This window comes from Electrona antarctica, assembly GCF_951216825.1.
Source record: "Electrona antarctica genome assembly, chromosome: 18".
NCBI lineage: Eukaryota > Metazoa > Chordata > Actinopteri > Myctophiformes > Myctophidae > Electrona > Electrona antarctica.
Genome location: NC_136799.1, coordinates 17,654,165 through 17,726,253, shown reverse-complemented (window position 1 = coordinate 17,726,253; position 72,089 = coordinate 17,654,165).

The following is a 72,089-nucleotide window of genomic DNA, read 5'->3' as shown; positions in this document are numbered from 1 at the left end:
GTAATGTGTGTGTGTACTGTTTGACCCAGGCCTGGTTTCTGCATAATGGCAGCTCTCTCCTCACCCAGTTCCAAATACCTGGGCAAAGCCTCTGACAAACACTGTAAATATTTAGGGTCACCATACGCACAGCGGAAAATCAAAGCCATGACTTTCACTGTGTGTGTGTACTGCGTGCGTGAATGTGCGTGCGTGCGTGTGGCTGGCTGTGTGTCTATGATGTTTCCATAATAAGATCTATGCCCCACTTGTGGTGTGTGTGTGTGTGTGTGTGTGTGTGTGTGTGTGTGTGTGTGTGTGTGTGTGTGTGTGTGTGTGTGTGTGTGTGTGCGTGTGCGTGCGTGCGTGCGTGTGTGCGTGCGTGCGTGCACCACTGCCATGTTGTGTTTGTTTGTGTACAGTATGTATCTTAATGCCCTTATGTTTGTGCAGTATGTGTGAGTGTGTGTGTGTATGTATGTGCATGGGCTTGTGTTAGTACAGGAATACTAACCTAAACCTTATATTTCCATCTTTTTATGTTTAATTTATAATGTATTTATTTATATTCATTGTACTTTCTAATGTATTCTTGGTCATTTATGACAGTGTTGCAAAATTGCCAATCTATATGCTTGGGAGCTTGTAGGTCTGCTGTTAGTCACTATTTTTTTTAAATCCCTGAAAGGTTTCACATACAGTAATGACATGCCCAAAATAGGGACACCAGGTTGAAGTTCTAGTTCAGTCTGTCTACAATGAATCACGCGTTTTCCGAAAAGTAACAGTTTTGGGCATACTAACGACGATTTATCTCTCGTGCCCATATTGCCGCATCTCTTCTACAACCAACCAACCCCCACCATCCAGTGAGTTACCTCTCCTCTCCTCTCAGACCATGCTCTGTGGGACAAGCAGGCAGGGAGCCGTTATCTGTCTGATGTGGATGCCACAGTATTCAGGGCAGCACATTAATCACTGCCTTTGAAAAGGCCCTCTACTTCAACATAAACACCAGGCTCCAGAAACGGGGCGGACTGTGCGGCTGGATACACACACTCGGCACATGGGTTGTGTCTAACCCTGTGCAGTCTTTACTGTTATGACTATTACCCTACATTTTCGGCTCATTTAGTTCTCTACTTTGTAAACGTCAGGCCGTACGCTGTACACTTGCATGTACACATGGCCGAATGCGCCAATGTCTCTGTCTAGCCTCTTTTAATAAGCTGTAATTACTCCTATCCTAGCCAGTAATTACATTCACTTATTTGTTTTTTTAAGCCAGACCTTATTGCAGCCTTATAGCCTATAATAATCAATGTGTGTACCTGACAAGACTCCACATTGTTGTAAAGGGCAAAGGACAAATGCACATGGACCACTCCCTCTCCCAGTGATGTGCTGGTTCTCCTTTCCTGATTCTGCTTCTGATGTGAACTCGGCATGGAAACGTATGCATTAGCAATGTGCGGGTCATAACGGGGTCCCGCATGTATTCATATTTTGACTCGTTCTAGCCCGCCCCGCACCACGGCATCAATTTTCACAACACGCCCGCCCACCACCTGCCGACTTTAAATTCACCTCAAATATGACTTGGAATACAGCTTTTATTCTGTTAAAAAAGGTGCTTGTAAACAGCCTGAATAGGCTAATAATGTCACTGGCAAGCACGTACAGTCCCGGGTGTTACACGAAAATCAGTGACCTATCACCGATGCCTTGTGTTGATTGTGTAATCATTCTACTGTATGCAATGGGTCACCACTTTTGGTGTCACACATGGTGACGGTATCACTGCTCTTGTTTACATGAATTTGTCGCACGTGAGCGACATGGCAGAGATTAGGCCTTTTAGTAAGGCCATGGAAGTATTCACACTGTTTTTGGATTTATTGGTGAAAGGAGAATTAATGCAATGCAAATTAGCCATGGTAAAGCCCAGCACAGCTCCACAATACAAGCTGTGGTGCGCACTCTTGATTTTATGTTTACCAAACTTCCTCGCAGGACATGTGGCAACAACAATCTGTAAAATCCCATTACGCATTATTTGACCCGCCCCAACTCGTCTCGCCAAATGAAGGCTCAGTCCGCCCCACGGGTAACCCGCGCATCACTAGTATACTATGCATCTACTGTAGTCTGTAGATAGATGAACCATTGTGTCAGATCACTGACATAATCGTGATCTGACTTTGTCGGTCCCCGGAGGCCGTCTCATCGTCGCCATCTATCAAAGCCCATGCATCACCGTCATAATGTAAGCATGCTTGATGACGATATTGGACCTGGGCATAGCAATGCAGTTGTGTGTGTACCGGGAGGGAACAGAGGAAAGGGCTCAGCACGTAGCCCTGAGAGGCTCCCGTGTTGAGGGTCAGTGAGTGATGTAATTCTGCCCATTCTCACCACCTGGTTGGTTACAGCTCATCAGAAAGTTCAGTATCCAGCTGCACATGAACGTATGCCGGCCCAGATCGCTGAGCTTTGTGTTGAGCTTGGCAGGAACCTTTTCGTTGTATGCTCTGCACGCTTGCAATACCCCATACATAATACAGTACAGATATGCAACTTAAAGGGCAATACATCTCAAGTGTCTGTTACAGTATCCAGGGTCTGGTTAAACTAGGCCTGCTTCGCTCAACTATTTTTTTTTTAAAGATTTTTTTTAGGTCATTTCTTGTGTGTTTTATTTATAGTAGAGTGTAGAGAGACAGGAAGCTGAGAGTTGAGATGCATGCAACACAGGTCTAGAGTTGTAATCGAGTTGGTGGAATTATGTGGTCAACACTCAGTATCCGGTCAGCTAACAGCTCACATCCCATTGTTAAGCTGACTTCAGACCAAACAAACTTGTTCAGACTAGTCAAAGACTACTTCAAACTACTACTACTACTTTATCTGCCGACAAAACATCCCAATGCTAATTGCAGAAAGCAGCCAGCAGCGCTGGTTTGCAGTGTTGCCAGGTCTGTTTATTATAAGCGACTTTGGGCTAGTTGTCCTGTAACATAGCTTAATATTCATAGTTGCCCGTTGCTTTATAGTTTAGACTTATTTCTGAAGTGTAGTTGCTTATTTGGGCTTGCTTTCATGATTCTTTAAAAAAAATAGCTGATGTCATCATCATCATCATTTTTCGACCGCGGTCGAGATAGCTGATGTAATATATCTGATGTAATGGGGCTCAAGTAGTGAAACTGGTTGCTTCTTTTGGATTTGTTTTCATAGACCTGGTCGCTTGTTTCACTCACAGAATCTGACAACACAGAGCTTCACACCAAAACAAACAAAGATAGCATTATCTTCGCTAGTCTTGCTTTGGAGTTGATTTGGAGACTGGAGTTGATTGATTGGTATTAATTGAGAGTTGATATTGAGAATATGGTATCTAGTTCACACACTACACCAGTAGTCAGCCCTGAAACATGGATGGATGGATTTTATTTATTTTTTAAGTGTACAACGAAATTAATCATGACGAGCAGACTACAAGTCCACAGTGGAGTAATTTACCCCCCTCATCACTACAACATGGATAGCATCGCTCCCGACATCGGCAACCGACCGTTCGGTTCTTCATCAACGGGTTCCGACGCGTCGATAAGGCGATATGGCCGGCAAGCGACGGGAGCTTCTCGTCGGGAGTCTCCTGCTGACAAGTTCGCGACTGGATACAGCCGACCATCGGGGCAATGTGGAGTTGGCTTAAGGCCTCTGCTCTGCTCTCCTCTAAATCTACATAGTCCATGCATTTATACATATTTATGAACTTATTTATCTGAAACAGCTGACTGCCTGAACTTCTAGATCACTAATATTACAACTTACAAGTAGCTAATAAAGGAGCAATGAGTACAATGGTCAGAGTTACGGCACCCAATCTGTGTGACAGAAAAAACAAAACAAAACAAAAAACACTGCAGATAAAAATGAGAGCCATGGAGAAAAAGGTGTAGAGTTTTCTCTTTAAGACAGCAGTGTATTAGGACAAGTAGACGTTTGTGATTCCTGAGGGGAGGTCAGAGGTGGAGGACTTTGTCAAAATAAAAAGCAATCCTGTGTTATTAGGGAACACAGGCTTATACTGTGCTTCTTTACTGGCCTTTTGAAAAGAGCCTCAGAAACCCTGCACCGAAAGGAAAACTCACTGGAGACATGGGGGATAAATATAACGTTGTGCGTGTGGGCTGAGGTGGATGTTCAGCCATGGAATATAGAGCCCTATAGCCCCTCGCAGAAAGGAACAGACTTGTACAGAAATGACAGTGCTCGGCCTCACAAGAAGCAGCATGGGGGCTGAGGGTTTATCCACGACCCCAATGACTCGTAAGAGTCGTAACGTTATCATCGCTCAACTATTTTTTTTTCTCTTTTACAAGAGGTAAGGCAAGGACTCAGTCTCCCTGTCTGACATGCATTAAAGCCAATACATAGAAGTGTTTGTTGCCTGGGTGCCTAACCTTGAATGGTCTGTATTCACGTCTTCCACTGACAGGGACCTCTTCTGTTCTCGTCCCCCAGCCTCCTAGGAGCCTGGGGCTGACCACACCCCAAACTATACCCCCTGCTCTGATGCTGGGACACTCTCTGAACCCAAGGTGGAAATGAGACAATTTCAGTGATACTTGTAGTAGTGTCAAGTAGAATCTTTGTGTAAAGATCATAAATTGATAAATGTTCACTCATGTTTACACTTTAATGAAGCTTTCGACATAAAAGTGATAGTGGTGGCACATTGCCGGCGGGGGCAATGGGGCTCAAGAGGTTCAAGCCCGCTAAAGCTGAATTGTATTTTTATTCTTTTTGGTGTGTGTGTTTTTCTTTTTAGATATTGAGAGGGGGTGATTTTTAAGCCATTATTTGGTAGTATCTGTCAAGAAGAGTGACAGGAAATGCAGACAGAGAGCAGGGAAAGACGAAGCGGCTGCCCGGCCTCTCGGCCAGGGGGCTCGACCACAACCGCGGGTGCGCTATGCACCCTAACCGTTAACGGGTCGCCCTAAAGCCGCACTGTTAGCTCCATCACACAAAGAATTGTTTTGAAAAGTCTTATTTTTCATTCTCTTTAGCCAACAGAAAATGACAGAGTATAGTCTGATTAGTGTTTTCTGATAATAAGAAATGGTGCTTGGTACCAGTTTGGTTAAATTGTCAGCAGAAATTATGCCAGATAGATGCTGGGTAAATACTAACCTTTTCGGGTAATTTATTAGAAATTCTACATTTGCCATAATCTCTTACGCATTATTTACAGGTACGTTGTTGTTTTTTAAAAGAAGCGATTTACTAGTACTTACTAGATAATGACTTTTGGCATTTGCAGTACAACATTCTCAAAACTGAGACTTTTTTTGAAAATGAAACGATTAGGAACCGTTGCTAAAACTTGGCTTTGGTTGTGTGACCAATCAAATTATTTGCACAGACCCATGCCAAAGAGGGTAATTTTGTGGTGGAACTTGGAAACGTGTAAAAATGTTAATGATTTTTGCTTGTCGGACCTGCTTTTAACGGGCTACACTTAACTGAAATGGCAGTAGTGCTTCTTACTTTTTTCCACCTCTGGTGGTAAACAAGATTTAATTGTGACAGGAATGTCATGGACATATCACTATCAGGCACATCATGTTCGGAAGGGTCGAATCAAGTTCATGACTTGTGTTGACTGTACAGTTGGGTGCCACCGATATTGTCCCTTATCATTTGACCCATTTAGGCCTGACCTCAAAATTTAAAAAAATCCTTAAATAAATATTTTCACGATTTTTCAAAAATAGCAGACCTACAAGCTCGTAGCGCGCCACTCGGTGGCGCGCTATGAGCTTGTAGATCTGCTATTTTTCAATAGCTAAATTATAACATAATGTTTAAAACACCAAAAGGGGTTCCCGCCCAAAATGGGTTAACTGTCCTTTTTGCGCAGATCACGCAAACCTCAGCAAAAATAAAAGGACAATATTGATGGCCTCCAACTGTAATTCCTACAAAGAAAAGATGATTTATATAAATATAATTATGTAAATGTTAATTATGTTAATAATGTAATCGTTGACAAGCAATTCACTGGGTATGCTACTTGTAAGTACTTTTCCGTGCATTCTTTTCAAAACATTTAAACCTGCAAAACCAGCACTCAATCTATCTGTTTTCATGTAGATTATAGTTGCATAAATTCTGGAACATGACATTCTTTTTTGTTTTTGAAGCTTTCATAACCTATCATTACTCAAAATACTGGAGTTTTTCTCTTTGGTTTAGTGCTTACAAACATAAACCAAATGAACAGAGCGTTTGCAGACTCAAAATAAATTTTGAGCTAATGTGTAGTTGTCACAGTCTGTTGGTTTTCAGATCAAAAGCACTCTAAAATGTTAGAGTGAAAAGCTGTGTTAAAGCCATTAAATCATTTGACAAACAAAGCCAGTGGTGTGTCAGCAAAGGCCACTATAAAACCATTCCCAATTGAAACTTTAACAAGCAAGAATTGTATACTTCTATGTCGCTCTCTTATTGCCTTTCTTAGCCTATACAGTACAGTATATACTGTATACTGTAATTGTATAATATAATCTAGTATGGTAACCTACTACAATATACAGTAAATATATAAATTACTTTTTGCCAGAGAGTAGGCGGTCGTATTTGTATGTACTTCACAAATCCACGCTCTGTTACACTCTGGTGCAAGTTGGTATGTATTTTGGCAGTTCTCCTGGGCCATACAGGACCAATGAATCCCAGGTAATGAAAGGGAATCTTTTCAAATTAGTAATATGATTGATTGATTGAAATTTTTACTTCACAGTATGTATATGGGTAGGCCGTGCTTTCAGACGAAAGCACAATTCAATACAAAAACTGTTACTTGTGGATGAACCATGATAAAGCACTAACACTTGTTTACAACAGGGTCCACCATTTTCAATTCATCAGAACATTATTTTAAAGACGTAGAAATATACACTTCTATAAAAAACAAACAGGAAATCATCATATAAAGAAAGTAAAAAGGGGAGGTGGGGAGGTGGACTCAGACTTTATTTTTACAGGGGCCAGTTTCGAATAGTGGTTAGACCCATGCCTGCCTCCCACTAAAAATCTATCTCTTCAGTGGACTATCTAATAGAGCATTTGCAATAAGTATTCTAATTGTTTGTGTTAGTATACGTAGGCTATCGTATTGGGTTAAATTCAATCAATTTCAATGATGTGCACATTTGGGTCCAATTCAATGCATGTAGATGTGCACATTTGGGTCCAATTCAATGCATGTAGATGTGCACATTTGGGTCCAATTCAATGCATGTAGATGTGCACATTTGGGTCCAATTCAATCGATTGTATTGTCATTTGCTGAAAAACTCACCCACCTGGCACATAACTTGCAATAAAAGAAGCCCTTTCATACAATCACTTGCAGATAATGTTTGATCCAGGTTAGTATTTTCCTCAACTTAGTGTAGCTTGTTCATCTCTACTAACCCTGATATTTTCTATCTATATTACACATGTTATCAAAGTAACTCATTCCTAGCATTATAATTCCCTTTGGAAGGCGGAAATTGACAAACATGTAAAATACGACATGGTTAACATCATGACAGGGTAACCAGAACAAAAAATAGATGTTTTGCACCACAATTTAAAAATACAAGAGCATGCGCGTGGACCTTTTTATTGCCACACTTGGTAGCTCTGCCTCTCCATGTATATGTATAGATGCATATGTATAGATGCAACCTCTCTCTTGTTGCTGCCACTGCTGTTGTGGCCTTCAAAAATCTAAAGTTAGCGTGTTTTTCTGTTCTTCAGCAGCAGAGGTCTTTCGCTCTCTCTAAGTTTTTACTCTCTCTCTCTCTCTGGAAGCGCACCATGTAATTTTCTCTAAGGCAGTCGAGTCTCTATTTTTTTCCAACCACTAATTAATTGTAATTCAGCAGAGTTTGATGCAGTCAGGCCAAAGGAATGCCAGCGCCTGCAAGTCGACTTTAGAGAGACTGAGGAGGAGGCTGACAGAGAGAGGGTAGAGAGATACTGAGGAGGAGGCTGACAGAGGGAGGGTAGAGAGAGACTGAGGAGGAGGCTGACAGAGGGAGGGTAGAGAGAGACTGAGGAGGAGGCTGACAGAGGGAGGGTAGAGAGAGACTATGAGGAGGAGGCTGACAGAGAGAGGGTAGAGAGAGACTGAGGAGGAGGCTGACAGAGGGAGGGTAGAGAGAGACTGAGGAGGAGGCTGACAGAGGGAGGGTAGAGAGAGACTATGAGGAGGAGGCTGACAGAGAGAGGGTAGAGAGAGACTGAGGAGGAGGCTGACAGAGGGAGGGTAGAGAGAGACTGAGGAGGAGGCTGACAGAGGGAGGGTAGAGAGAGACTGAGGAGGAGGCTGACAGAGGGAGGGTAGAGAGAGACTGAGGAGGAGGCTGATAGAGGGAGGGTAGAGAGAGACTGAGGAGGAGGCTGACATGGGAGGGTAGAGAGATACTGAGGAGGAGGCTGACAGAGGGAGGGTAGAGAGAGACTGAGGAGGAGGCTGACAGAGGGAGGGTAGAGAGAGACTGAGGAGGAGGCTGACAGAGGGAGGGTAGAGAGAGACTGAGGAGGAGGCTGACAGAGGGAGGGTAGAGAGAGACTGAGGAGGAGGCTGACAGAGGGAGGGTAGAGAGAGACTGAGGAGGAGGCTGACAGAGGGAGGGTAGAGAGAGACTGAGGAGGAGGCTGACAGTGGGAGGGTAGAGAGAGACTGAGGAGGAGGCTGACAGAGGGAGGGTAGAGAGAGACTGAGGAGGAGGCTGACAGAGGGAGGGTAGAGAGAGACTGAGGAGGAGGCTGACAGAGGGAAGGTAGAGAGAGACTGAGGAGGAGGCTGACGGAGAGAGGGTAGACTTTAGAGAGACTGAGGAGGAGGCTGACAGAGAGAGGGTAGAGAGAGACTGAGGAGGAGGCTGACAGAGGGAGGGTAGAGAGAGACTGATGAGGAGGCTGACAGAGGGAGGGTAGAGAGAGACTGAGGAGGAGGCTGACAGAGGGAGGGTAGAGAGAGACTGAGGAGGAGGCTGACAGGGAGGGTAAAGAGTGGCTGAGGAGGAGGCTGACAGAGGGAGGGTAGAGAGAGACTGAGGAGGAGGCTGACAGAGGGAGGGTAGAGAGAGACTGAGGAGGAGGCTGACAGGGAGGGTAAAGAGTGACTGAGGAGGAGGCTGACAGAGGGAGGGTAGAGAGAGACTGAGGAGGAGGCTGACAGAGGGAGGGTAGACTGAGGAGGAGGCTGATAGAGGGAGGGTAGAGAGAGACTGAGGAGGAGGCTGACAGAGGGAGGGTAGAGACAGACTGAGGAGGAGGCTGACAGAGGGAGGGTAGAGAGAGACTGAGGAGGAGGCTGACAGAGGGAGGGTAGAGAGAGACTGAGGAGGAGGCTGATAGAGGGAGGGTAGAGACAGACTGAGGAGGAGGCTGACAGAGGGAGGGTAGAGAGAGACTGATGAGGAGGCTGACAGAGGGAGGGTAGAGAGAGACTGAGGAGGAGGCTGACAGAGGGAGGGTAAAGAGAGACTGAGGAGGAGGCTGACAGAGGGAGGGTAGAGAGAGACTGAGGAGGAGGCTGACAGAGGGAGGGTAGAGAGAGACTGAGGAGGAGGCTGACAGAGGGAGGGTAGAGAGAGACTGAGGAGGAGGCTGACAGAGGGAGGGTAGAGAGAGACTGAGGAGGAGGCTGACAGAGGGAGGGTAGAGAGAGACTGAGGAGGAGGCTGACAGAGGGAGGGTAGAGAGAGACTGAGGAGGAGGCTGACAGAGGGAGGGTAGAGAGAGACTGAGGAGGAGGCTGACAGAGGGAGGGTAGAGAGAGACTGAGGAGGAGGCTGACAGAGAGAGGGTAGACTTTAGAGAGACTGAGGAGGAGGCTGACAGAGAGAGGGTAGAGAGAGACTGAGGAGGAGGCTGACAGAGGGAGGGTAGAGAGAGACTGATGAGGAGGCTGACAGAGGGAGGGTAGAGAGAGACTGAGGAGGAGGCTGACAGAGGGAGGGTAGAGAGAGACTGAGGAGGAGGCTGACAGGGAGGGTAAAGAGTGGCTGAGGAGGAGGCTGACAGAGGGAGGGTAGAGAGAGACTGAGGAGGAGGCTGACAGAGGGAGGGTAGAGAGAGACTGAGGAGGAGGCTGACAGGGAGGGTAAAGAGTGACTGAGGAGGAGGCTGACAGAGGGAGGGTAGAGAGAGACTGAGGAGGAGGCTGACAGAGGGAGGGTAGACTGAGGAGGAGGCTGATAGAGGGAGGGTAGAGAGAGACTGAGGAGGAGGCTGACAGAGGGAGGGTAGACTGAGGAGGAGGCTGACAGAGGGAGGGTAGAGACAGACTGAGGAGGAGGCTGACAGAGGGAGGGTAGAGAGAGACTGAGGAGGAGGCTGACAGAGGGAGGGTAGAGAGAGACTGAGGAGGAGGCTGATAGAGGGAGGGTAGAGAGAGACTGAGGAAGAGGCTGACAGAGAGAGGGTAGAGAGAGACTGAGGAGGAGGCTGACAGGGGGAGGGTAGAGAGAGACTGAGGAGGAGGCTGACAGAGGGAGGGTAGAGAGAGACTGAGGAGGAGGCTGACAGAGGGAGGGTAGAGAGAGACTGAGGAGGAGGCTGACAGAGGGAGGGTAGAGAGAGACTGATGAGGAGGCTGACAGAGGGAGGGTAGAGAGAGACTGAGGAAGAGGCTGACAGAGAGAGGGTAGAGAGAGACTGAGGAGGAGGCTGACAGGGAGGGTAAAGAGTGGCTGAGGAGGAGGCTGACAGAGGGAGGGTAGAGAGAGACTGAGGAGGAGGCTGACAGAGGGAGGGTAGAGAGAGACTGAGGAGGAGGCTGACAGGGAGGGTAAAGAGTGACTGAGGAGGAGGCTGACAGAGGGAGGGTAGAGAGAGACTGAGGAGGAGGCTGACAGAGGGAGGGTAGACTGAGGAGGAGGCTGATAGAGGGAGGGTAGAGAGAGACTGAGGAGGAGGCTGACAGAGGGAGAGTAGAGACAGACTGAGGAGGAGGCTGACAGAGGGAGGGTAGAGAGAGACTGAGGAGGAGGCTGACAGAGGGAGGGTAGAGAGAGACTGAGGAGGAGGCTGATAGAGGGAGGGTAGAGAGAGACTGAGGAAGAGGCTGACAGAGAGAGGGTAGAGAGAGACTGAGGAGGAGGCTGACAGGGGGAGGGTAGAGAGAGACTGAGGAGGAGGCTGACAGAGGGAGGGTAGAGAGAGACTGAGGAGGAGGCTGACAGAGGGAGGGTAGAGAGAGACTGAGGAGGAGGCTGACAGAGGGAGGGTAGAGAGAGACTGAGGAGGAGGCTGACAGAGGGAGGGTAGAGAGAGACTGAGGAAGAGGCTGACAGAGAGAGGGTAGAGAGAGACTGAGGAGGAGGCTGACAGAGGGAGGGTAGAGAGAGACTGAGGAGGAGGCTGACAGAGGGAGGGTAGAGAGAGACTGAGGAGGAGGCTGACAGAGGGAGGGTAGAGAGAGACTGAGGAGGAGGCTGACAGAGGGAGGGTAGAGAGAGACTGAGGAGGAGGCTGACAGAGGGAGGGTAGAGAGAGACTGAGGAGGAGGCTGACAGAGGGAGGGTAGAGAGAGACTGAGGAGGAGGCTGACAGGGAGGGTAAAGAGTGACTGAGGAGGAGGCTGACAGAGGGAGGGTAGAGAGAGCGAAAGAAGAAAGATGGAGTGTGTTGTTTACATTCTGTACATTCTGAACTTGTTTGGATTCATGCACTTTCGAGTGTATAGCAGGACATCAGAAGCAACAGAAAAATTGTAATGTGGATAGTGGAGTCTGTCTGTCTGTCTGTCTGTCTGTCTGTCTGTCTGTCTGACCCGACCCACAACACTGGGAGTTGTCTATGATATAACAGTTCATACTGTAGCATCAATCCCATGTGAGAGGACAAATAGACAGCTTAACAACAGCTGTCTGGAAGTTGCTTGTGGGTAGAGACACACACACACACACACACACACACACACACACACACACACACACACACACACACACACACACACACACACACACACACACACACACACACACACACACACACACAATCTTCAGCTAAGGGTGTGAGCGTGCACAATGCTGCTAGTGTGTATTGCTTAAAAACGTTGATAGTGTGCCTTTCTGTGTGGAGTTTGCATGTTCTCCCCGTGTCCCCTAGGGTAGGTACCCTCACAAAAAACATGCAGTAATCCTGGTCTCTAAACTGCCTCCCCCTGGCCAGCCGGGGCGCCTGATGGAGGGGAAAGGAACTGGTCGGAATAACGTGTTCCTTCCACGCGCTACTTCCAACCAGGGAAACTCCCCCCTGTCAGGTGTAAAGGAGCAACTTGGACACTCAGGCATGAAGGAAGCATGAGTTCAAGTCCGTTGCTCTCCCCATGTCCCCCATATATGGGGACTAGGTTGGCGGAGGGTGTGTAGAGCCCAGGATCACATTAGATAATTGACACATGGGTGAAAAATGGGTTACAAAATCGTGGGATAAAAATTATAAATAAATAAAAAAACGTTGATAGAAAGAAATGCTACTTCTTGCAGCACAGAATAAAGCTGAATGCGGAAACAAAACAAAAAAAACACACCCACCACCCACTCCTGACCAATCACATTGTTCAAACTAGGTCAGACAGTCAGAACATCTATAGGGGTGCAGGAGCGTCCAAAAGGGTTCTGAGACCACCCATCTGAAGTTCTGAACGACGTCATTTTGGAGTTAGCACCTACCCTGTCTGAAAAAAGTTTGAATGTTTGATGGAGCATGTATAGGGCTTTAGATCCTACTCTGGCCCATCGCTGAAATCAGATCGGTTCAACACCCTACAAGGGCCAAGGTGTGCTTCAGCAGCCATGTGTCTCTACTAGGCAGAATACCCCTCACCTGCTCACTACCGAGATCACTTCATTCAACATAGTCTTAAATCTGCATGGGTAGTTCGATAAGTAGCTCTATTTCTATACAGACTAGAATGTTGGTAAATGGTGCATTTATATAGCGCCTTTATCCAAGGCGCTTTACAATATTTACAAAGATTGTGCATTACATTCACCCATTCATACACGGATTGCGGCGGAAGCCATGCAAGGTACCAACCAGCACATCGGGAGCAATTTGGGGTTCAGTGTCTTGCCCAAGGACACTTCGACATGTAGACAGGAGGAGCCGGGATTCGAACCGCTAACCCATGGATCATTGGACGACCTGCTCTACCTCCTGAGCCACAGCCGCCCCATATAAAACATGCATAGGCTAGAGGTAGTAAGTTGGCCTACTGGCAGTGAAACAGAAACAGAAAGGCACTGATCAGACTAGCAGTTTGCTAGATAAGCTCTGGATAAACACACAGACACGCCCAGAACAACGCAATTATACACAGCCTTCTACAGAGCCATGCTGTAAAGGAGACCGTATGAGTGTGGGGATTTTAAATGATTTATTTTAACTGAACAAAACACTTATCAATGATTTGGCAAAGTGGCCTGTGTGTGTGGGTGGTCCTACTGTTCTGTCATACAGACCTACTTGTTCTGCACAAGCCATTATGTCATCACAGCCATGTCTGTGTCGAATCATCACACACACATGTACACATGCTCAGATGCGTGTGCGCCCATGCACACGTACATGCACATGCACGCACACACATATGGACATACAAAACCCTACTGCCCTACCACAACAGATACCTACACAACGGGTCTCTACACAACAGGTAATGTGGGCAGACACACACACACACACACACACACACACACACACACACACACGCACACGCACGCACATGCGCACACCAAGAGTTTTATGAATACTGTAAAAAAAACGATTCCAGACAGAACTAGAGAGTGAGTATTTTACTCTTCTTCTGCTGTGAGTGATCTGTGAAAGGATATTGCTAATATTTTTTGTTGCTGAAGAGCAATTTATCAAGGATCTTTTAGAGCTGTGATTTCTTTCAGAGCCGGTGCTCTGAAAGGTATGGTGGAGTGTTGATGTGTGCTGTGTGTCGGTATGGCGGTGTGCTGGTTGTCCATGACTGAGTGCTGTGTGTTGGTATGGCGGTGTGCTGGTTGTCCATGACTGAGTGCTGTGTGTTGGTATGGCGGTGTGCTGGTTGTCCATGACTGAGTGCTGTGTGTTGGTACAGTATGGCGGTGTGCTGGTTGTCCATGACTGAGTGCTGTGTGTTGGTATGGCGGTGTGCTGGTTGTCCATGACTGAGTGCTGTGTGTTGGTACAGTATGGCGGTGTGCTGGTTGTCCATGACTGAGTGCTGTGTGTTGGTGCAGTATGGCGGTGTGCTGGTGAGTTGATGTGTGCTGTGCTCGTGTATTGGCGTGTCGTCTCGGAGGCTAAAAATGGGGGTGGGAGGAACAGAGAGACCAAGAAAGACAGCCAGATGTGGCTGAACATCCCTGCAGGAATTCAGGATGCACACAGAACGTGTATGGCTAGATTGGACATTCCCTGTTGTTTCAGTGTGTGTGTGTGTGTGTGTGTGTGTGTGTGTGTGTGTGTGTGTGTGTGTGTGTGTGTGTGTGTGTGTGTGTGTGTGTGTGTGTGTGTGTGTGTGTGTGTGTGTGTGTGTGTGTGTGTGTGTGTGTGTGTGTGTGTGTGTGTGTGTGTGTGTGTGTGTGTGTGTGTGTGTGTGTGTGTGTGTGCGTGCAATTGTGCATGTGTAAAACTCTTTTTCCATTAGATTGCTGACATGGAATATTGTTTTAATGTAGTGTCAGTATACTGTATTTGATTGGTAAACTATATTCTATTAAGGCACAAACATTGAGAGCTCAGTTTTTGTACACTTGCATTTAACTAAGAACATGTGATTGTTCTTATTATGCCCCAGTACTATAGGGATAATGTGTTTGTTGTGTGTGTTCAATATAATTAATGAATTTGTGCTGAGTGGGCCCAACAACACTATGAGGGTTAATGGCATCAACAGGGCAAGTCTTTGCTTTAATAGGACTGGGTTGTTTTTTTCCCTTTCATACTGTATAATAGCACCATGCAACGTTGTAAAGAAACTGCGGAAATGAGTATCGCTGAACAGCATCAGCCATTGAGAGACACTAGGCAAAGCAGGCAAAGTTTATTTGCATAGTACATTTCAACAACAAGACAATTCAATGTGCTTTACACAAAACATCAAGCAAACCAAGTAGGGACACAATAAAAATGAAAGTAATAAAATCACAGTATATCACCACGGTGAGTACCTCATCTCAGTGGACATTCCAGAAGCAGTTGGTGTCCTACATTCTGTGTCATTTTCTGTCCACAGGGTGAAAGGCTGCCCGCCTCTAAATGCGTCATCCTGTACCTGCCAAGACACTGAGGGGCCGAGGAGCATCCATTCTACTGAGGGGCCGAGGAGCATCCATTCTACTGAGGGGCCGAGGAGCATCCATTCTACTGAGGGGCCGAGGAGCATCCATTCTACTGAGGGGCCGAGGAGCATCCATTCTACTGTACCTGCCAAGACACTTTGGGACCGAGGAGCATCCATTCTACTGCCAAGACACTGAGGGGCCGAGGAGCATCCATTCTACTGCCAAGACACTGAGGGGCCGAGGAGCATCCATTCTACTGCCAAGACACTGAGGGGCCGAGGAGCATCCATTCTACTGCCAAGACACTGAGGGGCAGAGGAGCATCCATTCTACTGCCAAGACACTGAGGGGCCGAGGAGCATCCATTCTACTGTACCTGCCAAGACACTGAGGGGCCGAGGAGCATCCATTCTACTGCCAAGACACTGAGGGGCCGAGGAGCATCCATTCTACTGTACCTGCCAAGACACTGAGGGGCCGAGGAGCATCCATTCTACTGCCAAGACACTGAGGGGCCGAGGAGCATCCATTCTACTGTACCTGCCAAGACACTGAGTGGCCGAGGAGCATCCATTCTACTGCCAAGACACTGAGGGGCCGAGGAGCATCCATTCTACTGTACCTGCCAAGACACTGAGTGGCCGAGGAGCATCCATTCTACTGTACCTGCCAAGACACTGAGTGGCCGAGGAGCATCCATTCTACTGTACCTGCCAAGACACTGAGGGGCCGAGGAGCATCCATTCTACTGCCAAGACACTGAGGGGCCGAGGAGCATCCATTCTACTGAGGGGCCGAGGAGCATCCATTCTACTGAGGGGCCGAGGAGCATCCATTCTACTGTACCTGCCAAGACACTGAGGGGCCGAGGAGCATCCATTCTACTGAGGGGCCGAGGAGCATCCATTCTACTGTACCTGCCAAGACACTGAGGGACCGAGGAGCATCCATTCTACTGCCAAGACACTGAGGGGCCGAGGAGCATCCATTCTACTGCCAAGACACTGAGGGGCCGAGGAGCATCCATTCTACTGCCAAGACACTGAGGGGCCGAGGAGCATCCATTCTACTGCCAAGACACTGAGGGGCCGAGGAGCATCCATTCTACTGTACCTGCCAAGACACTGAGGGGCCGAGGAGCATCCATTCTACTGTACCTGCCAAGACACTGAGGGGCCGAGGAGCATCCATTCTACTGTACCTGCCAAGACACTGAGGGGCCGAGGAGCATCCATTCTACTGCCAAGACACTGAGGGGCCGAGGAGCATCCATTCTACTGCCAAGACACTGAGGGACAGAGGAGCATCCATTCTACTGCCAAGACACCGAGGGGCCGAGGAGCATCCATTCTACTGCGTTTGGTTCTATGGCAGGGCCGCAGTACGAGTGGGTTGAGACCAGTAAATAGAAGCCAATGTCTCGGTCGGAGGTTACGGTAAGTAGCTTTCTGAATTGGTGTCCAGTTATAGCTCCCTAAAACCAGAATAACACGCTGCCCACATGGACACACACATACACACACACACACGTGCACACACACACACGCACACACACACACACACACACACACACACACACACACACACACACACAAACATGCAGGCTTCTGCAAAACATATGGTCAGCATCCTGAATGAGAGCTATATACTTTACACGACAAGCAGCCGTGAGCATTTTTACTCTGGTTTCGGGGAACAGAAGCGGCATTTGCTGTGGTATATCTTCACCACAAGGCTGTTGTTTGCCCAGACCAATTTAGGCCTGTTTATCCTCCATATACCCCTCTTGGTCCCTAAACTTGTATAGTATAGCTTCTCTATACTATACCATCACCCAGTATACAGTAGATGTCATGCATACAGTTGTGCAGTAGCCGTTGTTGAAGTTCTACTCGTTTATCCTCTCAAACAAGCAGTTACCCAGTAACTTCTGACAGCTGAAAACAGAGCCAAACATAATTATTCTCTTAGTCTGAGCTGCCACTTTCTATTCTATTCCATTCCAGCGTAGCACTTAAGGGTGTACGTTTGTTCCACGCAGTCCTAAAGAGGAGACTTTGTTACTGCACCCATTTACTTTATATGATAATTTTGAAAAAGCGCATGTGTACATTTCTCTGTTAAAAACAGACTCGGGCCTCTCAGTCCTCCTCTAGTTTTTTAATAGATATAAATACACACCCAGTTAGTGTGCTGTAAACCTCCTTTTACTGGGACATAAAACACTTTTCCCCCCCACCAACACCAACATATACCAACAGCACTGCACACAGGAGTATTCAGAAGGTTTCACTCTGGCGTGCTTCCACTGCTGGCCCCAAAGGAATCTGTCCATCACTAGTTTACTAGCTGAAGCTCAATCGCACAAGCTCTCATTGTTTCACTGACTCTCTATTGTACATGCACTGTACCTGATTGGACATACTGTACTAATACCTGGTTGGTTATTTACCTGTCCCTGACTCTACACACTAATGCTAATCCTTGGTTACTAACTGTCCCTGAATGGACATACTGTCCTAATCCCTGGTTGGATATATACTGTACCTCTACCTGGTTCTACTCTACCTATCCCTGCTTGTACATATTATTGTTGTATGTGCCAATCTAGGGTTGTACTCACCTATCCCAGAGGAATATTGCACTGATCGCTAATTCCCTACCTATAGGCCTAATAACAAACGGTATCTATTCTTTACCTCGGAGTATCTTAACTTAACTACTGTAAGTAAATACAACACAACTTTCTTGGATACAGAATGTATCAGTATGTTCCTAGCTCTTCTCAGTATAATCCCATGTTTACTATCACAAAACCTTTCTGCCTCAGTTTAAGGTATACTATTTACCTTCCCTGGAGGGAAAAACCTCAGCCAAACTTTTATCCAGGTAGAGCAACCCTGATGAAGGCAGTTCAGCTGAATATATATTATATGTTTTAATGTCTCAATAAGTTATTGCATCGGAGCTATGATATGTTTACTGTAAGAAAACAGAAACTTGGCAGAGAGTGAAAAGAATGAACACATTCTGAAAACAAGCAGGAGCATCCCTGCCAGTAGGTTAAACGAGGCGTAAGAATTGGGATTAGCATGAGCCATAAATAGATTACGTTTTTCAGCTTTGATTGCCAAAAGTGTATCACTTGGAAACATGCCAGGGCTTTCTCTCAATACACTGCTTAAAGCATTTTTGCTCAAGCTGTCAATCTGGAGTAACTGGCAACCTTTAAAGTGACATGTATGTATGGATTGTGTTGAGGGATAGGGGGAGAGAATAAATAAACGGTTACAAAGTACACAATAAAGTATGGCGTGTTAATTTAACTCTGAGAGCAAAAGAATTTGGCCTTATCGTCATCCTTTCGTTCTCGTTAAATTAACAGTCCAGATTTTACTCTGTACACTGTAAATAGTTATGCCAGGACCTATTAACAATCACCAAAAATCTTTAAAATTAGCTTTTTTAAATCCAACATATGAAAGGCTTCAGTCCAATAAGCTATACATTCATGTAATAATACATGAATCATGAAGATAGTATAGCTGCCCTTAAAATGTAAGTGTTTAGTAGGGAATGTTCCTGCAGTAGCAGGAGTAATTCTTTTGAACATTCAGGAACAAAACTTAATCAAAAACACAATCGTATAAAATAATGCTGAAAAATACTTTAAACTAGCTCAATACTGCAACGTTGTTTTTTATTCCTCTCAGTCAGAGTTCCTCTCTGCAACGATGAATTGTTCATCAGACATCATTAGTGTGGAATTGGTCTGTGAGTCACACAGCAGTTGGATGATGTCTAGCAAGTCGGAGGAATGGACTGAAATTAGCATCTGAAAATTTGAAATCTTTCTTCTTCTTCCTCATCCTGTCCATCATTATCATCATCCTCCCTCGACTCCCTCCTTTCATTTAGTCTCTCCTCTCCCTTCACCCTCCCCCCAACGGTGTCTTAGTGGTGTTTTCATTTGTTGTTCAGTTCCATTAGCTTCCCATGCTGTGTCTTCACCTCCTTGCTGCCTTGTCATGTGATTTGCCTACGCTTCTCTCCATCGCATCTCCTCTCTTCCCCTTCCTCCTCACGTTTGTTTTCCTCCCTCATCTCTCTCTAATCTACCCCCTCAACTTTCACCAACCATGTCCTCCTCTTCTCTGTTCGTCAGGCCTCCTTCTCCCCTCCTCTCTGTCAGAGAGACGGGCGGGATTGGACATACTTTGTGGTGCCAAGCAGACATAATAAAAATAAAAACCTAACCGGAGGGGTGGCTAGATGGTGGAAAACCTATTAAAGGGACTTATTCACATCTCATGTTGCAAATATTGCGTTTGGTATCCTGAATAACAGCATTATTAGACAGGGTGAAAATCATCAGCCAATGAAGCATAGTTTCACAGGGCAGGAAAGAGAAGGCATTTACGCCAACCCTGTCAGAGCACAACACAAATATGCGTCTGGGAAGCGTATGTAGAGAGAATTCTCATAACTGAAGGGACAAAGGTTCAACCCCATCAATGGCCCACATGTCCTGAGGAGGACACTGAATCACCTTAACTGGCGAGCTTCTCCAGGCGAGGGCATCAACTAAACGCCCAGAATGCAACACGCCAACGTCTGCTCCGCAATCACATTCAGTTGGTACTTTAAGCACTGTGCAGTTATGGGTTCTTTATACTCTGCAGGCGGTATGCGAACGAGGAGTCTGCGACAGCCGAGGCTGGGGTGACGGGACTTTTTAATTTGTCTCCCGCAGTCCGCAGCCTGGTAGCGCGTTAATCGCCCAGACGCCACTCTAACTATTTAACAATAATAACGGAGCTGTTTAATTGAAACGAATTGGCATCATTATGCGACAGCCCCCTGCCAATCTCAGCTTTCCCGCTCTGCTTCCCTCTAGGCCCTTGGAGGAGAGAAAGGGAGGGGGTCAGCATAAAAAAGGGTTCCTTTTGCTCGTGTCGCCCCACTTCCTGGGTGCTGCAGTCAAATGATAAGTTTGTCTTCTAAAGGATTCTACAGACCTGGATGGAATGACAGGCAGCTGAGTCTGTCAGGGTACAAAACTCACTACTGTCTGTTATAAAACGCAATTAAAAGATTTTATTAGGTATACTGTAATTGCACGCAGGCACACGCCTACACACACACACACACACACACACACACACACACACACACACACACACACACATGCACATGCACGCGTAAGCGCCACACACACACAAACACCAAACCAGGGTGAAGCAAAACACATAACCGCAATTTTGGTTAATTTTGCTTTGTCTAATTAGCCTACACGTTCATACGTGCTGGCTGATTCACGACCATTAAAACCCCACTAAATCCCCATTGTATATTTTCAAAAACAGACTGGCGTCAAGCAGTAAGAAAGAAAGGAAAAAAAACCCACTGAAAGTTGTGTAAAACAAAAACATACAGATATTAGTTGTTTTGTTTGACCACCTCATGCTGCTCTCTGTGGGAGAGCTAACAATGCCTGGGAAGCATCCAGTAGCTTTGTCCAACAGGCAGTTAAGTATGTTCGCGTGTCTGCCCTGTTTACAGCGAGCCATCATCCAGCCAAGTGAGCATTGTTTCACTGCATGCTGCTGGAACACAATGCCGGTAATGAACCCTCGCTGGATCAACAGCAGCCTTTGTGGGGCCTATATGGACACTCTGTGGTTGACTCTATTGGAGGAACACTGTGACGGTCAAGCCTGATTCATACTTCATCTTACGGCGGTGTTGTGTGCTGCAAATACAAGCTCTACTAGCTCACAACGTGTCACAATGCAACACACTGTGAGCTTGTAAATCCAATGTTTTCGGCGTGCAACACCGCCATGCGACTATAAATTAAACATTAGCTTCAATGCGACAATATGCTAGCATAAATAGGGCCATTTTGCACTTCTAGTTTCTAGTTTGTAGGCCTTTATCTGATGCTGTGACTCATTAATTAGGATTATTTGGGCTACGAACAAGTGAGAAGAGTGGCTTATACTGGCTGTGTGCAACTCCTAGTTAATAACAAAAGTTTGAATTTGGGAACTTCAGTGGTGCAGGTAACGTTCCTGCCCACCACCACAGAAACTCTTCTGCGGTGCCTACAGCTTGGCCGGGCATCCGTACAATATCATAATAGGCCTTCTTTACAGAAGGGAAAACTGGCAAGGAGGGCAATCGTTTGTTGCTACACCACTGACTACTATGGGCAGGCAAGGCGCCTGTCAGTGATAATACTATTGATCTGCTGGGAATAGGGTATTCCTCCACATGCTCTACTCACTGGCAGGTGAAGCAGTATAGGGATGCTGGGCAGCAGTGACAAGACTACACAAGTGTGTGGGGAATGGGGCGCCCGCTGGCCTTGCGGTCCAGGCGCATGCCACATATAGGCTCTGACCTGACAGCGCATCGCGTTTTCGATTCCCGTTCATGATGACCTTTGCTCCCCTTCTCTCTCTCCCTCTTTCCTGTCAGTCTTCACTTGAAACTATCAATACAGGCTGAAAAGCCAAAAAAAACAAGTGTGTGGGGAATACGGCAATTGGAATAACGACTAAATTGGGAGAAGAGGGAGGGGGTGGGGGGGGATTCATTTAATGTTATTTTGTTGAATTGTATTGTTGTTGAATTTCACTCTAGCATCAAGCATAAGTGCAAAATGACGGCTTCCATGCTTGATTGCGAACGCAGTGAGCACTAACTATGAGACCTAGCAGAACATGTCTGTCTGATGGGTGTGTGTGTGTGTGTCACGCTGTAACACCACCCGCCCGCCACCAGAGGGCACAGCTGTATCACACACAAAAAACACACACACACACACACACACACACACACACACACACACACACACACACACACACACACACACACACACACACACACACACACACACACACACAAAAATCTTTAAAAAAATCTTAAAAAATAAAAAAATAAAAAAAGAGAACTTAAAAAAATAAATAAAAAAGTACGTAATTTATTCTAATTGTTGTTATTGCAATTTACGAGCTGCGTTCGCTTCCCGCGTTCGCGCGTCTTACTTGTTGATACATATAGTGGATGGATCTTAGACATATTTATTTGCACTAAAAGGGGACTTTGATGTATGCACGTGTATGCCTTTATTTATGTGTGTGTGTATGTAGAACCACCTAACTTTGGTCATTTATTCATACAGTGTTCCCACCCACATCAGTCACTCCCTCTCCTGGCGATGTGCCATGCTGTGCTGGGAGAGCAATCAGCACTACCAATAAGCATTGACTGACATCGTGGAGACGGAAGAAAGAGGATCAATTTACACTACACATAGTCCAGTTAGGAGTGTGAGTAACAATGAAATGACCCCAAGAATAATTTAGTAATCATTACGGCATGGGGTGGACAATATCAGGATTACCTACCTTGATAAAAAAGGAGAGAGAGAGAGACACAGACAGAGAGACAGACAGACAGAGAGAGAGACAGATAGAGAGATGATGGGAGTATTGAAACAAAGTAACTAAGGTGACCTTCACACCAGAAAGCTTTACTGCGTTTAAAACGAATCCTGCTGCACATTGTCAGAAAGTGCGCTTCGTTTGGCAGGTGTGAAGCTTCATTAGAATCCTAATGCGCATCAAAGAACCGCATTCTACTCTGCCCAAAATCGCACTTGATTTCGATTCGGTGCAGGTGGGAATGCAATCCGTAGCAAATAAAGGAAATGAAGCAAACTATCATGTGGCGGATAAGGAGCTAAACACAGGAGAAGGGATATTCATTTTACTCAGTGCAAAGATGTCCCGTTAGGTTACCATGTGACGTGGTCAAATAAGGAGACCGATTTAAGCCCTCATCAAAATCTGAGGACGAGCACATTAATCTATTGCTTAAGGAAACACATAAAAAACACTGCAATGTACAGAATATTCTGTCTGTCTGTCGTGCGTAAACATGGGGGGCTGTCACTGTGTGGGGATCCGAGTGGAGACTTGTTTAAATATAAATATTTCAAAATTAAAACACACAGCATGATCTATAAACTGTATAGCTAAGATGGCATATGCATAATAATTGTAGGCTATAGTGATCGGATCATCAATGGGACACTGGGAGTAGGCTATACTATTGTAAACTTCGGATCATTTTGCGCTCCCGTCTCCGCTGTGCCTCGTTCATGTGCCCAAAAGAACAGTGGCTGACACACACACACACACACACACACACACACACACACACACACACAGACACACGACACACTGCATCCGTTACCCTCACTTACGTCAAAAGTCCTATCTATTACTCTAAGTATTTTTTAACACCATAGCTTTCACTGTGTATTTTATGAATTGAACACATTGATACAATTCCCTGCTGCGTTTTCTTGCTGCGCTCGACACAGCCAGTGTGAAGGCAAACTGCAGCAAATTAAATATGCAAGAATCCCAACTTCTCCGCCCATTCTACCGAAGTATTAGGTGAGAATGTGACCTAGTAGTCTCACTTCAATCCTGATGGTTTCACATCCCTGAATCTGGGAGTTGCCTTATCCAGTCTAAATCTAGAACTCACCATGTCTCGAAATCTCTCCCTCTGTCTCAGTCTGTTGGTGTGTGTGTGTGTGTGTGTGTGTGTGTGTGTGTGTGTGTGTGTGTGTGTGTGTGTGTGTGTGTGTGTGTGTGTGTGTGAGTGTGAGTGTGTGAGTGATTGAGTGTGCATGTAGGGGGGGGACAAGGAGATAGTAAGCAGGCAGGATGGCTTGCCAATAGAGTTAGTGTTTTTGTCATCTCTCAGGTATGTATGCAGGTTGTTGGAACAGGTTTTTACTCCATACTGCCTGGCTGTGAGCAGCGGGAGATTAATGAGCTGTCAGCGAAGGAGAAACGCTTACAGACAGCCTTCTCCTGGTCAAAAAAAACATAATTACTGATCATCACTCCGTGCTCTGGGAATAATAATGGCCTGCCTGTCTACCTGCATGTCTGCCTGCCTACCTGGCTGTCTGTCTATATTGCTGTATTGCAACACGTTGGTTGATTGGTTGTACGTGTGTGTTTCCACTAATGACACTGGCGCACAGTGAAGTGGCTGTGGGGTCTAACTGATTGTTAGACCCCTGATTGTACCTGCCAGTCTCCTAGGATATCGGTCTTCTTTGAATAGAAATAGAATTATACACTTTTACAAAAATGAATGCAGCCTACTTCAGATGAAGACACGGCCGTGGTTGGTTGGGGTAACACTTAACCTCAGTCAGCATCAGCATACTGTAGAATGTAGATAGATTCATGCCAGGATTGGGCATTTTTAAGAGTTGTTACATTTTTAACAATGTAATGTGTAAAATAAGGTGGGCCTCCAAGATTATGTTCTGTAAGAAAGTTGGTGCATTAATGAAATCTTGAAGAGAAAGTACTTTACACCAATTGGCAGTGGACTGGCTAACCCTAACGATTGACTAATGACTTGCTCCAAGCTCATATGTTTGTCCAAAGGGGGCATTAACTTTCTGGGCATTAAAGGGGGGACATTAAAATAATCTGGGCATTAGAACTAAATAAAAGAAAAGAAGAAACAAAAAGTGGGGGCAATTATGCTTTTTCAGCATCAGAAACATAGGTTTTGGTGTCCCAGCATGATTCTACTCCACTGCACCGTGTCCCCTCTCATCACCACCACCACATACTCTCCATTCCTATTATATAATATATATATATATTATATAATGAGGAAGTCCACAGACCGTTACTATCCTGACCTGCTGTTTGTTAAAGTTGAGCTTGCGCGAAGACTCGGACAGTATCTCCATCTAGCCCGTCAAACTCAGGCGCATTTTAAGCCTTCAGGAAGCAGTTTGCTGATACAGTACGTTGTTATTAATGTACTGTCTCTTGGGAGACAGTGCTGCAATCTGGACGCTTTATGTTATGTGAAGTTATATAAAAGCTATATTCACTAGTGCTGAGTACTGTAAACTCACTGCATTGACAATAACAAGAACTAACAAATTGGTTACTTACCTGCAAAATGGAGTGTTGAGTGCGAGGATGAAGTGGTTTCACTGTGTTTTTTAAAAGATACATGTTTTTTTTTCTGCCATAATACATCTCTGTCTTTACCCCCCCCCCCCCCCCCCCTCTCTCTCTCTTTTTGTCTCCACCAGGCCGAAGGCATGGGGAGAGAGTATGTTTTGCACTCCGTCCGTCCGTCCGTGTGTCCGTCCGTCCGTCCGTCCGTGTGTCCGTCCGTCCGTGTGTCCGTCCGTCTGTGAACAGCTAATCTCCGGCACCGTTAACCCGGTCGATGCCAAATTTTGCACACGCACTCCCTGGATGCCAACGATGAACCTCTGCCCCAAAAATTCCAGAACGACTTATTATAGCGCCACCAGGAGGCCGCTTTGTGCAAAACAAGTTTTTGGACAGTACACCTACACATTTTGTCCAAACATCACACAAATTGGTACACAGTCTCTCTAGAGCCATTCAACGAAACGGGTCTTTCAGATTTCTCAGACTCCATCCTGATTGGCTAAGATTGGCTTCCAAAGTTTGCAGGAGTGCTCAGTTTCAAACAAAATGCTGCAAATCATGAACACATCGTCGGATTTCCGTGAAATTGCGCACGCACATTCCCACTAGGCCGAGGAAGAAATGCCACGTGAACATTTTCAACTCAGCCTCATGGTGGCGCTATAACTGGCCGAAAAGTGTTTTTACCTCCAACTGCACGGATTTGTGGATAACTTTGTATGCCAACTCCCTAGAGGCCAAGGAAAAACCTTTGCCTGGAATTTTTCACATCTGCTCTTTATAGCGCCACCAGGAGGCCGACATATGTAAAACACATTTTCTAATATTACTCCTTTAGATGTTATCCAAATTTCACGCAAATCGGTACACATGCTCTCCATAGTCATGTGATCAAGACGGGTTTGTTTGATTTCTCATAATCCACCTTCATTGCCTACGATTGGCTTCTAAACTTTTCAGGAGTAGCCCGCTTTGTACCCGTTTTGTACAAATCGCCACAACTACTCGACGCAGCGTCCGATTGTGGTGAAACTGCATGCATATTCCCACTAGGCTGAGGAAGAAATGCCACTTGACAGTTTCCAAATCAACCTCATGGTGGCGCTACAACAGGCCAAGCCGTGTCACACACACACACACACACACACACACACACACACACACACACACAAGAATTCGGTTTAGGACTAGGAATCTTCAACTAATAGCGAGAGAGGAGGATGTTAAGGTTCGGTGCTTATGTATTTTGTGCACGTTTGATAAGTCAGGGGCCTTTCAAAACACCAACAACGATCTCTTGGGGTAAACAAAGAAAACACAGTTTTTATCTCTTAGTATTCCCCTCCTATTTCTCACTCTGTTTCTCATCACTATCTCGCCTCACTTTTCCTGTAAGTCTCCGCCTGTGTGTCTGTCTGTCTGTCTGTCTGTCTGTCTGTCTGTCTGTCTGTCTGTCTGTCTGTCTGTCTGTCTGTCTGTCTGTCTGTCTGTCTGTCTGTCTGTCTGTCTGTCTGTCTGTCTGTCTGTCTGTCTGTCTGTCTGTGTGTCTGTCTGTAAATACAAACAGGTATATTACTTTCTCTGTCTCTTGCTCTGCCTCTCTCTACCTTTCTTTCTCTGCCTTCTACATCTTTTTTCTTTATGTAGCTGCCTCTCTCTCTCAATCTCTCTCTCTCTCCCCTCCATAACGCACAACTTCCTGTTCAGCGAGCGCCATAGATCGTACTACGTCTGGCTTTGACGAGTGTAGGAGCCAGCGTTTTTCCATATATTACCCTTCATGAATCATTCCATTGACGGCAAAGCGCCTGTCTGCGTAATGGCCCCCTCTTCATGTGGCTTCTTTAGGGGCTCCGCGGAGCAGGCCCCTACGCAGCCACATACAGATGCAATTACGGCAAAGTCTCTGCGGCAGTGCCTCTCATGTGGTGCGAGCGTCCAGCGATTGATTTATTTCATCTTTTAATTGGACCATTATCAATTCCGATGACTTAAAGGCGGCGTGGTCTTTCTAAGTGTCGGCTGGTAAAACAGAGCTCAGTGATGTATGTATGCCTCTTACCTCGGGGTGTGTGTGTGTGTGTGTGTGTGTGTGTGTGTGTGTGTGTGTGTGTGTGTGTGTGTGTGTGTGTGTGTGTGTGTGTGTGTGTGTGTGTGTGTGTGTGTGTGTGTGTGTGTGTGTGTGTGTGTGTGTGTGTGTGTGTGTGTGTGTGTGTGTGTGTGTGTACATCAGACCTTGGTCAAAAAGCTGTTGCAAATTTTTGTAATCGTTTGTTTCCTTGGAGCCCAATGATGACCGATGGGTGGGGTTTATCGCCTCTGCACACTTCTAGTAATCTCCATCATAGATCATTATACTAGATTCACTTTTAAAGGCATTTTCACCACATACAATGTCCTCATTGCAACCCCCCTCTCCCCATCTCTAATGCTTACAGCAGATTCAAACCAACACCACACAGTAAAGTCCATTGTGTTCATTTAACTCAGAGTTGTGTACATTACGAGTGCGACTGCTTCTCCTGCCACATAGACATATACTATACATACATGCTGTTTGACCGAGTTCTGACCTGCACACTGATAGGAAGCTCTGCTGTTGCAAAAGCATTACGAAAGTTGATTTGTATCAAAAATGAACAGGCTGCATGCCACAACACCCGCTACAAAAACAAGCACGGTGTTCTCCACAGCAAGTAGTATCACATGAACCATGCCATGAATTCCATCCTCCTGACAAAAACAGCGATAGAGAATCCACTCTCTTACTTTTGAGCCCATAATGATAAGATATCGCAGAATGGGCATTCATTCTGATCTGTTACCTTGGTTATCTCCTATGCAAAGTAATATGAAGTTCAGCTGTATGTGTGGTTTGCGCAGCGGTCCAGAATTCATTAAAATACATGAATGCAGTCCCCGATGACACAATAAACTAGTTTTAGCTTGCATTTGTGGCCTGTTTATCATACAGGAAAGATTTGCTGAGTGTGGACCATAGGTATTCATACGGTTGCATACAGTACATTTCCAGCATATCTGTCATATCATATTCTATATAATGTGAAAACATTTAAAACTGTCAGCTACACTGACAAGCTCAAGTAAAGTAAAGGCGCGTACAAATTCACATTCCAGTAACCTGTTGAAATGGCCTGTTGAAATGGCATGCAGGACAAGCATCAAATAAGTCATAGTATATGTCCGAAGCCTAAAGGCCTACCCTTGGGGTATTTTACTCATATTATATGTTCTCCTAAGCTTGAAGTGTTATTGATTCTCTGAATCATTTCTGAGAAATATGAAATTAGTATTTTCCCGTTAATAGCTTTATTTTCATATTTATTTTTACATTTCCTACATAGTCATATAACAAACATAAGCCTGAACATCTGTCCATCCATCTTCAACCGCTTCTACAGAGTTGGGTCACAGGGGTAACAATTCCAGGATAGAGCCCCAGACTTCCCTTTATTTCCCTTATACTGCCTGAATAATTGGGTTAATATTGACTAAACGTCATTGCAATGTTAATAAATCAATCTTTTCTCCAGGGATTTTCAGCTGAACCTTGCAATTCAGTACAGCTAACAACATAACTAATGACTGGAATCCAATGGCCTCCTCGAAAATAGTATGATATGGTTTGGAAAATCATCAGCAATAATGTCAATTATACCATGAATCATAGTCAATTGGTTAAACATGGTATTTAACCAAGACACAAGCCACAGACACAAGCTCAACAGATCTATACTGTGACACTAATATAGGATCCAACAGGATTCTCGGTGTGTTTTTTCCCTCTCTGTTCCATCTCTCCATGACCTCATAATATAATTATTGAACAACGGGGTCATCAGTTCAACACATGCCGCAGGAAACTGGCTCTGGGCAACATGCTCATATTATTATCTTTTGGGGTTGGAGGCAATAATGTCCCTATCCCCACCCCCCTACACCACACACATACCACCACCTAACTCCAATCCCCTCCTCTTCCCTATCCCCACCCCCCTACACCACACACATACCACCACCTAACTCCAATCCCCTCCTCTTCCCTATCCCCACCCCCCTACACCACACACATACCACCACCTAACTCCAATCCCCTCCTCTTCCTCCTCACCGCAAGGGATGAGGGTTGGTGTGCCTGTGGAGATCATCCAGCCTGCTGTACATGGACTTTAGTATCTCTTAACTAAGGATGCTATTGAAAGTGTAGAGAAATTAGTCATTGTGTGCACAAGGGTGGTGTGAGGAGTACTATATCTCTAGTCCAGGCTGATCCCAAAGAAGATGAGGCAAGAAGAAGATCTTAGCAGAAAGAGGAGCTCTAGTAAAAGAAGCAATTCTCTCCAGCAGAGATCAATTCAACATTCTGCTCTCTAACCCTCACCTCAACTCTTCACCTCCCTGCCCCATTCCTTTGTTGGGCGCCATCTTAACAATTACACACATTCACACCGCAAAGACAAGCACTGATTACGCGGAGCAAAGTACCTGAAGTATCTTAAATGGAAAACAACAGCCCGTTGTTTGATTTCCCATGACCCCAAGGATGTTGAGCAATGCTCAGATGCCAAGGAGAACACATCAATAACCGTTTACCTACCGGTGGGGGCCAGATATCTCTGAGGTGTTTCTTAACTTTGTTCTACACCTCCCCGCAGCACTGCTCCTGCCAAGCCACAACGCAGAAGTAAGTGACATATTGGCTTTGTGAAGTACTCAACTCCCAGAGAAATTCATTTTGGTCGCAGACCATGTGCAGCCGAGCGAGGGAGGTAGGAGAGTGGGGGCCGTGGTTGGGTGTCGTCTGGGTATATTAATGTGCTGGCGACAGTGGTCGTCTTGGCGTTGGAGTGCAATTTAAAAGTTCTTTAATCGTATTATTTAGTTTGGGTAAAAATAATAAAACACAAAAGCAACTACACGCTGCCAAAGGGCAGGGCATCATATGCTTACAAAGACAAACAGGCACAGACATGTAAAATATGTAATTGGCTTTAGTTTAGCATTCTGACAGCTGGTATTTATCTTAAGTATTTTACTAAAGTAGCACGGTAGGCCTATGTATATACACTGTCTTTTCTTTTCTTATATGCTACATGGCCAGTCAATTCCCTTTTAAATGTTTTCAGTCAGAAAGAAAGCTGAGATGGAGACATGGAAATTGGGGCACTGGTGGGATTTGACCCTATGCCAGCTCAGGGTAAGTAGTCAGAGGTGTTAACCACTGGATTGATGTCACATGAAGTGTGTTGCTTGAGTGTTGTACAAATGAGTGCGGCTCTGTAAAGATCAAATGTTCTAAAATAAATGTGCATGTAAAACCTGTAACAAGATGTTGTTCAATGTCCAATCAACTACACTACAATTCATTCAACTCTTGTTCACTTCTACACTAAATGCTAAACTCAACTAAACTGCACTTGTCCAAACTGTACTCAAGTCTAGTCTAAGCTCAAGTCACTACACTCTACTCTACATTGATTATATTGAATTAATCAAAAGTTTTGATTGATAGATTGAATACTTTATTAACAGTTTGTAAAAAGTACAGATCGGTTATAGGCTACAATAAGGCTAAAAGGATAACACAAAAAGCCCTGATGGCTTGTGTCCATTGCGGTCCTATATGTATTATAAACTACACTAAACTACACTGAACTCAGCTCTGTTATGCTCAGCTAAACTAACAGTTGCTAAAGGCTCTGAGAACCATCCAAGCCGACAATGCAGCATGTCTAGAACCCATCAGACGATGCCATGCTTGCTGGTCTGTTAATTATTTCTCATCGTTGGTATTTGACACCTGCCGGGGGAATGTCAACACAGGCCCCAGGCCAGCAGCTGGGAGCTGTGTGTGTGTGTGTGTGTGTGTGTGTGTGTGTGTGTGTGTGTGTGTGTGTGTGTGTGTGTGTGTGTGTGTGTGTGTGTGTGTGTGTGTGTGTGTGTGTGTGTGTGTGTGTGTGTGTGTGTGTGTGTGTGTGTGTGTGTGTGTGTGTGTGTGTGTGTGTGTGTGTGTGTGTGTGTGTGTGTGTGTGTGTGTGTGTGTGTGTGTGTGCGCGTGCGTGCGTGTGCACGTGCACGTATGTGCGTGACAGAGAGAGTGATTGACATCGGTAGTGATTTCATTTGGTTCCCATACACTGGAGGAGTAACTGAAACAAGTTTTTTCTTCTTGTGCCGCAGACGTGTGGTTGTAATACTTTCTTTACTAAATGCTGTGTACCTGACCTGTACCCTCAAGCCTCAGCAGGTAGCTGGATGTTTGGGCAGGTAAGTAGCTGGATGTCTGGGCACGTAGGTAGCTGGATGGCTGGGCAGGTATAGGTACCTCTACCCTGTCCAATACAAACATGGATAATAGGAAAGGGAACAGGGGCCTATATGCACACACACACACACACACACACACACACACACACACACACACACACACACACACACACACACACACACACACACACACACACACACAGCAGTAGCACCACCTGCTGTATCCATGAAACAGAATGTTCAAATGAATTCAGGTGAGAGCTAAACGAGAGAAAACGCTGCTACACGTGCGTCTACCGTTTGCGCTAGTATGCCTGCTCTATTGGCTCCAATATTGGAGCCAATCCAGGAAGTAGAGGTACTTCCAGGTGCTTCATGCGCTTGGGAGCAACTTTTATTGAAATGAATTGGTGGGGGCAGACCCGGCAGAGCAGTCCGCCCTCTACATATATTATAACTCTTATGCCTGCTCCAAGGACAAATGAAATAGTATTAGGAATCATCAATGAGGAGGTATAGGACGCCTAGCCAGACAACTATTCCACAATCTCCGAATGCTAGAGTCTGGAACTAGAGCTCCCGAAATCCGAGTAAGGAAGCTGCCATTTCCGTTCATGAAAATATATTTAAAAATATCTTTAATTTTTTTATTTCTATTTCTGCTAAGCAGCACGCTATATATGCTTAGATGATTTCTATTTATATTCGGAAAAACTTGTGAGACTGTAAAGACGAAACAGAAATGGGGAGGAGGCTCCACTTCCGCTTTATTGCTTACTCATGATATAGCTTCCGTTGCTCCAGACTGTATGACGGAAGCATTTGAAAGTTGCGAGAGGCAACAGTCTGTCAATGCGAGACTATAGGACGTAGGAAACCCAAGTGCTTCCTACCAGGAACTCTTTCCAAGCTGAACAGCATGACGTGATGAATGATGATCCCACACCTCTAGCTGAACAGCATGACGTGTGATGAATGATGATCCCACACCTCTAGCTGACAATTGACACACGAGGCAGGGGGACTATCACCTGTGTTGTTGAGGGGCGCTAGCCCACAGGTTTAATGTTTGTCTTGTCTGTTTTGTCACTAACACAAACATTAAATGCCATTAACAATGAACAGAGTTTAATGTTTGTTTGAGCAAATCGGCATATGCGTATATATAGTAGTGTCGACACTTTGTGTTAATCGAATGATTGTTTGAGAGTGAGGAAGTGGATCACACCAAGCGAGTGGCCAGTACAGTAGGCCTATCTACACAGGGTTATTGCAGATTTTTGAGGAAGAAGCTGAGAGGAGACATATACAGTAGGCCCATAATAAAAGCATTATGCCACCAAACCACAATTTCTATTAGTCTTTAGTTTCCACCACACCAGACCATTTTCTGTTTTTTGAGCGGCGCTAGCCCCTCCTATGTCCATGCAGCTTCAAGGTTTTGTGTAAACACAAACATTGAAGACAAAAGTGTGTTCAAATGAACACAAACATTGAAGGCAAAAAGTGAGGACGCAAATTGTGATTGGCCAGAATGAGATGTTGCTGATAAGAGCGCCCCTCACTTCACACGGGTGTGGATTTTATTAATAAGCAATTTGTGTTGCATGCACATTTATAATATTCCTGTGCCACTTCCTGGTGGGAAACTCATTTGTGTGGGCCATATACCCCGACACCACATCAAAGAACATGTTCAGCTATGTTGCACAGTTTGAGAGAGAGAGAGAGAGAGAGAGAGAGAGAGAGAGAGAGAGAGAGAGAGAGAGAGAGAGAGAGAGAGAGAGAGAGAGAGAGAGAGAGAGAGAGAGAGAGAGAGAGAGAGAGAGAGAGAGAGAGAGAGAGAGAGAGAGAAAGAGAGAAAGAAAGAAAGAAAGAAAGACAGACAGACAGACAGACAGACAGACAGACAGACAGACAGACAGACAGACAGACAGACAGACAGACAGACAGACAGACAGACAGACAGACAGACAGACATATTTCATCAGACATTGCAAATATTATTATTAGGGCATGCCACCTGGCAGAGATTTGCACTCTATACTGGGCGCACCTTTCCACGTGTGTATCACGTGTAACACATACTATACAGGTTTGTGGTTTGTGAGAACAGATAGCTGGGCAGAGGCAAACAAATGGCTGGACTAGGATGCATGGCACATGATTGTAACCAGCAGGTGAACATCTTGCAGGTGGTAGAGAGTAACCTAAAGTGCTTTTGATTCTCAACCTGTGAGAGAGAGAGAGAGAGAGAGAGAGAGACAGACAGACAGACAGACAGACAGACAGACAGACAGACAGACAGACAGACAGACAGACAGACAGACAGACATGCACGTCTGTGCTGCACAATGGTTGCAGCTAAACTCACTCAGCTCAGACTCACACTTGGGTGAAGGAGGGTGGGGGCCTGTCTTTGAAGACCAGTCGTCAGTTCCTCCAGTTGATCCACCAGGATTGAAATGTAATACAGCAGGGCAGAACCGAGACAACCAGCCCTCCTGAAAGATCCTTTTTGTCTTGGCGATGAGCGTTGGACGGGGGCAGGGGCAGGGAGTCAGTTCCACGTGCTTAACGTTGGACGGGGGCAGGGGCAGGGAGTCAGTTCCACGTTGGACGGGGGCAGGGGCAGGGAGTCAGTTCCACGTGGACGGGGGCAGGGGCAGGGAGTCAGTTCCACGTGGACGGGGGCAGGGGCAGGGAGTCAGTTCCACGTGCTTAGCGGAGCAGTTGTGAAAACACACAAGGCCTTTGCGCCAAGAATCTCACTGCTACCGTGAGTTAGGACCAAATGCAGAACAAACACATTTTTGAATTCTTGACCTGAATTTGACCGATTATCCTACCGGATTTGCACTCTTCTCTTCATGTACTATAAATGATTTGTGATGAACAGGTATATGAATCTGTAATTTGATCTGTCTTGTTTTGTGGTGTTTCATTATTCATTTTATTTTGAGGTACATAATATATTCTATTCTATTCCACCTCTGGCTGTAACGGCGGAGAAGGGGGGGGGGGATCTGATGAAGGGGTCGGGGTTGAGAAGGATTAGTGTGTGGGACCTTAATCGTGTTTCAGAGGCCGGGGCTCAGCGCCTTGGAGAGGGCCTGGAGACAAGTAATACTGGCCTGTCTGGAGCAGAGGAACTCCTGTCAAAACAATTGCCTATCTTGAGAATGCAGACCATGATATTGGAGGGCACTGACCAGGGCCAAGGAGGACCAAGGAAAAATGCAATCTTCTGAAGTCTAGAGTATCTCTGTATAAACCTGTCTTATTGGACAGGATTTAGGTCCACTGTGCTGGCACTTAATGAAACAAAGTGCTTGACACAATCACTTTCCCATATGTTATACAGTATACACTATACAGTAAGACGCCTGAGGGCGTCTTCATTTTTTAATTTCTATTTCTGCTAAGCAGCAAGCTATACAGTATATGCTTAGATGATTTCTATTTTTATATAAGAAAAACTTGCGTGTAAAGACGAGGGCGAGAAGCGACCTCGACCTAAAGGGCATAGCACCCGTTTTAACTGTCAGCCGGTGTCCCACATGGAGATCTGTGTACTGTATGTGCCTGTGTGTGAAGACTGCAAACTGAAAAGTGTACTTGGCAATCAATTCCCACTGACAGAGCCTGATTGGTTGAGCCTCAATTGGCTGAGGCAGAGGCTGGAAATTACACAGGTGAAAGGAGCTGGCCTCATTAGGCCCACTGGCAGAGCCTGAGCAGAGCCTTTTGTGGTGGTTCTGAAGAACCGTGGGTCCGACCGACTCGATACCTGGCACTGCACTCCCTGCGGGGGTGTGGGACGCGTGTGGCGAATGTGAAGTCGGTGGGTCAAACGGTTCTCCAGTTACGTGCATTACAACCGTACACACACATATGCACGCAGACAGACAGAGACGTGGCGCATTTATAGTGGGATGGGAATTTTGAGAGACTAACTGACTGATTGATGGACAAAAATGTACGATTTCATAGTAAATGCGAACTGCGATCGCGAAAATTGGCTTAAGGAATTGGTGACCACGTCGTCACACTCATGTCACTACATCGTCACGCTCATGTCACTATGACTCAGCCCTAGCCATACAAGGAGTTCCCAATGTAGCTACGCCTAATTATGGAGTGTGTTGTCTAACACAGACATCTCCATATATGGGTACAAAAGGGACAAAGACAGCTACATACACTGACTACTCTGACAAAGCCCTCAACGTTATGACTCAGACACATTAGTCGGATTGGCGGTGCGACGTATTGTGTATATATATATATAGTGACTGTGTTACAGTACATGTGGAAAATCGGGATTGGTTTTTATTTGCATTTGCAAGTGCATTATATTATATAGGATGTGATCGTGTTGTTGTTGGACACAACACGGGCACCAGATGCATTGGGAACATTTCCTTGAAGCATTTAGCTGGTATTGTGCACTTGCAAGACTTGTCCTCACTAAAACTCTGGAATAAAAAGCCATTTTACTGGAAAGAGATGTTGCCAGTTTACAGAAACGTTGATTCTAAAATGGCTGGCTCAAGTCAGATACAAATTCAAACTTGAAACGAGGAAAGAGAGGGGCTTTTAATTGGGTTTTTCAATCTCAAATCTCCAACCTTCTTTCCCCACATCGTTACATCTCAGTGAAGTGTTCGCCAAGCTCCTTATATTACTGCTGCTTGTTCGTGGTCTTCTATTTTGGATGCGCTCTATTTAAAATCTGTGTGTGTGTGTGTGTGTGTGTGTGTGTGTGTGTGTGTGTGTGTGTGTGTGTGTGTGTGTGTGTGTGTGTGTGTGTGTGTGTGTGTGTGTGTGTGTGTGTGTGTGTGTGTGTGTGTGTGTGTGTGTGTGTGTGTGTGTGTGTGTTTATACAGGGCACTCTCGCCCCCACAGAAACACTCATGTTACTATGCTTGGATAATTATGTTCTCTGCTTTTAGCTGTCATAACACAAGGTATTTGGGCACAGTGTAAAACAGTGTAGGTTGTCATACTGGAACAAAACCACCGTCCAGACATAGAAACCCATGTTTAACTGCAGAGGCAGCAGCAAGGCCGGACTGCAGTATAACGGGATATAACATAAAGAGAGACCCTTTCAACTTAAAGAAAACAATGAGAGATCTTAAAAGAGAGAGAGAGAGAGAAAGAGAGAGAGAGAAAGAGAGAGAGAGAGAGATCACTCAAAGAATGTTTGTGAATCCTGCTTTGCAGTTTGATCGTGGACGCGGAGATACAGAGAGACTGACATTGACCAAGATATAAATACAGGTGGACTAGAACTGCAACAGACAAACCGAATTAGTCATACAGCCAGATAATAATTTTGTCTCCACACCTTTGGGGTATTTTTGTCACCTTTTTGCACATATGAAAAGTGTTCTCTGCATTAACCTCTCTGCATTGGGCACTATTAGCACTTAACACGCCAGGATTCATTTATTTATTCACCTTGCCAGAATTTTCCCCCGTTCAACCCTTATTTTGAAGAGCCAAAACCCACGACCGGATGTTACAAATGTTACTACTACTGTGTGTGTTGTCGCATCCACTCCCGGTCCCGCGATCGGCGGTGAGAAAGTCTCATCACAACCATCAGTGTCGGCTATGGCCGTGAAATAAACCTTGTTTTGACCAGAAATGCCATCTAGGACAAGGAATTGGAGATAAAGGCGATTAAAATAAACATAGAGTGGGTGCAGATGCGTGCGCAATTGGTGGGGGGTCAGATTAATTCAATTGTCATTGATTTACACCAAAGGCGGGGAATGTGTTAACTAAGGAACACTTGGACACATGTGTTAACTAAGGAACACTTGGACACATAGGCCAGGGTGGACCAGGTGGTGAAACTTCGGATTCGCAGATTGCCTCTACCCACTCAGCCTCCCAGGTGTGTATAGACAAACCAGTATAGTGAAACATCTATATGCCTACAGTACTTGTCTTTGAACGGTGAACGCTGCTTTAGATTTCTGTATTTTTATTGACTGACAGACATATAGACAGGAGAGGGTGAGAACTACCCGAGACATACAGTTCATCAGTTCATACGGAGGGAGACTCAACACACAGACAGTCATATACGACATGACAGGTGCGCAAAGCCAGAGAGATGTGCGCACATGCACGCACGCACGCACGCACGCACGCACGCACACACCAAAAGACTGAGATAGAGGGAGAGAATTCGAGACATGGTGAGTTCTATGAACTCTTTCTGAAAAGTGTGTGTTTATGTTATGTTGACAGACAGACAGACAGACAGACAGAAAGACAGACAGACAGAGACAAAACCAGAGACAAGAGCAGAAAAAGAATACCCAGAAAAACCACAGACATAGAAATACCCCAGTCTTTCTCATTCCAAACACAGATAGCTCAAAAGAATGCATGCATGCATGTACACACTGATGTATACACACGGATGAACACACATACTCACGCACGCACAGTCTCGCGCGCACACACACACACACACACACACACACACACACACACACACACACACACACACACACACACACACACACACACACACACACACACACACACACACACACACACACACACACACACACACACACACACAACACACACCACACACAACACACACACACAAACCACAGACATATATATTAAGTAAGAGTGGGTGGAGTAGAGTCAGTGAGAGCCCGCAGACATATAAAGACTAAACCCATGCAGTGAGTGTGAGCACAGTAACCTCCAGCCCCAGTTCAAGCCTCCTTCATCCAGCCAGGCCGACCCACGTGCACACCCAGGCCTACGGAGGTGTTATTAGAGTCTCTGGTCTGGCTGCCGTGTTGCTGGCACATGATAGATGATACCAAGGTTCTGACCCGGCTTTGAGCTGATGATGGGATCCTGCCTGTACACTTTGAGGATGACACAAGCTGATGGGTGTGTGTGTGTGTGTGTGTGTGTGTGTGTGTGTGTGTGTGTGTGTGTGTGTGTGTGTGTGTGTGTGTGTGTGTGTGTGTGTGTGTGTGTGTGTGTGTGTGTGTGTGTGTGTGTGTGTGTGTGTGTGTGTGTGTGTGTGTGTGTGTGTGTGTGCACGTGTGCGTGCATGCGTTAGATGAATATGCAGGCGGTCTTGCGTATGTGCCTGTGTGTGTGACGTGCGTTCATGCACGGGTGTACTGTGAGGATGTGTGTGTGTGAGAGAGAGAGAGAGAGAGAGAGAGAGAGAGAGATCTTGCCACCAGCTCAACCAGTGACAGGCCTTAAGGCGCCCATGCAGTCCCAGTGACTGTGGTGGTTAAGATCCCTGTCTCCCTGTCTGGCCTGGGACTGAAGCCCACCAGAGCCTTTTCTCCTCCACTGTCTCCCTCTCAGCTTTCCTACTGCCTGTCTAAATAAAGTCAGACACACTGCGTGGCTCATTCATGTCCTGCTGGCTCTGTTTGAACATGCTCATTTTGGGTGCAAAAGTTAATCGAACTAAATCATTTAATTGATTATATTGTACTGTATTTTGTAGGACACTGTTGTAGGACAAATTAAAGAAAATGTGACTTAAGGGATTAATCAGACTAATTGATTTTAGTCGATTATATTATATATTGATAAATATCATAAATATTTGATCCATCATTAATTACACTTAATATAATTTGGCAACATACGTTTTTAGGTGATTATTGAGATGCCAGATGGTGAATATAAATGTATACGCTGTATCTGGATATATAAAAATCACACGTATTAACTATTCAATTAATCGAAAAAATGATCGAATACAATAATCTCTATATCTCTAAAAAAAATAATCGATAGTTGTCACCAGTGTGTTTTAGCACACGCATTATTTATCATGGTGCAAACAAACTGAAGCAGTAAAGGTTCCAAACAGGTTCTGGGTTGTTGGGAAACAGTTGTGTTTGGATCGTCCGCGTCGTCAAGTATTTATTTGCTTTGCCACTGTGTGTTCCCCGGCTTCAGTAATGTGTGCTAAATGGAGCGTAGCAGCAGGCTTTGTATCATGTCAACAGCAACACTGAACACACAGGGCAGACCTGCTCGCTGCCTTCTAACTCCTTGCAGAGCTTTACACCATGCAGTGGTGTAAAGGTGCCCTAACAGTGGGTCGGGACCCGTTTATGGGTCGTATATACTCACAACAAGTAGCCTAAGCACTCCTTTATTTATCATTTATCAACCAGATTTTGTTTGAATTTTCTTTTTTTTTTTAAATCTAAAATGTTCATGAATTTAAAACAATTGGAAAAAATAATCGACATATGGCTAACTCTTCTTAAAAATTTGATACATTAAAAACAAAATAGCTTTTAAGATGAGTGAAAATAGCCGGTCCCATGTAATGTTTCTGTTCTGGCTGTCACTCATAGTGTCTAGCAGAAAGAATGAATGTCCACACGATGACAATATAGCTGAAGGTTCTCTTGTTTACTTTGGGTCCCAGGGAGACTTTTTCTTTTGGGTTTCGAGCTAAACATTTGAAAACACTGGCTTACACAGCACTTGAGTGTACAGAAATGTAACCAAATGGATGGACCGATACAGTGTTTTGGTTGCATTTTCACACTGTCAGATTTAAACACTCAAGGATTTTACTTATGTTACAAACAATAGGAAATATATTGTCTTTGGTTGTGCTTTTGCTGATGACACTCTTTCTGGCTATACTTTACTAAATGAGATAGACTGCTTACTCTGTTTAAACAGATAGGTAGATAAATTACCGACCGACCGACCGACCGACCATTTGGCCTGCAAAAAGCCCTGCCCTGCCTTTTGCCTGGCAGGGCCTGCAATTAAAAGTTCAATATCCACCAAACTATAGGACCACCTCTGCTTCTGTTTCCATGGCAACCAGCAGCTTCATTTCCCCAGCCCTGAGTGCAACATATAAACACTCTTTACATCAGCACACATATGGATTCCTGTTGAGCTTGCCTTATCTGCTGCTATTTATACTATTGTTAATCATTCCTATCAGTGTCCATCCTCCTGAGACCGCCTCTGTGTTGTGTTGACTGTGTAGAAAATCAATGTAGTACAAGTGATTGTTGTCATGTGATGGATGTACCGATATATATATATATATATATATATATATATATATATATATATAGAGAGAGAGAGAGAGAGAGAGAGAGGACAGACAGACAGACAGACAGACAGACAGACAGACAGACGTAGCATGAAACACAGAACAACATGGTAAGGGTAGAAAGATGCAGCTAATATTGAAGAAGTGCGTGCGTGCGTGCGTGCGTGCGTGCGTGCGTGCGTGCGTGCGTGCGTGCGTGCGTGCGTGCGTGCGAGTGTGTGCACACGTGCATGTGTTTGAATGCATGTGTCTTTGAAGGTACAGTAATAGCAAGCATGTCCCCTGAGGCGGAGAGATGAGCACTCAGCACTACAAGAATTTAAAGACTGTCACATATCCGGTCTGTGCGCCCACTGCTAGCTTACCCATCTCCATTTAACACCACATGTCTTGGATTCTTTGCTTCTTTTGCTCATTCTGAGCATCTTATTGTCTCCCGCCGGGCCGAAGGCATGGCCGAGACTATGCTCTTCGTCCGTCTGTGAACAGCTCATCTCCGGTACCGTTGGCCCGATCGATGTGCCTGAGTAGAACCTCTTTCACATAGGCCTGTTATAGCAGGCCCAGGAGGCCGATTTTTGCAAAACACATTTTTTGATATTACTCCTACAGATTTTGTCCGAACATCACGCCAGTCGGTACACATTATCTCTAAACTAGTCATGTGATCAATTTTTCATATTCCATCCTGATTGGCTAAGATTGGCATCTAAAGTTTGTAGGAGCCGTTTGCTTTGAACAAAATGCCTGAAATCATGAACGCAGCGATTCCATTCACATCTATAACTAAAACTGCACTCTGTCGAGTGCCTACTTGCTTGTTGCGCACTAGTAGGCCATAAATGGCCTACTAGTGCGCAAGCGGACCGTGCAAGTACTGTAGACCGCTACAAACTTTCAAATCTCAGCCTCTCTGTGAAAGAACGTTTGCAATATTGCATTTTAGCTATTTGCTACGTACCTTGCTTTTGGAGGAAGAAAAGTAGTATTTTGAAGTATGGTAATGATTACTTATGCCTGTTATGGCAGTGGTGTCAGATTACATACATGTATACATAGGGGCATTACCTTTAGTCCACCCGACACTGAAACATGTCATTGTTACGTCACCATCGATAACCAATTATACCCTGGCATTAGTACATATATTCATCACGTCATATGCTCATATGTCTATATATATGTTACGTATATGTCTATACAGTATGTATGTATATGTAATTTCTGAGTTGATTAGTGGTATAATGTGGTTACTCGGGTGGTTTGATGCGTATGTCCCTTTAATCCACCCGACACTGAAACATATCATCATTACGTCACCATCGTAAACCAATTATACCCTATATATATATACATATATATACATACATATACATATACATTATATACATATCTTCATCACGTCATGGGACATACGCTTCGTAGCATGACGGAAAACATACCTGCACGGTCTGCTTCCGTATGTCCCGTGCCAGCATATGATGTCATATCATATGCTGCTAAGGGACATTGGTACATATCTCCATCATGTCATGGGACATACGCTTCGTAGCATGACGGAAAACATACCTGCACGGTCTGCTTCCGTATGTACCGTGCCAGCATATGACGTCATAGCATATGCTGCTAAGGGACATACGCATCGTAGCACCTGACTGATAACATTACTTGCACGCTCTGCATGCGCAAGTAATGACTGAATTCCAAACATTGCTGGCCCACAATAACCTGTACAGCCTGGCGCAGACCTGCGCTCCGAGGAGCACTTTTTCTGGTCTGCTTATAGGTTTATTTTTGTTCTGTGTATTTCTCCAAGTAAATTAAGGAATGAGCAGGTACTGTATGCTTGTAGTTAAACTATGTGATTATGCCAGTGCCAATACTTGACACTGGCACTGAGAGACACTTGTTGGAAGGGTTGTGTGGCAAAGTGCTGTAAGTAGTGTGTAATGTTGCGCTTGCTACTTAAAGGTATATTCAGTGATTTCACTTAATTCAAATATCACTTATTTTTTTGTTTTGTTGTGATAATCCTCCCTACTATAGAGTGTGCTGACCATATAAGGAGTTCCTCCCTCTCCCCAGTTAACCCCTGGGGTCAAAAACTTTCGTTTTTGGCTAGGTGGCCCAGCCTTCATCCAATCAGGATAGAGAGGGGCCTTCCGCCAGCGGGGGCGGGCCTTGGTGTGTGTGCTGTTGGCCTGTTGCGTGTCCTCCCACTGTAGTGCGTGCATGTGCACATCTTGTTACCGGGGCAGACTGGGGGGTTTTCCAAATCACCCAAATCACTGAATGCTCCTTTAATTGTGGGAATGCATCTATATAAGAAGTGAAACCAAGTAGCACATCAAGGTATAAGTCTCATTGTTTAATCAGTGATTTCACTGATAGCTTTCCAAACTTTGTGCTTGGCTAAGTTTTGGTTTCTTTATGTTGTGTAGCTTTTGGAGGTTTTGCCTACTGTATATAAATGTACATGCATTTTTCAAAGACACAAGGTCTGATGTAACTTTATTCCTTGTGCTATTTAGGGGGGGGGGGGGGGGGTTGTGTGTTCGAGGAATGGAACACAAAGTGTGCATAAATAACTCCGCAGGGGTTTACAGGAAAACTATGAATACATTATTATACACAGTAACAGAGCAGGAACCTGTACAAAAGGGCAATAACAAAGGATCTACATACATTTTACAGTAAATATGAACATAATGTAAGTAATTTACTGTATATAGTGTCCTGTCTATTGTATGTCTGACACACGTTTAAATCTCTCCTACACATGATGTAGTCTCATTTTTGTGTTGTCCTTATGCAGCTATAGACAAACCTAAACTAACCTAAACTCATTTGCGGGATTGAAGGTTCAAACATTTGCACATTTTGTGGAGCAGAACGCCGCTTCCTATCTTCCTAATCCACAATATGCATAATATATGACATTGATTCCACTCCCTGCTTTGATGCTTGTACATAAAAGGTTGTGTGATATTTGAATGCTGCGGCAGAATTTGCTTTATGCGAGGAGTTTGTCTTGTTATTGCTTCCTGCTGCTGAAATCGTTACTGTGGCGGTCATTATATTGAGGCTTGAAAAGTGGATCTTTCTCCCTCGGTCCCTATAGGTCTAATTTACTTAGTTGGACTGTCGCCCTTTAACGTTATGAGAGAGACCATGTTGGATGCTCTCGCTGATTTATAGGGACTGGTGTGGTAACAGCCATGGGAGATAGGAGGGAATTAATTGTTTTCAATAATGTTTATGATAATCACTTATTTCTGCATTAAGTACCCTTTCCTTGTGCTTGTATAGACCCTGATTTATAATTAGTCATATTGTGGGGTCATGTGCCGAAAAAAGCCCATCTACAAGCTCACAACGTGTCACAGTGTAAGATCTGTAAGATAATGATCTACACAGTATGTATACTGTACCCCTAAGGGTTCTCTAATGACTCTGGCCATCTTGGAGACAGTTTTCTAGTCGGTCTTCAGAGTTTACATATAGGAGATCAGGGATACTTTTTAATGAGTTATAATCCTTTTAAACATGCCATTGTTACGATATCATAGAATTGTCTTCTCATGTCATGGAGTATCTGTAAAATATGGATGCATTTAATTAGCATTGTATTGTTGTACTGTACTCATAAGAGTATTGGGTACTATTATACTGTATTTCATATATGATAATCAGTTTCATAAAATCAGTGTTCTGATTTTCCTAAGCAATATCACACTATCAGTTACTTTAGTCGCGCTTGGATATTTTCAGGGTGGTGACAATAAGAGATACTGATGTTTTTTGTTTTTTGCAAATGGAAAGATGCAAAATGTATAAATGGCAGCCAAGTTTCCTAATGAATTATCACCAGCAAACATGTTAAAACATTTTTATCTCCTCACATTCCTCATCATGAATAGTGGCTTTAAAAATGAATGGAGAGATTGTGTGGATTTTTTTTCTCATAAACTATCATGCCATAATCATCTCAGCACTGTGTATTAACTGCACTGTACTGTATAACCAATGTATGCATGTTCCAAGGGCTTGAATTAGTAAGGCTGCATTGCCTTTGTAGATTATTTATACAGTACATTCATGCCAGAATAAGCTGGAGGAAGCTTTGTTTTGGAATTAATCAAAATGTGTTTTATTGAAATCAAATGGGATACTTCAAAATAATTGCACAGATATGGAATCATCCGGAATATATTTTTATTCTCTACCCCAGTAAACCAACAGACAGACAGACAGACAGACAGACAGACAGACAGACGCATGCATATAGATAAATATCTTTTGTTTATAGCATACACCAGTATCAATAATTGTTATTACTTTCCAAACAACCCTTAAATAACCTCCAGATCTCTCCTGATCCAAGGTGAATATTCCTTCAATAGCCCCGGTAGCGCTCCAACCCCCAGGCATGTATTTTCCCACCACTGAGCCCATAAAGTGGAAGAATGTGCCTAATCCCGCTCAGAGTTATGACATATGGTCAGTGGCTTAAGTGATCTGGGAGCCAACTTAAGATGGAGGAGGAATGCTGCTCCCAAAGGGGGGCAGTGGGAAGGTAAATAATGGAGACAATACTGCTAGATATGGGAAAATATTGACACGGCTGACCCCCATGCTTAACTGGAGGTAAGGCTGGTAACATCTCACAGCTGTTTGAGCTAAGAGCTACTGCGGGGTCACTTCAATATGAACAGTTGGGTTTATAATTGCTGTGTATCCAGATGAGGAGGGGGGGAATAAATCATTACCTGGTGGTGGTCATAATTCAGTATAAATTACCAAGGATGCAGGCTGGGATAAGACGCCAACCAGACTGACAATTGGATATGGAACACAATAAAATCGCGATAAAATTGACTGATTGGCTGAAATGGCATCCCCATCTGAAAATGTATCTTCAGTTTACTAAAGATCTGGAGAGACGGGAGAGCACTTACTGGACAAACACTCTAGTCTACCGCAATGAAACAAATAAAGACAACCTTGAACCTTGAATGATTATCAGAATAGAGCTTTCATTTTGTAACTAAAAACCTTTTGTTTTAACCAAAAAAGAAGACATTTAAAACCCATTACACTGGCACAACACAAGTATAACTGATTTCATTGTATTCTTATGATCATTATGTAAGAGATTCATCTTCCCAGGCTTCAGATAATGAATATTAAGACTTTTAGACGGCTTGGTAGTGAGCATGTTTATTCATGGAAGTTATGATGACATCACATTACCAGGGTATAAATTCACTGTCCATCCCATCTGAAGTAGCATATTGTGACTGTCGGGAGAAACCTTTCCTCCATATTTCAAATGTTTATGTTTTAATTAACCTAGTTAATGTCCTATTTCATCGTACTAGAGTGTAATGAGAATTTCTTTGAAATTTGAATAACTTTGAAACTGAAACGTGAGAGTTTGTAACAAAATAATAACTATACGTTGGCTCCATTGGAAGTGTGTATATGCTTGAATAAGACAAATGACTCACCCGTGCTCTCGTCTCTTTGAGTGGTTTACACCACTCAAAAACACACCTAATTTACATTCTGTGTAATGCAGTACATTTTGAATTCTTAATCACATGACATAAACCCTATAGCATCCATATTCTGGGCTTGTCATATAGGTGAACATTCTCCCCCAAAAATAGCAGAGAAGCTCACAACGCGATGTGTTGCGACACATTGTGAGACCCCTGTCAACAAAGTATATACTGTAGGGTTTATAAGGTTAACTCAGTTGCTCTCGGTGGTGGTGCAGGTGGTGAAGTGAAGGGCAAGCATAATGATTTTCAACTGGGGGAAAAAAGAGAGAGGAAAGAACATGACACGAGTAAAAAATAGGGTTTAGGATAAGGAGCAAAAATCACATCAAATCTAATGCAAGTGGGGTTTTTTTCATCCTACTGGCTATCAATTTAGCAGCACTTCTGATCAATAAGATCAATACACAATATCTAATCAGACCTTTGAGGACAGGACAGTAGAGGGCAAAGTACAATTACAGCATTTGCAGGAAATGTGGATAAGAAACATATCTGGTTGGTTAAAAAGTAGAAAAATAGTGTATGGATGGATTGAAATAATGGATTGAATGACCCAGAGACAGCCGCTATCTTTGTAGTTACAATTAACGCTCGGTAGTCAAATATGAATTATACAACAGGTCGTTTTGAGGAAGCAATCTGATTGGTTGAAACAGCTTTCTAGCCGTGCTTCAAACCACATTATTTCAACGCCTAATCAAAACAAGCAATTCAGCCGTGCTTTTCAGCAAACTCGGTGGCTAGGCTAGGTAGTTTCTTGGGACATTTGTGTTTGTAGTGATTACATCTGTCATTGAAAAATTATAATTTTTCAGCGATTATCTTAGTTTTAAGGGTAACTGTTGTTATTGCAATATTACACTCGAGGGGGTGGTTTAACATCATTAATGCACGCAATATTACACTTCTGCGTTGCTTTCGGAACTCGCCCTGCAGGCGAGTTCCTGCAGAATTGCAGAAGTGTAATATTGCTTAAGTCTGCTGTTATAAAATTAGTCTTTTACCAAACGGAATCAATTTGGTTTTATCTTGGAGAGCGAACAATCCAAATTGAATAGAGTTGATGAATGCAAATGATAACAGAGTTCAGACAGAGATTAGATGAAGATGCATTCTTTCAAATGTCCCAATCTGTTGTTTGCTGAGAGATGAAATCTTCAGTTTGTCATTATTGATATCTAAAGTGTAACATTTAGGCCCTTGTGTGTCAAACATGCAGGATTTGTTGTAAGTGACAGGCAGATTTAAAAAGAGACACCTTTATTGAGAGTTGGCCACACTCCTCGCTGTTCCGAGGGAGGGGGGAGGAGAAAGCCCTATCTGTTAACGCCTGTTTTCACTGCTGGCCCTCGTATAGCCTGGGACTGATACAAGAAGAAAACACTCTCAGATCACCCCCACGTGCACAGATCACCCCCACGTGCACACACACACACACACACACACACATGCACACGCGCACACATGCACGCACGCAAGCACACACACACACACACACCATGCACAAACATTACATCATGGCATGCACACACATTAACAACTTAAACCCAAAAGTTGGTTGACCAGAGTCTATAGTGTCATTTCTGGTTACGCTCTACATTAAATATCTTTGCGGAAAATAGAATTCTCCCCAGAATTCAGATGCTGCGGTTTAAGTGGTTACAGCACCTGCATGTAATGTTATGCATGCACTGATCTCTGAATCAGAAACAAGCTTGCATACCCACCCATAAACACACACACACACACACACACACACACACACACACACACACACACACACACACACACACACACACACACACACACACACACACACACACACACACACACACACACACCCTTGAAGGGAGGGAGGAGCCGGTGCTAAAAGACTTGTAATTTTTGTTTTGCCAACAAAGGCTGTCTAATCCTGCAGAGAACTTTGTTGCAGCAGCTATTGTGTGTCTCCAGTGCCCGTGCATGTGTGTGGGTGTGTTTCTGTGTGTGTTTGCATGTTGTAATGGAGAAGAAGCAGAGAGAGAGAGAGAGAGAGCAGAAGAAAGAGAGGGAAAGAGAGTGCTCAGCTTGGTTACTGTGGATTTTATTTATTGTGCATGTGTGCGTGCGTGCGTGCGTGCGTGCGTGCGTGCGTGCGTGCGTGCGTGCGTATCCACGGGGGTTGGAGCTGTCACCCCCCCCCCCCCCCCTCAGTTTTCTGCATGACGGAACTCATTTCAACTCTTTCTTACTTTAATCTCTCTCTCTCTCTCTCTCTCTCTCTCTCTCTCTCTCTCTCTCTCTCTCTCTCTCTCTCTCCCTTCCCAGGACCTCTCCTCCTCCTCCTCCTCTCCCCAGACCTCTGCTCCTCCCGGTCACTCTTTGGTGCCAAGGGGCCACTGGGGTCAGGGGGAGGGGGAGGGTGTGTGGCTGAATGCTTGTTGGACTCGTTTAGCTTAAGAAGGAGATGATCTCTCTGATATTGGCCCGGGGGCCCAGTGTGGGGGGGGGGGGGGGGGGGGGGTCTGGCCCCTGTGGGGCCGAGTCGAAATAAAGTCACCACTGTGTGACAGGTGGAAAGGCGAGCGAGCTAATAGCTTTGGAGCAGTGAGGGAGAGCGATAGAGAGAGAAGGAGGGCTTTGCCTCCTTTCTATCCCTCGATCCCCTCGCTCTTCAAAGCCTGATCCTGTCCTCCTGCGTTCTTCTTTTTCAGTTTTTTTCCACATCCTGTGTCCCTCCATTCACAGGCTTAAAGAAACCCAGTGAATCACACTTACCTTCCTGTGACAGTCTGAGGCAGACAGAGAGAGAGAGAGAGTTAGGGGGGTTTTGCCCAGCGGGGGGCTAATCAGAATTAGGCAAATGCGTCAGCTGTCACAAAGTATCACACAAGGGTTTGTTGCTCAGGTATGGAAGGGTGCGAGAGGAGGGTTTGTCGTCCAACATCACTGCACGCCGCATGTCTCTTATTTGCCACTGAGAATGTAATTCAGTCAAAAGTATGCAGGGTTTCAGTCGCATGACCTTCTTCACATTATGACATGTCTAATGAGCTGTTTTCAATGCAAGGAGGAGGACAGCGGGCAGGAGCGTTTTTTGTCATGCTTTGTCGACTACCTGCTGTTCTTGTACGCAGCTGTCACCAACATTACTCTGATGTGCAAAGATTATTTATAGATTTGTCTCAGTTCCACGCATATTCATTTTATGGCTTTTTAACATCTTATTCTCATGGTAATATTTTAAAAGTAATTTTCTGACAGGCTTGAGTGTTCAATCCGTAGCCTCGGGGAATCAACTGACACTCACAAGTCAGATATGTTGCTCTTTTCTGGGTCAGAGAAAGAAATGATGAATAGCTCTTGGCAAATTCCTCTCTCTCTCTCTCTCTCTCTCTCTCTCTCTCTCTCTCTCTCTCTCTCTCTCTCTCTCTCTCTCTCTCTCTCTCTCTCTCTCTCTCTCTCTCTCTCTCTCTCTCTGTCTCTCTCTCTCTCTCTCTCTCTCTCTCTCTCTCTCTCTCTCTCTCTCGGAGCATAGATCATTTCTCTGCAACAGTGTATTGACTCCAGTACAATGTGACAGTTCATACAGGTAGAATTTATTTATTCATGATTGGCAGATATGAGCATAAACATCGTCGTGAAGTAAACATGAAGAGGTTTCACACAAAAAAGTCTCTGCTTGTGTGAAAGTAAAGCACATTAGTATTCAATTGTATTCATTAGAGTATTCAACTTTGGTTATGAAATGGTTCTTCATTTTAAACATTATAGGTGTAGAATCACTAGACATTTTGTAACAACTGACTCAGGTTTAATCTTTTTTGTGTGCAGCATTTGAGTCCAAGACAAATTTCCCCATGCAGACAATAAAATATATTGTATTGTATTCGATTATATAATCTCAGATAGTATCGTCTGACATCCCTATTTCGGGCATGTCAGGTGCACATTTTCAAACAAAAACATCGCTTTTCACTTTTCCTCATATGACTAGATTAGGGCTTAAGTGGTTAAATGGTTATATTCCAAACCTCATCCATCTGAAGAACTGTATCACTACCCCTCCATAAAAATATAAAATAAAGACGAAAGCCACACAAAAAAACATTAAAAGAAAAGTGATTATAGTTGAAGTTGATCTACTAATTAGATTTGACTTTGATGTTCCCAGTGATGGAGGCTGCTATGTTGAAGTCACTATGATCTATCAGGAAGATCAATCAAGCCATCCTGAAATAATTTAAGCCACAATGACAATTCAAAATCATTGACCAAATATAATCAGAATTTACAATCACTTTAATCTCCAAGAATAATATTTGTCATTGGTATAACAAGTAGTGGATGCTGCGTTCACACAAAAAATAAGCTACAAAATGACCAAGCATGGTCAGTTACACTGTCGCCAAGTCGCAGATGAAGTATTGCTCAACAGGCTTGTTGACGTTGTCAAGCTTGCGTCCAAGTGTGCGGAACAACATTGACATTGACATCTGAACAAGTCAATGTTTCGGAAAATATAAAGGGTAGGGTTAAAATGAACAGGGAACTGGCTGACGGCAAGAATTCGTTTTTCCCCATTACAAGCAGGAATTGTGTGGACAGAGAGTGGAAATTGTGAAACAAAAACATATGATTGATTGACAGATGACTGCGTCATTGGAGCTTCGAAAAGTTTAAGCCAGCTCAACTTTTTTGTAGCCGTTGAGGCTTGTGACACAACGATAAGGGCATCAGTTTGTATCTTCATATCGCTGGCTTCCATTAAGGTTTGTCGCTGCTAATGTGAACACAGGGACATGTATTGTCTGGTACAAGTAAGTGGTACAAGTAATGTATTTTTCTGTACCACTACCTGTAGGAAAAAACTTTTGCACAACTAGAAATCAGGCGTACAGTTGGAGGCCATCGATATTGTCCTTTTCTTTTTGCTGAGGTTTGCGTGATCTGCGCGTGATCAGTTAATCCATTTTGGGCGGGAACCCCTTTTGGTGTTTTAAACATTGTTATAATTTAGCTATTGAAAAATAGCAGATCTACAAGCTCGTAGCGCGCCACTCGGTGGCGCGCTACGAGCTTGTAGGTCTGCTATTTTTGAAAAATCGTGAAAATATTTATTTCAGAAAACTGGAGGATTTAGAAGGATTTTTTTTTAATTTTGAGGTCAGGCCTAAATGGGTCAAATGATAAGGGACAATATCGGTGGCACCCAACTGTATGCACAGGTGTGTAGGCGTAGGCCAGTGGACATGAATGAAAGGAATAGAATACACGCGCACACTGTGTATTTGCTCAGTACATGAGTATTTTCTTTTTAATGCAACGTTTCGGACCTTCTTCAGGCATCAAAATCTGTACCACTACCTAAATAAAGTGGCTATAGTCATAGCTAACAGTAGCCTGGGAACCTGACCAATCTGTAAACTCACGTTTCATTTACTCTGTGGTTTGCAATGCCAGCCCAGGCTTCTCCATCACGCCACTTGGACGCAAAACATTTACAGAAATATTCACCTTTCGTGAATTTGGTCTGGCATTAATGCCAGGCTAAGCGAACAGCTTAAAAAATGTATGAATCACGCTAGAGGTGTTTAGTTTCGTCAGTGACAGTAAAAGCACATACCGCACACAGAGCGGTATGTACACTGCAGAAGTGTTATTTTAACTCTGAGAGTGTCAAAATGTGGGTGCAATAATACAATACATTCACTCTCTATCCTGGCGACATACTGTATATACACACTGTACTGTGGCTGTGCAGAATGTGCAGACAGACTTGTGTATTATAGGCAGGTGGCAGAGAAAGGTGTTTACAGTCCCTGCCCATTTTGTCACCAGATCGGGAGCTGTTGAACAGGAGTGACAAATGATACGCCCAGTAGGTGAGTGTAGGACAGATTCATATGGAGAACTTGTATAAAAGTTTGTAATGCCTCAAGTTAACTGTTGAGGTTTGTGGAGGAGTTGTGGGCAAAATCCATTGAAACATCCTTTTTTTAAGGAAGTGAAGGTGCCTTCATCACTGTCCCGAAAAGCTCTTGAGATTTTAGCCTTGATAGTATTGATTTATTGTGCACGGGTAACTGTCAGTAGAGCATTCACCTTTGAATTATAAGATTCTGTCAACTCAGTGTATGAGTTGAGTGGCATAGCTTGGGTAATTAAGATAAGATAAGATAAGATAGATAAGTACTGGGATCTGACCGTAGGTGAAGTGCTCCACCTCAGCAATCCATCTCCCTGGTGTTTAGCGCATTGTAAAGGGGATTGATGCCCTTGTTGCTTGTCTGATACAGACAATAAAGCCACTTACTTACTTTTTGATGTAGAATGTGGTGTTGCCACATAGTAAGCTCAGCATGAAGCACATTACACATCATACTTCTGCTCAGAAGGCAACGAGGTCCAGCATTTGTCACATTTCAGTACACAAGGACACCCAGTGTGATTGACAGAGTGTACATTATTTCAGGCTTTTAAGGTGTATGTGTAAAAGTCTTGACAGTGAGTAGGGATCATTGACAATTGACCACAATAACACACGCACTTAAATGCGCTTATGCTTAAAACCAACTTAGTATAGGCCTACTGTATGTACTTATTCACACACTTCACACCACACTCAATTACAGTAGCCTATACAGTATACTTGAGAACATCCAGTTTGATTGGCAGGCTATAAAACAAGTCAGGTGAATTAAGTCACCCCCCCACCCGTCCTTCCTGTTCACATATTCTATATGTTGATCTGACCTCATCAAACCCTGTACAAGACACGCTCCATATATGGCCAGTGCAGAATTAATTCCATATGTTGATCTGACCCCCCATGCCAAAGCGCCAGCGCTCGCCCAGCAGTCTGCCGCCACCCAGGCGGATGCGTGTGCGCGACCTCGCCCTTAGGCCGTCTTACTGGTAGTAATAGTAATAATAATAATGCCAGATTTAGAGTGGATGACCACGAACCTGTCCCTATAGAACTTGACATGGGCTGCGTAGACACAAGTCTTTGCTTATATTTTACATTACAGCGCACATACTGTATATTCCCATATTTCAGGTCTGTGACACATGGGGTGGGTGAGAACAGCCGGCTGACTGACAGTTTATAAATCAAGTCCTGGGTAAAGTCACTCACTCACTCAGCGTGTGAGTCTTTCTTTACTGGCTCCAATCTAAATCTTTACTGACAGTGAGCAGTGAGCTCAAGTACACAACGCCTGATGTTTTCACAGGGTCCATGGGAACCTACACAGAAAAGTGCAGGGTGTTCATTTAACTCTGAACCATTATGGGTACATTTTGTACACTCTTGTAGTTAAATGGACACTCGTTGTTCCACTGCATGATCTCACAGCAACACAAAGACCATAAAACTCTATGCAATACAAGTCGATGCTACTGTTACACAGCAGGCCACTTATCGTCTTTAGACTGCGACAGTGAAACGGGGTAAGTCAGTGACGCACACACACACACACACACACAAACACACACACACACACACACACACACACACACACACACACACACACACACACACACACACACACACACACACACATACACATACACATACACATACACACACACACACAAAAAGCATTGTACACTGTCTAACCAGTTCCTGTGTCATGAAGAGGCTTCAGCACCAGCCGATGTTGTCATTGTGTGTGCAGAAACAAGATGCACATATGTGAACAGAGTTGATCTAGTGTGAATAGATCGTCAAGTGACCAAAGCAAAAAGTGACTTCACACAGGCCAGAATCTCAGGTAATTCTTGTTTTCTCTGCATGCCTGTTGTTCAGTAGAAACCAGTGTGCGAGGGTGCGCGCTATCAGAGGGGGGTTTTATGTGTGCAGTCAGTGTATTGTTCATATAGGCGTAGTGCTTGTTTATTGCCAGCTTCTTATTTGCCCATATCTCATGTGTGTCAGTCTGTGCACAGGCAGTGATGATGAAATCAGGTGTGTGATTGACAGGCGGGAAAATGAATGAGGTCATTCTGTTGTGACTGCAACCCACGCTTTACTAACTGGTCTAACTGGTCTGTTTCAACCACTATAAGCCTCCCTCCACCATCTCTCTCTCTCTCTCTTTCTCTCTCTCTCTCTCCATCATCACCCCATCCACCCACCCTCTCTATCACCTCCTCTTCCTCTATGCCCTCACTTCCTCCCTTCACTCCCTCCTGGCTCTCCTACCACCCTCCCTACGTCCTCCATTCCTTCTCTCCCCACCTCCACCTCCCGCTCTGTCGTGCTTGCGATTCCATGTGAAGAAGAGAACAGCGCAGGGCAGAGAACCTCCACTCTGACTCTCCCACGCAGTCATTAGAGAGAGAGAGAGAGAGAGAGGGAGAGAGAGGGAGAGATGGAAAGAGGTATAGAAATATACAACAAAAGATAAGGAATGTTTAATGAAAGAAAGGAGGAGAGAATCTGAGAGAGAAAGATGGAAAAGGTAAGAGAGAGAGAGAGAGAGAGAGAGAGAGTGAGTCAGAGAAATGATGATATTCTCCCATGTATTCATGTGATGAGAACAGACGTTAGCTGTACTTGAAAGGGTTGCGTCCGTGCAGCACTGTGCCTGGAAAACCACAGCGTACAATCACTGCTGCTGCTGTTACCGTACATCCACTGCTGTCCTGTCTGTTTGATTTGAAACAACCACCACTGCATCCTGCACTCACACATCTGCTGCATCTGACACTGTTGTCCTGTGCACGCACCCGCCACACACACACACACACACACACACACACACACACGCACACGCACACGCACACGCACAACTAAATTCTCTCTCCTGAGTGAGTGACATTGGCTCCTCTCTGCTTCGACAGCATCTCTTTCAAACTCCTTGCTGGGACTGCATGTTTTTTCATGGGCTCAAGGAAAACAGAGAGAGAGTAGTTATGAAAGAAACAGCATGTCTAAAAATAGCAGGTTTTTGGGGGGTGCTAGAAGTGAGCATTAAATAGCCTTTCATCTCCCTTTGCAGCATGTCAAGGCCTCTCTCTGTCTCTCTCTCCCTCTCTCTCTCTCTCTCTTTCCATAATTTTCCTTTCTGGAAAAAAGATGGGATGTCCAAAGGTGCAGGCAGGCACGCGCACGCACGCACGCACGCACGCACGCACGCACGCACGCACGCACGCACGCACGCACGCACGCACGCACGCACGCACGCACGCACACACACACACACACACACACAGTTATTTGCAGTACATTCTATTTGTGTAATTGTCTACACTTTCTGGTGCTCACTGCGTTTCTGCTGGCAGAGTCTCTCAAGCCAGACTGTTGCCTCCCACGATTTTAAAATGCTTCCATCATACAGTACAAAAGCGCCGAAAACTATTCGGGAGTAAGCGGATGTCCCGGCTCCTCCCCTGATTCCATTTCGTCTTTGCAGGCACGTAAATGTGTCCTACCGTAAATCAAATTAGTCGAAGTGCATAGCTGGCTGCTTATCAAATATATTTTTCATGAACAGAAATGACAAAAAACTTCTTGTAGCTTCCTTTCTCGGCTTTTGGAAGGTGTTGTTCCAGACTATATATTATAGCATTCGGAGATTGTGAAATCATTACGAGACTACTGCTGGCACAACAGTGATGCTATTTATTGAAATATTTATGAACGCACCCATATCGATTGCGATCAACTATGACGTATGGGCGCCCGCTGGGCTAGCGGTCCAGGCGCATACCACATATAGGCGCGGGTTCGAGTCCCGATCCCGACGACCTTTGCTGTGTGTCATTCCCAGTCTCTCTCTCTCTCCATGTTTCCTGTCTATCTCCACTGTATCCTATCAATAAAGGCAGAAAAGCCCAACCACCAAAAAACACCAAAAAATAAACAACTATGACGTGAATGCACACTGCTGACATACAGACAGAGAGCGACAGAGACACTGCAACACATACTGTATGTCACGTGCTTGCCTTGCACAAACGACTGCAGCACGTACTACTTGTGTGCCACATGATGAAGCCTGCGGGTAAAAGCCTGCAGGTAAAAGCCTGCGATCTCTGAGGCTAAAGCCCAGGTAACATGACAACATAATCTACACACTTGTTTTTTTTCTAAAGGTTTATTTAATGATAATGCAAACATCATCATTTAAAACAATGAATTACAGAATCATGATTTTCTTTTTTTTAACAAGACAAGACAAACTCAAAAATGAAAACTAAAAACAGCAAAACAACCCCACCCCAACCCCAGAAAGGTAAACTACACAGCTCTCATTACTCTGTATTGAACACAACACCACTTTTATCAACTTGGATAAAAAAATAACAATATAAATAAAACTAAAACAAAAATCAACCCAGAGGAGATATTGAACCTACCCCATATCTTTTCAAAAGTAGCAGGCTTTCTCCTTACATTGTACAGTATATAACCCACACACTTGTAACGTACATGGATGCCAGACACAGAGAGACAGACAGGTCGGAGTTTGAAGCTATACTGCTGGGGGGGGGGGGGGGGGGGGGGGGGGGGTTGGGTCCCTGGTTACATCAACAGAAACAGACAAGCTTGTGAAGAAGGAAGGCTCTGTCGTTAGTGCCAAACAGGATGTTGTATAGATGGTGGCGGAGGTGAGTATAAGGAAGAAGCTGGTGGCTATCCTGGCCAACCCTTTGCAGCTACCCACCCCCTCCTCCAGGAGGAAACAGTGGGGTGGCTGAGTTCCAGCTCTGTATGCAGATTCACCCTCCCACTCCTTCGTGACGGTATAGCTATGAAGCTGTACAATGATACCAACGGTTTCTCCACTACCAGGCATTCTGCCCGGTCCGCAGAGTAATAACTAATGTGACACATGTTATGACACATTAGGATAGAGACACAGCAGTGTGCTGATTCTCAGACTCTTTTTTACGCCCTTCTTATCTTTTTCTTCTTATTGTTTTATGATCTGTTTTTGTGTTTTTATGACCTGCCATAATTTTCAGGACAACTGAATTTCTATCATGGGACCAATGAATAAAGGTCTATGTATCTGCAACTGCATGCATGATACAACAACATCTATGCTTTTGGGTTGATGCCACACCATCCCTGCCAATGTGTGGCTCTCACCAAGTACTTTGGCAAAGAAGGAGGGTAGAGTCAATGCTGTAGACTAGAGTGCAGTGGAAAAGCACAGACCTAGGTAGGCCACTCAGCCTGGTGGAGTTCTGCACTGTGTGGAGCTCCTCTTTCTAGGTTAGGGGTGCACAGGTTCTCTCTTGCGTGTGTGTGCGTGCACATGCGTGCCCAAGTGCCTGTGTGTCATTACCATTAGCAGGGGCTGTGTGATAGTCAGTCTGACAGATAGAGTGTTCAGATAGGTAGACGTCTATCTCTCTTCCTCTCCCTCTTTTACCAGATCTGCCCTTTGTGTGTGCACTTCATTCATCATTCTCTTGTTTGTCCTCTTATTTCTGACAACACAAGTACAAGAATAATGTTCTGCTGTTACAATTGAGCTCGTTATTTCAATTGTAACTTGATACTTATGCAGGTGGATTTGTGACGTCAATGGTCTAGTGATGTTATGGTTGTAACTTAGGCGGTGCTATTTGTGAAATATATAATTATATAATGGAGCATGTTTCTTTCAAAATCCAGACCATTGAAGGTAAGGTTGCAAGTAACTATATTATCATAATCGATTAATCGGTCAATTATTTAAACGATTAATCAATTAATCAGATTATGGCACTTACCTATTTAGCTATCACCTTATAAATTAGATTTTAGGTTATTTTAGATACAAAGACATATTTTCTGTTCTTGATCCTATATAATCCTGCACACATACAGATAGATTCACTTTAATTGTTATGTGTCATATGTTCCTTTGCAGTCGCTATACTGTGCATGTGCAACTATCAGCAGCTCACTTCTCTTTAGATTTTACATTTAACACTGGAAAAACTATGATTAAGCAAAAAACTCCTGCGATTACTTGCCGATTAGTTGCCGAAAACTCCAGCGATTTGTTGCCGATTACGATTACTAAATTAGTTGGCAACTAATTGAATAATCGATTTGATTACGATAAATCATTGCAGCCTTAATCAAAGGGGACATTAGGTCAAAACTAGTCTCTTGCCAGGCGATCTGAGATCTCCGCCTATAGGCATAGATCTCTGAGCGATCTCGACTACTGTAGGTGGAAGCAAGTCATAAAACAGAAAGCACACACAACACATAGAATATGTTTTGAGTAAACTCAGTAAAGGAAAGATGCGTCCTTCATCAAATTTAAGAATGCAAAGTGCATAAAATGAGCAGGAAAGAGGGTACATGACATGGCGGGCCTATCTGGGTGCAGTCTGTTTGATTTGCACACTGTTTTGGCTTCATGCCTGGCTGCCATGATGCTTGCTGCCCAGTGTGTATATATGTACAATGATATGTATAGTCTACTGTCTGCTGTATGTCTCTGTTACACAGAGTGTGAGGTCCTGCATGATGTGCTCGTGTATACTTACTGTGCAACATTAGTCATTAATAATATGTCACTGTAGCAGTACACAGATCATTTAAATATGGGGGTGTACAAATGGATAAATCAACACTGAGGATTTCACTGGGTATCATTAAAGCGCATTCCTCTGCATTCATTGCAACATTGTTGCCGGTTACAAAGGGCAGTTGACGTAAAGATGGAACAGCAGCCACACAAAGGGGAGCGGAGAGCTGAGATTACCGAACCACTCACCAGAAGTATTTCAGATATTCAAACTGTTTTGCCCATAACTCTCTAGTTATGATTTGTTGCAGTTACATCATTACATGGCACATTCACATGTCTGAGCCATGGGATGAAAAGAGAGAGAGAGCTACAGAGAGAGAGAGAGAGACACACACACACACACACACACACACACACACACACACACACACACACACACACACACACACACACACACACACACACACACACACACAGAGGGAGCGACGGAGAGAAACATTTGCTCTTCTTATCCAAGCAAAGATCAGTGTCTCCACCTTCATTCAATAAAACTTTTTTCTCTTCTTCGCTGTCTGGCTGGCAGGGGCAACTGGCCAACTTTCGCCTCTCTCTCTCTCTCTCTCTCTCTCTCTCTCTACACAGCTGATACTGAGCAGCCTGCTTCATGCCAGGCACTCACTGCTGCCTGTTTAACAAAGATATCACTTGACGTTGGGTTCCAGCGATTAGATAGCACTGTTTTGTTTGATCAAACAGGAGTGTTTCAGCCTGGGTCAGAATGAAAGGAGACGCAGGAAGGGGGCTCAGTAAAAGAAAAAAATAAATCTCTTCTCTTTTTTCTCCTCTCCTCTTCTCTTGCTGCCCTGCAAATCTTTCATTCTAGTCTCTGTCTATCCCAAAAAACCCTGTGCTGCATCTCAAAAAGGCAGACATGATGTTTGCTGTTCAGAGCGTTCTCCCGTGTGATTGAGTCAGACTTTTACTTTGAATATCAATGGCTGGTGTGTTTGAAGTATTTGTGTGCGTGTGCGTGTGCGTGTGCGTGTGCGTGTGTGTGTGTGTGTGTGTGTGTGTGTGTGTGTGTGTGTGTGTGTGTGTGTGTGTGTGTGTGTGTGTGTGTGTGTGTGCGTGTGTGTGTGTGTGTGTGCGCGTGCATTTATTTGTGCGTTTGTGTGTGTATGGGTGGCGCCCATGCTGTGTAGATCATTCTGTGAAACACTAGATTTTCTTCTCCTAGACCTAGGTTTTCTTTGAGAGAAGGCAGAAAGAAGACAGAGAGAAAACTTTTCCACTTTGAAGGTTTTTTGGGGGGGGGGGGGGGGGGGGTGCAGAGGGTGAGCATGGGTGCAAACACAGCTGAGGGCTTGTGTTGTTTATTCTGTTGACTCTCCGTGTTACACCTCCACACATAATGAGAGCCGGCAGTGTGGGAGCCCTCCGCCGCACGGAAAGACACAGAGGGCCGAGGTGATCGGTGCCAAGGCCTCTGTGCATGGAACAACCAGCCACTGTGTGCTGGGACAACGCGGGGAAGATTTAGACGCTTCTCTGCACAGACGTGGGGCACTTGCAGCTGCAAATCATCCTTAGCGTTTGTTATAATCTACAGGGAGTACCAAAGAGGTGGGGTTTATTGCATCAGGAGGACAATGGATATGGTGTAAAGTGAAGTTGACGTGCACTGCAAACCAACTTTGAAATACTGTGATTGTGCACACTTTCTGTCACACACTGTGTTAATTGTCCTGTGGGGGAAACCCCACCCAGCTGGCAACCCAACCAGACTATATCGAACCACAACAACATCAAACAACACAATGTATTTAAAAGTACAGGTTTTCTGATCCACTTAACCACATTTGTTTTACATCATTTTGAAAATAGCACATACGCTCACAGTGCATCACAAAGTTTTCTAAATGTTTCAAAAAGTCCTTTTACAATTTTGTCTAATGACATGGGTACAATTGGAATACCAGGGTTAAAGTACCGGTATCTGTTTCAACATCAAGTGCTGCATGTGCAGTGTGCACAGTTCATCCAAAAGAACAGAACTCTTCTTGACTCAGAAGAAGCCAAACTCTGTCATTATAGTGTTTTTTCGCCACTGATGAGCTTTGTCCCTGCATTTGTGTAGCTAATTAAAGGGTAAATTTCAAATGTACCCTTTACATTTTCTCCTTCATGTGTTCTCCTGTAGGGCTGCCTGGAACTATCGATCATTGATTTCATACCGATTAATCTAGTTTTTCAATTAATAATATTGTGTCACGCAAAAATAGCCAATCTACAAGCTCACAATAAGCCAATCTGCTGCTTTCGCATTTTTTTATTGATTATTTTATTAAAATCGATTATTTATTTTAATCAATTAAATTGATTATTTCAATTAACTGTTGCACCCCTAATGCCCTGTTTGCACTGCATTTATAAGAGACCAGAATCTATTCACCTTGATACTGTGATTTGATTGTGAAATAAGAAACTGTCATTTCAATACCAATTGGTTAACACAAACCCAGAACAGCACATTACATATCCTCCCCACAAAATTCCCAATAGTACGTTCAGTAATAAAAAACACAATTCAGACAAAGCTCCTAAACCTACATGCCAAACACTAAAGAACTGCAGGAAGCGACAAGCGCCTTGAGAGAAACAAATAACCATGACTTTGAGTTGTCGTGTTCCACAAATCTGTGTTCCTGTGTCTAATTAAGTGCAATCGAGAATCAATACCAGGGACAGAAATCCACTCACAGGGATATTCTGTGTATCTCTCTTTCTGTCGGAATGATCCAATTGCTCATGCCGAATGACTCTCTCTCCCAACATTCTGAAGTATTTGTGTGTGTGTGTGTGTGTGTGTGTGTGTGTGTGTGTGTGTGTGTGTGTGTGTGTGTGTGTGTGTGTGTGTGTGTGTGTGTGTGTGTGTGTGTGTGTGTGTGTGTGTGTGTGTGTGTGTGTGTGTGTGTGTGTGTGTGTGTGTGTGTGTGTGTGTGTGTGTGTGTGTGTGTGCGCGCGCTCCTGGAAGTGCACTTCCAGGAGCCCAGAGTCAAGCTGTCACACCATTTTCTCCTTCGCCAAGAAGTATCCCCTCTCTCCTCCTCTCCCTCACACTTGTTTCTGCTCTCTCGCTCTCTCTCTCTCTGTCTCTCCATATGAGGAAAATGTCAAGCTGCTCCTGAGAAAATGGCTTGAAACGCGTAGGTCTCAGAGAGTGGGGTAATAGAACTGTATTGTGACAGACCCACGCATGCTTCTGCCCCCCCCCCCCCCACCACCACCACACACACACACTCTCTCCCGCTGTTTTTCTCTTCCTGACTGTCTCTATGGTGTGCATGAGAAACTTCCAAGTTCCAATACCATGGCCATTACACAGTGCCGAGATGAGAGACAACACAAACAGGATAGTTAGAACCGCCCCGCAGAGCCTTACCATGTTGGCCTGTGTGTGTCATGTGAAGGTTAACACCTTCTCTGGATTTGATCTGGTTTGTTTAAGGTGTTGGCCTTATTCTCAACAGTATAGGAATCACTCCCACATACTATCGCAGGATGTGTCTCTGTGTGTGTGTGTGTGTGTGTGTGTGTGTGTGCGCGCGCGTGCGCGTGTACCTGTACTGTATGTCTGCCCTTGTGCATCTACAAGGGCAAACATTCATGTGTTTGCATATGCAGTAGGTGTGTTTCGCTGTATCAATGCGTCTCTTTCTCTCTCTGTGTGTGTGTGTGTGTGTGTGTGTGTGTGTGTGTGTGTGTGTGTGTGTGTGTGTGTGTGTGTGTGTGTGTGTGTGTGTGTGTGTGTGTGTGTGTGTGTGTGTGTGTGTGTGTGTGTGTGTGTGTGTGTGTGTGTGTGTGTGCGTGTGTGCGTGTGCGACTGTGTGTGCGTGTGTGTGCCGGCAGTGCAGCGTAACGAAGGAGGGACCCGGTATCTGGGTCAGCACTAAGAGCAGAGAATCACTTTGTCTGGTCCGCTGTACAGAGTGGCCCTGCATGGCGATCAGCTTACCTCCTTTGTGCTGCATCTTTGTCTACCCAGAGTGATTCACGTTAATGATTAGTCCCGTGGCTTTTGTGCACCTTTTGCATGAAACAAAAGCAACTTACAATCAATCGTCCTTTTCACCGTCTGTATAGCAGTGGACTGCACAGCCAGGCCCAAGAGAGCGCATTCGATCCTATTGGCTCCTTTGAAGTTACCAGCAGCTATTAAAAAAAAGGAAGAAGAAGAATACACCCTGATAACGTTACCCATATAAAACACCCGCTCGAATCCGCTATATAAACCTCCTTAGGGCATGATTAATACTTAATTAACGGTATTGCGCGCCAAAAATTTACATCCGGGACTTGAGCTTGTAGATAGGTTTGTAGATAATTGGAGCATAAATTAGGCATGAGTAAGAATAGAAGGATTCTTTTATCCAAGTTTGTTACTTCAATTTGCCGGCTGCTCTAATCCCAACTAGATATTTGTTGAGATTGTGGTTACTTAATAATCAGACTAATGTGTTCCTTAACCCCTCCTTCTTGTTGTTTAATTTTTAACTGTGCTTTAAATGAAAAGGCCTCACCTTTCATCTCCTGTTGATCTGTTCCCTGGGGGCTGCAGGGGGACACAGGAATGCAAGTGATGGGGAGGGGCGTGTGTGTGTGTGTGTGTGTGTGTGTGTGTGTGTGTGTGTGTGTGTGTGTGTGTGTGTGTGTGTGTGTGTGTGTGTGTGTGTGTGTGTGTGTGTGTGTGTGTGTGTGTGTGTGTGTGTGTGTGTGTGTGTGTGTGCGTGCGTGTGTGTGTGATTATCTCTATTCTATTGTCTTTCAGCATGTTTACATTTGTGTGTTCTTATCCATGTTGTAGCCTATCTCTTCTCTGTGTGACTTTGCATTTGTGTGTGATGCTACGTGCCTCTGTATTGTGTATGTAGGTGTGTGTGTGTTTTTTCTGACATCAACAGTTGGGTGGGTGTGGACTGCGGAGGAGGGGACGGTGTGAGTGAGAGGTCATTTTGGTCAGTTTGCCAATCAGTGTTCAAAACTGTCCCTCTGACTGTTCTCACCATCTGTATGACCCCATCTCACCGACCCGCTGGCTTTTATTCCCGAGCAGTGTGGCTCACTCCCACCGCCGCCCGCGACCCAATCAGCAACCTTTCTCAGGTCAGTGGTCGGTGAGCCCGGAGCTTCATCATCTGTCTGTCCTCGTCTTGACTTGTTTTAATTAGAAGGAGTTTGTTGTTCTTTCATTTGGCTTTCTTTTAAAGGGCTTTGTGGTGTAAGTGTTTGGAGTTTTGGAGCTCTTTTTGTTTACGGATAGAACATTAGTCATGCAGTGTTTGGCGCTCCATTTTATCAGGTTTCCACAATCTCTAGCTCTCTCTTCTTTTTCCTTATTTTCCTGTCTCTGTTGGTCTCTCTCTCTTTGTCTCCGTCTACGTGGATATTTTTGTGTCTATTTATCTCCCTCCCTCTCTGCCTGCCTATATCTAACACACTCTACCTACCACTCTCTCCCACCCCTACCTACAGTATCTATGTAACCACTTACCACGTTAATTTGACTTTTCCCCTCTTTGTCATAATTTATGATGCGCTGACAGATCGTGCCACAAATCAGAGCTTAACAGCACACCTCTCCTTGACAAACACAGATGAATTCAGCCCTCATTTCCAACACCACAACCAGCCAGCCCAGTCACTCTTGCAGGGACATTTTGCTTTTATGGCGTCATAAACTTGGCCCCTCTCAAAACACACCATTTTAAGAGATGACACTAATTGGCGTGTTGTTTGAAGCAACTCAGGGTGCTATCACCTCCAGCTTGACGGCAGCTAATTAGCCCAAAGGTTACAGTATATGGTGGGCTAAATGGTGTGGTTAAGGGTAATTTACTGACTGTTGAATACACTGTGACACACTTCATATATTGCCGGTCAAATGGTGATATTGGTAAGGCTGGTTGGTGTACAACTGATTGACAGTATTGTGATGTTATCCTATAAGGAAGATTGTATAGGCTAGGCCTACTACAGGAATGTTTTGTGAAAAGGTTTGTGTTTGTTGTGAACTGTTTTAACACCTATAAGCCCACAATAATGCAAAACCGAGATGCTTTTATGTGAAAATAAATTTAACTGAACTGATAACATCATCTTACTATCTTATGATATCTTACTAAATGCTATGCACCTCGATCAGCACAGTCTGCATTTGTGAGACATCTTTGGATGGAAGAAATGTGTCTGGTTGCTAGTCCAGAGGGTTAAGATTCATTATTAGGCCTACACCCAACTGCACTTGTTTCATATATGCTCACTACTGTGCTAAATGCCTAAATTGTACTCAGACAGCTTCCATAAAAGAAAGTAGCATATACAGTATTTTGAAGCCTTGGGAACTCGACCATTCTTGTGGACCCTTCAGTTCATAGTTTTCATCTATATACCAGACGGTTATGAAACCATAATAAACTACACACTACTTTGTACTGTGCTGTACTGAAATAGTCCCAAAACCGGAGTAGCTAAAAGCAGCAAAATTCGTTTATTTCTTTTTAATGCGCCATGATTCAACAAACACCACCTAGTTCAGTTGCGCAAAATCTAACTGAAATGATCTTGGAAGCAGTAAGGTAATTAGTTGGTTGATTGGATTTCTGTGACGGCGCGGTGCCAGAGGGAGGCGCCTGTTGAATTTTCACCCACTTGCAGGCAGCGCTGTGCGGGGTAGGCAGGCGGCGCGGGGAAATCTGATCTCCCTTTGCTCCTTCTTTTTTTTTTTTGTACACGACTGCCCCGTAGCTGCACATTGTCAGAGGAGCAAACCCCGGAGAGGACGCACCAGTCAGACGCATCGTCAGTGCGCACCAATCAACCAGCCAGCCAGCCAGTTTGTGTGTGTGTGTGTGTGTCTCAGTGTGTGTGTGTGGGACTAAACGTGCTTATAGTCTGTACTTCACATGCAGCCAACCATCGCAAGCCAACAGTACGAGCTGAGCTGCTGCCTCTGCCGAGACAACAAACAGTCACACACACTCACACAACACACGGACTGGTAGCGAAGAGCGGAGCGGAGCTGCCTGCGTGGTGCGTTTGTCCAGCTCTCTAGCTCTCTCACCCGAAAAAAAGAAAATAACAAAAATCCCGAACCCGGACAATTGGTGGATAGAATAATTTGGAGTGATTCTGGCACGGTTTGGTTAACCTCTGTGGACATTTTCACTGGATTTTTGGTGAAGAAGTTGTTGGTTGGCTCGGAGCAGCACGGTGTCTCTACCCCGAGGACTCTACACTCTACAGTGGCAACTTGCAGGGATTTGGTGCTGCTACCCTGAAGTAACACTTGTTGTGGACGGATCTAAGATTAGTTTTGGTTTTTCCAACTTCACTGGAGAGTAAAACACTTGTTTCTTCTGAATGCGTGGCGACATCTAAAAATCCCACATTTGGTTTTTAAAACGGGATACATTTGGTAAGAACATTTTCACATTTCATAGCCTATAGGTGCCATGATTAGGAGCATATTATTATGGGGTTAATTTGTTATTAAACGAGAAACCAAATGCATTGTGCGCCGCTGTCCGTAACATTCATTCACAATATCACTTCCTCGTATAGGCTATAGACTGAAGTTGGACAGGTTTGACAGTAGCCTAGCCTATAGTAGTTTGGGAAGCAGATCAGTCTTGCTGTCAGCACTAAGTAACCTTTCAGTACCTCATAGAATGAACGAGTAGCCTAGAGCAGACAGACACGTCTCCTGTTCAGCGCGTCGATCCGTCCGTAGCGCTGACTGGACAGGTGTTGCAGAGGAGAAGAGACCCCGTCTCAGGCCGTGTGTGTGGTTGTGTGTGCGCGCGTGCGCGCGCGGTGACTGTCCCCGGCCGGGGCACCGCTGGGATGCAATGCAACCGCGCGGTGCCGGACCGGTGCATGTTGTGAATATCGTGTGGGTTTGAAAAACCAAATATTGGCGACACTTTATCAATGAAAGGACTGAAAATAAGTGAATATACAACATATCCCGTCTCTCTCGATATGAATACATTTATGCTGCTTGCTACCCAATGTAGGCCTAATGTTCAAATTAATGTAGGCTATTATAATGTTCAATCTGTGTAAATTCAGTGCTCGAAGTTGTTAAGTAGAATAATGCATTATGAAATAGACTTTATTGTACCAAGAGTACAATTAAACCGCACTGCTAGACACTTCTCTGCAACATTGACGTCTTTCCTATGGATATGCAGCCGATGTATGAATTGCGTTCTATTTCAATTCAAGGGACTCTAGTCTCTACCGCTGTCATTTGTCTTGCCCAGAAAAAAAGCAGATTGTTCCCCCTTTCTTTCTTTCGTTTGAATGAATTGGATGCGCTCTGAACTATGCGGTGGTCTGGTCCCCCCGCCACCAGTACAGTACTGGCTGGCTTCAAACGAAGCCCCATATTGTTTTATGGGTTTCAGATGATATAGCCAGGCTATTTTTTTTTACACTTTCAGCTCCATTCTGCATTTCAGTGTGGCCATTAAACAGTCGTATAGCTGGACAAAATTGTGGGATTAGACTATTATAAGATTAGAATTAAGGGGTCCTAAAATGAGACTTGGGAATTTCAGACACATTCAAGCTTCGCATCATAACGAACGAACCGAAAATAACCGATGTTCAAGTTCAAACACAATACACAAAGCAAGTGGGGATTAATGCTTCAAATTAGGCTATCTATTGAGCCGAGAAATTGGCCTATGCGTCCCCGTTTACTGTGTTTTCATTCAGTGGCTGGGCCGCAGCTCTAAAATATGACTCTGATTGCCCCTTTTCATTGGACTAGCCTGCTGTTGTGAGACCGAACTCGTTTTCATGCCTTTCCCTTCTATTTCGTTTAATTAAATGACGTCCTCAACTGACTTTCTGAATTAGTTCTAACTTGCGATGGCATTGCACAATATGGCATTATAACCAAGTCTCAATAAGTCATCGAGCCTATGTGCTCCTTGTGTTTCATGACAGAAGGCAGATGCATCAGGTTTGCGTTTATTGGATGTTTATTAGGCTTTTTACTGGGACAGACAGACTGGCGACAACAAGGCAAAAATCTTCAGCGTTAGAGAGAGTGTAAAAATGAACCCTTTAAATGTCAAGGTATAATTATATGTTTGCTGTGTGCAGGCGACAAGCAAACAAAAATACAAAACAACCAAAGTGACAGTGCCGTCGCCGTTTCCTTGCAGTGACAGTCGCACTGTAGGCTAGGTGGTGTCAGTAGGTGAGAGGTAACCTACTCTCTGTCAACGTCAGACTGAAGTGGTGTGAAGTGGGTGCTCCTCTTAAGCACGACCACACCGCAGACCGCTGATCAATATCAGCTTAAACTCAAAGGCGAAGCTGTGTGAATGCTTTCAAAGAGTGATAATGTGATAGAGTGGAGAAGAGAGACATGAAAAATTATGTCCTCCCACTATATCACACACACACACACACACACACACACACACACACACACACACACACACACACACAGGGAGATGGTCATGAGTGTGAGACAGAGGGAGACTGAGTGAAGAACGGGATGTCACAGTAACTGGGTGAACATTATGTTGCAGAGGCAGAGTTCTCAAGGAAGAGCACTGTCTGCCTCGTGTCAGAGAGAGAGAGAGAGAGAGATACATGTCAACCTCTCTCTCTCTCTGTCGCTCTCTCCCAGTTGAATTCCATCTAGCCCAGTTGAGTTCCCACTGCTGGAGCGGTCCTGCTGTTTGAGCGTGTGCTCTTTGCCTTAAGCCCCACTCCCCCCAAAAAAGAAAAAGTCAATGGACCCAGGCTATTTTACTGATACAGTAGCTTAATTTATTGAAGATTACTGACATTCTCTGTCTGTGGGGTTCAGGGTTCTTTGATGCAAGGTGGAACTAGCATGTGACCACTTGAGCACTGATCCTCCTCGCCGAGGGAACAGAATGACAGAAATGTGAACTCCTCACCTAAAGCGCTTTGTTGCTCCGAGCTATTTTAATATCAAAACCGTTCTGCATGATTAATGTCATGTTTTATTAACCAGTTTTAGGGAAGAGATATAGCCTAAAGAGAGAGACTTAATGTGTACACCATCATAATGATGAAATCAATCTAGAGAGAAGGTGGATGTGGATTTTTTTTTTCACGTGTTCAAATTTATTTAAAGTTATTTTGTGGTTTGAACTTTGGGCTCTATCTAACCTTTCTATTCACACCAGCTGCAGCTTCTTAGATCACCAAGTTCACTATTTTTCTTTTTCCTGGTAGCTACTATAGTGATTTTAAGTTCCCTCAAAGCACACCCAGTTTATCTTTATCAGACAAACTATTTATTTTCTTTCTTTCTTTTTTTTCTTGTTAGTGATCAAGTAAACTATTTTGTGCATAGATTTTTCACAAAGTAGACGTGGCGGTTTGGAAACAAATGTCCTCATTTGTATGCATGTGTAGATCATCAAATGAACACGGATTGACGTTATTTTGTGCTGACTTTGTCTAAACTGTACTCCAAAGCAGACACTAGCTCAGCAGTCAATCAAGACCATTGATTGTTCTCTCCCCCTCCACTTGATGTTAAGGCCTGTTGTAACTACAGTTCAATTCAGACACGCTGCTTGTCCGGACAGGCATTAGACCTCCACATCCTGAGTGTTCATTTCACACTGAGAGTGTAAAAACAGACCCATTTTGCAGTTAAATGCATACTCAGAATGTTACTCTAGAGCTGACACATGGAAGCTCTGATAGCCCTTTGTCAACTTGTGAAGTGAAAGGCTCATATATTTACACTTTTACAGTGACCTTATTTCAGTGTATTCGACTCACCGTAAAATCCTTAAATATGGATACATTGTTGGTCGTATGTGACACAAATTGTTGTCACGTGTTGCCAGGAAGTCCATAAATGTACTAACACAGCATTATCGTTACAGTGCTACTAAGACAGTGTTACGGTGTCCTTACAACACAGTACTGTACACACAGGATCCCCAGGCCAGATCATACAGTGGAATTAGGACATGGCGTGGCTGGAAAGAAAGCTAAATTGTTTTGTATTTTTCTCCGAACAATTCCTCTTTGTGTGCGTGGGGGGGGGGGGGGGGGGGGGGGGGGGAGCTTAGCGTTAGCTCAGCCAACCGTACATGACCCCTAAGCGTCACACTTTTCAGGGTTAAACGAACACTCAGGGTATTTTACTGCTTAAAAGGTGGGACTTAAACAATGGCTACATCTGTTTACCTGCCAGAGAAAACGGGCGTCTCTTGCCCTGTCTCACACCACCAAACTGGAGAGGGCCTCACAATCCTTATCGAGCTGTGTAAACAAAGTGGACGTCATGTGTTGTAGGAGGCAGGAGATGGGGCGAGAGAGGAGAAGGGGAGATAGGGAGGGGAGGAGAGGAGAGGAGAGGGAAGATGAGAGAGGTAAAGACAGTTGTGTGTGTGTGTGTGTGTGTGTGTGTGTGTGTGTGTGTGTGTGTGTGTGTGTGTGTGTGTGTGTGTGTGTGTGTGTGTGTGTGTGTGTGTGTGTGTGTGTGTGTGTGTGTGTGTGTGTGTGTGTGTGTGTGTGTGTGTGTGTGTGTGTGTGTGTGTGTGTGTGTGATTTAACTTTTATATGTCTCATAATCTGTGCGAGTGCATCCATCTATGAAACTCCCTCAAACTGTGTCTCCACTCTCCAGCCTGTGTCTTTACTCTTTATCGTGTATGTGCGTGTGTTTTCACGTCATTCACCGGTATTTTGGCCCAGTGTGTTTTCTGTATAGTGATAATGTGCAAACACAGCCTAGTGAAGCCGGAGCCCGGCCTCTGCCTGGCCTCCACTATGTGCTGAGCAAGGAGTGGGTCACAGATCCTCAGAGGAAAGAAAAACAGTACTGCTAAGACTAAAGACAACACAGCCTCTCTCTGGAGTGTATGTGTGTACAATACACCTCTCTGTGCGCAACCAAAGCCCACTCTTAAACTCTGCGTGTCAAAGTGTGTGTGCTGTGCATAGTGCGGGTGTGTGCCCTTGCGTGTACGTGCATGCATGTTAAATTAATGCTATGTGGGTGTGTTCGTCTCTCTTTACGTGTCTGTATATACGTCTGCGAGCCAAGGCTATTCTAATTCTATAGAAGGACATAGTCGCTAAAGTTTAAGCTAACAGCAGTGTGTGTGTGCATGTGGGGGGTTTTGCGGCATGGAGCTCTTTGCTTTTCTGGGCACCTTTCTCTCATAGCTCTGCTCCCCTCCGTGCATTCCAACTTCTCCTGCTTAAGCAAACAGTGAACATGGCACTCCACCATCACACACTGACTTGCTGCCGTCATGTTCCGTGCCGCCTCCTCCCTGAGCCAGCCGGCAGCATTGGGCAACTGATACTGTAGACTTCAGCATTCTTTGCCCTGCAGAAAGATAAGCAAGTGCGTGTCAGTCACTTGCTAAACCATGCTCAAGATCCTCTCAAGCAGAAAAGCCTCCTGTGAAAAGACTGTCAGCCTGTTCAGTTATTAAGCCGGGTCTAATGTGTTTTTTGTGCTCTGTGTATCATGGGGTCGTAGTGTTTCTTGGAGAGGCATCTACTGTGTGGACATGCTTGACTCCTCTCACGCAGAGTGGAGCTAATTGTTTGATTAATGAAGTTTGCAGAATGGACGTACACTGCACGATTTCTGAGCTAATTGGGCGCCAGTTATTGCTGTTCCAGTCTGCTATTGCCGCACTGGTACTGTATGATTGCCCCAGTGCAGTTATGATCATGATTACAGGGCTCTGAGAACACTTCTGAGAAACCCTATGATGTGGGATTTTCCCCACAATCCCCAAAATCTGTATGGAATGTTCTTATTTCGACCAAATTTCGTCTAGTTCTAGTAGTGTACACAATGGACCCAAACGTGGCTTAACTTTCTATAAATCAAGTTCGTGGTAATTTCCGTTTTATCTTTTACCTTCATCTGTAATCCTTTCACACAGAATTTATTTGACTTCTGGTTTTACTGTTTATTGTGGAAGCAATTGGCACAACTGCCTGTCATGCACGACATGCTCTGGAAATAAGAAGTGACACGTTGATTATTTGGTCTGATTACACGTTGTCTTCATCTCTGTTATTTCTGCCAAAACGAGCCAGGATCTTAAAACCAACAGTCACGTTTCAAAGCACTCCTATACCTTATGTATACTTGGGGCTGCGTTGTGTCGCACACTGGTAATAGCTGATCTACAAGGCAAGCTCACAACACTTTGCAAGCCTGACCTGTTGTGAGGTTGTAGATCTTCTATTTCCGA